The 71,566-nt window shown below is 37.3% G+C and overlaps 3 protein-coding genes, 1 long non-coding RNA gene and 1 other non-coding gene across 15 annotated transcripts; 2 read left to right on the top strand and 3 right to left on the bottom strand.

Annotated features, from left to right (window-relative positions):
- Nucleotides 1-27,806: 27,806 nt before the first annotated feature.
- Nucleotides 27,807-28,877, bottom strand: LOC120005752. The gene is made up of 2 exons (XM_038855564.1): nt 28,580-28,877; nt 27,807-28,505 (listed from the first exon to the last, which is right to left on the bottom strand). The coding sequence occupies exons 1-2, from the start codon at nt 28,781-28,783 to the stop codon at nt 27,981-27,983; spliced, it is 729 nt and encodes a 242-aa protein (XP_038711492.1). The 5' UTR covers nt 28,784-28,877; the 3' UTR covers nt 27,807-27,980.
- An 899-nt stretch (nt 28,878-29,776) lies between these two features.
- Nucleotides 29,777-29,880, top strand: LOC120006752. The gene has a single exon (XR_005470092.1). It is a non-coding gene; the product is annotated as a small nucleolar RNA R71 (small nucleolar RNA).
- A 16,677-nt stretch (nt 29,881-46,557) lies between these two features.
- Nucleotides 46,558-47,886, bottom strand: LOC120005996 (stemmadenine O-acetyltransferase-like). Its single transcript, XM_038855873.1, has one exon. It carries the CDS (start codon nt 47,884-47,886, stop codon nt 46,558-46,560), a length of 1,329 nt encoding a protein of 442 aa, XP_038711801.1.
- A 6,021-nt stretch (nt 47,887-53,907) lies between these two features.
- LOC120005521 (origin of replication complex subunit 5-like) lies at nt 53,908-60,404 on the top strand. Of its 11 annotated transcripts, none has more exons than XR_005469818.1 (7): nt 53,908-54,837; nt 54,931-55,344; nt 55,814-56,129; nt 57,359-57,469; nt 58,145-58,217; nt 58,663-58,932; nt 59,033-60,404. XR_005469818.1 is itself a non-coding variant. In XM_038855191.1 (4 exons), the coding sequence occupies exons 1-4, from the start codon at nt 54,008-54,010 to the stop codon at nt 56,267-56,269; spliced, it is 1,611 nt and encodes a 536-aa protein (XP_038711119.1). In that variant the 5' UTR covers nt 53,908-54,007; the 3' UTR covers nt 56,270-56,589. The 11 variants fall into 11 exon arrangements, 1 of the variants encoding a protein (XP_038711119.1); XR_005469822.1 differs by having other exon boundaries at nt 57,359-58,932; nt 59,033-59,179; nt 59,298-59,398; nt 59,999-60,404; XR_005469819.1 differs by lacking the exon at nt 58,145-58,217.
- A 2,656-nt stretch (nt 60,405-63,060) lies between these two features.
- Nucleotides 63,061-63,561, bottom strand: LOC120004768. Its single transcript, XR_005469642.1, has 3 exons — nt 63,383-63,561; nt 63,280-63,305; nt 63,061-63,118 (listed from the first exon to the last, which is right to left on the bottom strand). It is a non-coding gene; the product is annotated as an uncharacterized LOC120004768 (long non-coding RNA).
- Nucleotides 63,562-71,566: the final 8,005 nt, after the last annotated feature.

Genomic DNA, 71,566 nt, shown 5'->3' with positions numbered 1-71,566 from the left:
ATTTATATTATGTTACATTTGGTCATTGAAAGATAATCTGTGTTTCAATTTGTACATTGACAGTCAAAACATTTCAATTTGATTACTTAAAGTTCAAAAGGTGATAAATATGTCATTCGGACATATTTTTTCATGTTTTGAACAGTTAAACCGTCAATGTGATCGGTTGAGCATTAAATAAATGTCTTATTTTAGGGTCAGTTTGGTAAAGCATTTGTAAAGTAGCAGATATGCCAGCAGAAATGCTGAACAATTTTAGTAACGGATATGCTGCTTGAATGCTTTGTAGTGTTTGGTTGAAATTTTGCTAGTAACATTTTTTCTGTGTAGCAGATTGTGATAAATTACGTATAAGGGTATTATGCATATTAGTTGTAATATAAAAATATAGTTGTATCCAAACATAAAAATTAATTTATAAAATTAATATAATGAATTAAAATAAATTAAAGATACTAATAAATTATAAATTAATTTATTTATTTATAAATTTACTAATTTCTCATTGATCTTATATGAATGTGTAACAATTAACCATAAATATTATATATGTATTTGATTATATACACAATTATATATAATGTACAGAGAATTTTTTTTCCAAAAATTTAAGCTACTAGTGAGGAGAAATATATATATATACTCAGAAAAATGTATAGTTTATATCACATTATAAATATTATATATTTTATATATGTAAGCAGATACATGTATGGTTTATATTATTTATATCATATTACGTTTGGTCATTGAAAGATAACCCGTGTTTCAATTTGTACATTGACGGTCAAAACATTTCAATTTGATTACTTAAAGTTCAAAATGTGATAAATATGTCATTCGGACATATTTTTTCATGTTTTGAACAGTTAAACCGTCAATATGATCGGTTGAGCATTAAATAAATGTCTTATTTTATTGTTGACATGGCAAACGGTATTATTTATGTAACAAATGGTAGTGACATGAAATATCTCACACACTAAAAGTCCAAAATCCCCTCAAATTTAATCTAAGACTAACCTAGAACGCAATTCCGGCACCGACTCACCATCGTGGCGTGACTTGCATAGCTTTGAACCTTAGCAGAGTCATCGACCTTGTAGAAATGCTTAATCAGTCACATAACTAACTTGGAATTTCAATCTTCACTAACTGTTAGTAGATAAGGGTCAATGAAGAAGTATCCTTTGGTACTTGGACTCTATAGTGATGGAGGTGGGTGCCTCCATTGAGGAAGTGGTTCTGCCAGGATGAGGTTTTGGTCAAATGGATTTGTGGAATTGGGTTAAAAACAAGCGATGAAAGTATGCTTTCTTCACAATATGATGATGAGAAGTCATTGCTCGAATCAATTCCTCTCATGGGTCCATCTTCGATGCTAGAAACTCCATTTAGGAAGATTACTTTTTGGGAATTTTGGGAACACGATCCATTTGGGTGATTACTTTTGACTGTAAAGGAGTTTTTTATGGTATTGGGTCTATGGTGTTCTGTTGTAAAGATGGGTTCCCATGTTTACTTGCAGGTTGGTTTGATTACGAATTGAGATGTAGATTATATTTTTCTTTGAAATTGCAGGAACAAGAACAAGACGATGCAAGATTTGTGAGGGGAAAGATGAGACGGTGAGAAGGAGATGTCGGTAAAGAAATTAATATTTTTACGTTGAATATTAATTTAAATCGCCATAATTTCGACCTGGTAATTTATTTTCCACACCAGAATTTTATTTAACAGTCAATCTATCAAAAAGGCGGGTTGACTGTGCAAAGCATGGAAACTCTGTTTGAGTGATCTATTTGGTACATTTTAAACTTTGAACAAGCAAATTGAAACGTTTTGAGTGTGAGTGTGTAAATTAGAACACAAACTACTTTTTGGATGATCAAATGTGATATTGACCCACCAAAAACCTATAACAAAAACTTAAAATTCCTAATATTCCATAAGTTCATAGTAACCACATATTATCATCGTAAAGCAACATAGGCAACACAAAAATGATAGGGAAACAAGACATAGACAGTGGAAGTATCAATTGAAAATTTGAAATCACCGAGAATGAAATCAAGAAGAGATACCAAAGAGTGAAATCGAACTCATACAATTCATGAAATAAATTCAGAGATGTAAAAGTAAGAACAATATTTGACACCATTCAAGATAGAGAGAAGGAGAGAATTCTTGCCGGAGGTAAATCGTTGCAGAGGTCTGGCGAAGGGAAGAAGAATGAGTCGATATGAAGGGAATCTAGAAGAAAACAGGGTATTTACGGGAGTTCACTGGAAAGTTGAGGATAATTTGGTAACAAACTATCAAATATTGGTTAAATTACTCATTTTGGGACCATTTGAGAATGCTGCTCAAATGGTCCCAAGGTGCTACTCAAAATTGTCTTGCATTATTAGGTGTTTGGTGGACAAGTAGCATAAATGCTATCCAAAATTGTTCATCAAACGGATACAATGGGTGCGTTTAGTGCACCATTTTGGCCCATCATTTTCACTACATATTATTTTGACCAACCAAATAACAATTATTTGATACAAAAACCGAGGCATTTTTAAAACAATATATGGCTATTTCTCAAATTGTCCCATTTGAGACACTTTTGCAACATTTTTCCATTTCTACACTTGTTTTTTATTGAACTGACCAGATTGCCCATCCACTTTTCCTCTTTCTCCTCTTCTTTCATGTCTCCTCTCTGCTCACCATTATCTCTCTATCTTGTTGTACTCTCTCTCATATTTCTCTCATCCTCTCCAACAGTGCACCCACCATCTGGTTTGTCGTCCGATCAGCGAACCCATCGCCTTGCCTACACCATATATGTTACCAACAAAATTACAACCAACCACTACCAGCATTTCAATCACCATATATGCTACCATTTATTATCTGCAATATATGTTACTGCCAAACGCATCCTATATCATAGTATTTAAAATTGTAATATGTTTATGAGAATATGAGGAATGTTATTACGTCTTCGTTTGACAGACAATTTTGTTAATAGCGTCTATGCCGATTAAAAATGATAGCATATAAGCTATCTGAAATGTTAGTATTGTTTAATTCAACTTCTGCTGGTAACATATATGTTGTATTCTGTGACAAATTACGTGTAGGAGCATTATGCATTTTAGTTGTACCATATGTAAAAAATTATAAAATAAATAACAAACAATTTATAAAATAAAGATAAATAATTAAAGAGTTGTTTGGCCACCAAATCTCGAAACTGAGCCATCTTGGCATCGTCAATCACAAAATTTTCTTAATCATCATCTCCCACAGTTTGATCAACAATATCGGGCACGATATCATCTTTCATCACAGACGTTGATTCAAATTCATTAAATTCAAGTCAACGCCACCATTTAGTCGAATAAAATTGTGAAGTGTCATGCATACAATCACAATCTTTACCTGTGTCTTAGTATCGAAAGCAGTCATCGACCCCACTATCCATTATCCGCTACTTTTCCTTTATAACTCCAAATATCCTTTCAATCTCATTTCTCAACTTTGCGTGCGCCTTATTGAGAACTTCACGTAATCCAGATGCAGGGGCTCCACTTTGGAAAACAGGAACATGGTACCTCTCCCCTTTGCAGGGTGCTAAAAAACCTATTTTATTTGCATATTTCGTGTCAACCAAATAGTATTTTCCTACATTTAGAAAGACAAACTTATTATTTAGAAATATATTTCTACCTATAAAATGAAATGTTCTGAAGAACAAGCAAAATGAAACATGTTTAATGTATTATTACCTGGAGGGGGTTTGGAAACTTTAGGCACTCAATGCGCAGGGAATCTTCCAAGATTTGACTATCATGAGTTGATTCCTCCCACCCGACTATCCCACTTGAACTTATCAAAATCAGCATCAACTATAAGTTCCTTCCCTTTCCTACTCGTGGTGTCAACTAAAATAATAACAAGAGAAGAAAGGCAAGGTGATGTAATGTTGCACATTAGTAAATTAAACTTATACAATGGAAAGTAAAGAAAATACAAGAAGATTTTAAATGAATTCCTCATTTCAAGAAAAAAAAAATGACATGCCACCAAAATTTATAAATCATTTTAAAAAGCCTTCTAAAGCCTAATTGAAACATAATACAAAGAAGCATAATTGAAACAAAATAACATGCCACTAAAAAAATGACTATCTGACCACTATCCTGCATCATTCTTACCATACCTTAAACACAAGCATAAATTGAACAACAAGAAGAAATCGAACCCCAAAAAATAAGCATCAAGAAATTGATTACCTTACCCTAAATCAGCAAGAAGATCAACACAATAAGAAGAATGGAGACCGCGAAGATGTCAACAGAACAATCAACTCTAGAGTATTGAACAGAATCCGACCTCTTTAAAGGATACAATCCACGGTTGAGAAAATTGTCCAGCTGACTACATTTTGAAAGTGCAATACAACTGTTCCGCAATAAAAGGCTGTTTGTTTAGGCATTAGCATTTATTGTACTATGTAGCATATATGCTACAATATAATATGCACGAAACGAAGCCTATATATTTGTTTCTAACAAATTCTGTCACATCAGTATCAAGTGATTGAGTAGGTAAAATGGAGTATGAAAAATATACATTTTGACAAAATACCCTAGAAAATTGAGAAAACAACTTTTGTATGCTGTTGTTCATTCCAAGTGGAACTAGGGGAGTACAGGAGATCAATGGATTCGGAATTGCTGATTGTAGATAATCTACATGCACATGAAATGGATTGCTGTAAATCAACTTATTTTTGCTAAAAATAGTGAAATCTCAATGTCCTGCATGTCAAAACTAGGCATGATAAGATCTCGATTCAGTGTTGCCCGTGAACTTGCAATTGTTGGAAACATGCAACTCGCGGAAGCGTATAAGGACCTCATAGACATAAACGATAGCTAGACAAGTTTCAAAAATTTCTTATCAAATATTAATCACCATAGCATAAACCATATATCAATTAATTACAAGTAGATTATTTACCTTGAGATCTCTCTGATTTGATCTCTAATAATCAGGAATGAAGGATGGAGTCAGCGAGTTTGATACTAAGCTCAAATCTGCGGATCTTCCACCGTATGCACCAATTCCCAAACTTGGATTGAGAGGGTGGTCTCTTTTCTCCAAGAACCTAAAGAACACAAACCAAAACTAATGGAAACAATTAGAGAGTAGAGAGGCCAACTGGTGTTTCAAAACTTGTGTTAACAAAACACACACTATGTGTGCATTTATAGGGTCGGCCACACCTAAGATTTTCTCCCTAGGTGGGTCGGCCCCTAAGTCTCTCCCTCTCCTAATTCCGATCCGTTTTGGTTTTCTGGTATCTTCTAATATTGGGCTTCTGGGCTACAGTGGGGACCAACTAGGAAAAATAAAACATGGGCTTTCTATGAATTTAATTATTAGCCCAAACTCATGAACATAATTATAATTCACAAATTATAATATAATCCACTAAAATATTATAATTGCACTCCCCGTTTTATCTCAAATTAAATCTGAGCATTTCGTTATACTTGTTCATAAAATTCCTCACGTTAAGTTACAGATACCCGTCAATTAAATATGCCACTGACATATAATATTTAATTGACATCTTTAGATATTTCCTTGAGCTTACCACTTAACTTATTTGAATGTGTTGGATTAATTAAAATCCACCTATAGGGTTTTGACACAATCTCAAATCCCATAAGTATTCTCAAGAGGGTATCATCAATCCATAATTGGACGTGAATTTTATTAACAGATTATTTTTCATCGTACATTTAATGTGGTGACCCAACTCACTTGGTGTTTGTTGGCCTGTACAAAAAGACCTCACCTTTTAATAAATCAAAGTCTCGTACATTAAATGCACATGTACTAATAATCTTTAATAAATTAAGAATATGAACAATTCTATAACGTCTTGTGAGTGTACAAATTTCCATATGTCAGACTGAGAAAATTGACTCACACGTAGTCCTGATCAATACACTCCAAGTGTACTGTTATAGTAAGTTCAAGTTTTGCCGTTCTCCGTAACCAAGATAGGTATACTAAATACTATACCACAGTCAAGCCGACGGTTTATCCAATTCCGTCTTAGCTGTGATCGCTTACTTATATTCGATAGGAACTTATAAATTGATCTTCCGCGTGCAAGCTTAGACTCTACACACCAATTCATATACCATATAGAATAAAAGACAATGATGTCAATATGTCTTTTCTCATTTTAAATGCTAAATATATTTTATTCAAATAAATAAATCGAGTTTGAATATTACATAAAATAATGGCCTTTAGCATACTATTCCTATCAACAAACCCAAATAAAAAAAAAAGGTAGATGCGTCCATTGAGACAAAACATTCCGGACTCCTCAAATATGTAATTGCAGTAAATATGAGACCCAAGTTTCAAATAAGGCAAGTAAGTAATCAGCATCAATTCAAATATGCAAATATATTGAAGCAATGTCACTCTTATTGATGATACCATACCACTACCATTTGTGTTGACTTTGTCTTCATTTGCACTTTCAACTAATCAATGTATGAGAAAAACATGCTTACCTTATTCTCTTACAGATTTACAATATCTATCACTACTAAATGTAAATATTTTTTGCCATTGCTTTGTCTTATCAGATTATGTATGAACAAGAATGTGGGTTCAAAAGAATTTTAATTGACATTCAGAGCCTCCTACAGCTCATTTTGATTATCTATCTATCTATACTTATATAAAAAAAACAAAGGCTCTAACCAATTGGTTCCTTTGTTTTTGACATTTGGACAATCTATTTGTAAAATTAGTTGTCACGTGGATTCATAAAAATTATCTATTTCTCCTCTTTCAAAAAGCCCTCACTACATATTAATATTAATCAAGTTGTGTGTATATTCTTATTCTATTTGTAAAATTAGTTGTCACATGAATTCATAAGAATTCTCTATTTCTCCTCTTTCAAAAAGCCCTCACTACCATTTGTATCAAGTTGGGAACATGTACATGTTAGGGAAAGTGTCGTCGATAGAATGATAATACAATTGCTGACTGAACTGCCTGTAAGTATGTTAGTAGTTAATCTAATTAAATTTTTTTTTTTCGAAGCTTAAAGAAAACAAAAGGGGAAAGTTAGGGGTAGACAAAAGGACAACAGAATAGGAATTAATGGGGATGGATTGTGTGACACCAAAGAGAGGAAAGTTGGAAGTAGACAAAAGGATAGAAGGACATAGTTTAGAAATTAATTGAATATAAATATAAATATGTTATATTCAATTCAGAATGAATGTGCATAATTTAAATAAAAGGCTGTGAGAAAAGATAAATATGAAGCAAACTAATGAAAATTATCCAAGTATATTTAAAAAAATTATAAAAATTGATGGAATGTACCCGCGTATCGCGCTGGACCCCGACTTGTTTTAGGTAAAACTTTGAATCTTAATCAGGACGAACTACTTTGTACATGAGAACTAAAACTTAATCATAAAAGATAATTATCAAGCAACACATAAATCCCTTGCCATAAGGGCACTCTAACTTGTAAAATACTTGAGTACCTAAGAGGATTCAAATATCCAAGTGGCAAGACCCGCGATGAACATGTTACCAGCAAAATACTTGAGTACCTGAGAAGATTCAAACACCCAGGTGCCAAGACACACTATGAACCAGTGAAAGACGAGCATTTAAGAACAGCTTATCAAGAGACTAGTCAGGGGAAAAATACCTTATATACAACATACACACATTTTTTTTGAAATACTATAGAGAATTACGATTGCGATTGGAATCGAACCTTGGACACACATATGTCTAACCTAGTCAATTGCCAACCAAGCCAACTCTTGTTGGTAGCATACACACACATAAGAAAAGATTTTTTTTTTGAAACAGGGATTTGGGGAGGGGGTAGGATTTGAACCCACGACCTAATGGGTGGGTGATCCCCTATATACAATGTGATTGTCGTTCAACCAACGGCTCACTTGCACACATAAGAAAAGATTTAGCAACTATTAATTACCCTGATTAAGTAAGGTGCTTACTATGATAAATAATAAAACAATGATAGCAAAAACAAACTCAAATGAACATTTAAAAGATCTGAAAAATAATTACAGTAAAGCAATATCAAATATTTATGGCAAACCAATAGAAAATAGGTCATAGAAGCAGGACTAGAGCAAGGAAAAAACTATAATATGCTTTTCTTTTTTCTTTTTCTTCAATTTTTCAACTCACATATGATATGCCAATTATATTCATATAATTGTGCATCATTTTACATGAAATCTTGCATTGTTCTAGAGTTATTTTGGATTATTTCTGCCTAAAGAGTGTTTAATTGTGTAATTCAGGTGTAAGGGTGAATATGGAAGAAAAGGAGCAAGTTGGAGAGAAAAGAGCCAAGAAGTGAAGACAGAGAGAAAATCCGATCGATCGGGACTACAGTCCGATCGATCGGACGTCAAGAAAGCAGAATCAGACATAAGAAAAGTCCGATCGATCGGCCAGAATCGCGCAAGGATTCTGAAGATTTGCAAAACGACAATCTCACTCTAAATCCAAATGGTCCCACTCAAAACGGTACAGACTTATTAGATAGAACGACTGAAGAGTTATGAGGGTATATAAGCTTAGATTTCTAGGGTTTGAGGGGACTTTTACCTTTGGAGCAAAAACCTAGGGTTTGGGGGAGACCTCTCTACAGCAGCCATTGTTGCAAGCGCAAGGGGGTTAAGGGGTTTTTCCTTCTTTTTTCTTTATTCTTGTATTTTAATGACTGCCATTTCTGATTTTGTATTGTATTCCTTAGTTATGAGGAACTAATCCTCTAACTAGGGGTCCTAATGGAACCCTTCTTTGAAGATTAAATGAAATTGGTTCTTGTTCTTGAATCTCTTTTTATGTTGTTGATTTTCTGTGGATATGCTTATTGCTTTCAAATGCTTGATCACCATTTGAATGATGTCTAGTCTAGGTTGAAACCGGAAGGATAAACCTACGGTTGCAAGAGTCCATAGAAGACATAGGTTGTATGAACCATAGAAATATAGGTTCAAGACTTATGCAATCATTAATTGATTTCCATTATGCTTAAGGGATTTTTGATATGAAACCGAATGTTAGGAATAACAGGGATTCTATTGAAATTACTTTCAGTGTATCTAGGAATAGAACATTGGATAATTTGAGAAATCTATTGTCAACAACTAAATTGAGAAGTGAGAATTAATGAACCAATGGAGTTTAGTTGGATAAGAAGTGGTGAAATTAGGAACCTTACTGTTTACATTGCTTGAAACAACATTTCTGGTTGGCTGCTTTTGTTAATCATTTAAGTGTCATTTACTTAGTTCTCTTTCAATTCACTTGTTTAACATTAGGTAAAAACCAAATCAACAATTTCGCTAGCCATTTTAGTGTGCTAATTGCTTATTTTGTCATTAATTTGAAATTGCCAAAACATCCTTGTGGGACGATACTCTATTCACTCTTTATTACTTGTGTGATTTTGTCCGCTTGCGAATATTTCACAACAAGTTTTTGGCGCCGTTGCCGGGGATTGAGGCAATTTTATTTTTGGTGTCAAATTAGGTAATTTTTGTGCTAATTTGGTTTTAATTTTCTGCAGAAATTCTTTCTCTTGTATGAGCTTAGGAAGACGTGCTCTTAGCTCGGATGTGATTGATTTTGATCCAGAGATTGAGAGAACGTTTCGTCTGCTTAGACGGGAACAACATAATAACCAAATCGAAGGCATGGGAGACAACTTGGAGGGAAGAAATGGTGCGGGTGTTATTGGTGGAAATGGTTTGAATGAAAGAAATGATAATGGCGGAGGTGCTTATAATGGAAATGGTGGAAATGGAGTCAATGAGGTGGATGGTCCCCCAAGGCAAATTGATCCTCGTTCTTTGGAGGAATGTGCTAGACCAACTTGGGATACCACTCCCTCTAGTATCCGGTATCCGCCTATCAACTCCACTCACTTTGAAATCAAGCCGGCTATTATCACTATGATCTCCAACTCCGTTGTGTTCCATGGCTTTCCTCATGAAGAACCAAATGTGCACATTGCTTCATTCTTGCACATTTGTGCTACTTTTGATATTCATGGTGCTTCACGTGATGCAATTCTCTTGAGATTATTTCCATTCTCATTGCGGGATAAAGCTAAGGCGTAGTTGATGTCACTTCCTCCGAACTCCATCACTACATGGGATGAGCTTTCGGAGCAATTTCTATCTAAATTTTTCCCTCCGGCGAAAGCGGTTCAAATCCGGAATGATATCATGACTTTTTCTCAATTCGATCTTGAGTCTTTCCATGAAGCTTGGGAGCGGTTCAAAGCCATCTTGAGGAGTTGTCCCAATCATGGACTTGCGGAGTGGATTGTTTATCAAGCTTTTTATTCCGGATTGAGTATGCCAACGAGGCAAATGTTAGATGCCGCTGCGGGTGGTTCTTTTATGACTAAATCTCAAGAGGATGCTCGAAATTTGCTTGAGAAGGTTGCTAAGACGGATACTTCTTGGCCTACGGAGAGGCCACCACAAAAGGCAAGGTAATCCAAGAGATGCCTAGAGATGCCGATGTGATGTCCGCCTTGGCTGCTATGGCGAAAAAGATTGATGCTTTGACGGTGAATTCTTCTCAAGGAGTGCATGTGGTTCAAGGAACGCCTTTCGTATCTTGTGATTATTGTGGTGCTAGCCATCAAACCGGAGAATGCTTGATTACTAATGCATCTTCCTCTCAAAGTGAGCAAGCTAATGCTATTGGAGGTGGGCACAATAATCGGCCAAGAAATGATCCATACTCAAATCTCTACAATCCGGGATTTAGAAATCATCCAAATTTTTCTTGGAGCAACAATCAAAACGTGCAAAACCCTCCTCCTCAACAAATGCAGCCCCAAGAGAAGAAGAGGGACATTGATGAAATGTTTGCTAAGATGGCCGAGAGTATGGAGGCATTAACCAACAACACAAACAACTTCATCAGCAAGACTGATTCTGCATTACAAACCCAAGCATCACTGATTCACAATCAAGGGGCTTCCATTAGAAATCTTGAGATACAAGTGGGGCAACTAGCTAATGCTTTATCTTCTAGAGAAAAATGGGGACTTCCTAGCCATTCGGAAGTGAATCCGAAAGGGAAGGATCATTGTTATGCTATTACTCTACGGAATGGTAATCTTGTGAAAACTGCTGCTGATCTAGATGCTGAAAAAGCGAAAAAACTGAAAGATGAAGAATTGCAGAAAAATATAGTTGAGGAGGGACAGAGCCCAACTCCGATCGATCGGACCTCATCCCCGATCGATCGGACCACTATTCCAGTAGAAATTGAAAATGGGACAGAGCCCAACCCCGATCGATTGGTCCCAATTCCGATCGATCGGACCACGGTAGCCCAGAAGGAAGAAGTTGAAAAAATGCATAAAAGAAAAAATTTACAGTCTCGATATGCAATTGAAATGGATTGGCCCGATAGTTCATTGCCAGCACCTCCAGTTAAAGCGTATGTGCCTCCAATTCCTTTCCCACAAAGGTTGAAAAACAACAAGAGTGATTCTCAATTCTCAAAATTCCTTGAGGTGTTCAAGAAATTGCAGATCAATATACCTTTTGCAGAAGCTTTGGAGCAAATGCCTAGCTATGCCAAGTTTATGAAGGAAATTCTTTCTAAGAAGCGGAGGTTGAAGGATTATGAGAGTGTCCAATTAACGGAGGAGTGTAGTGCCATCGTGCAGCAAAAGCTTCCAATTAAGAAGAAAGATCCAGGAAGTTTCACCATTCCTTGCACCATTGGTAGTACGGTAATTGAAAGGGCGCTATGTGATTTGGGAGCTAGTATCAATTTGATGCCACTATCAATAGCCAAGCTCATTGGTTTGCATGAAATCAGCCCCACTACAATGTCTCTTGTCATGGCGGATCGGTCAGTTAAATATCCCCGTGGTATCATTGAGGATGTTCTTGTCAAGGTGGACAAATTGGTATTTCCAGTGGACTTTGTTATTCTTGATATGGAGGAAGATGCCAATACTCCAATTATTTTGGGGAGACCTTTCTTGCGTACGGGGAGAACTCTTATTGATGTTGAGAAGGGAACTTTGGTGTTGCGAATTGCAGATGAGCAAGTCACATTCAAAATCCTTGAACTACCAAGTACCCGGAGGATGGGGAATCTTGTTTTCGTATAGACACGGTGGATCATATAGTAGCACATACTTTTGCCATAACTTCTTGCAAAGATCCTCTTGAGTCTTGCTTGGTGAATGAGGATGCTATAGAATGTGATGATGATGATGTGGTGGAATTCATGAATTGTTTAGAATCTATGAAAGACTCTAAACCAAGAAGGTTCCAGAAAATTGAGCCTCTTGGTGTCTTACCTTCTAGACCACAACCAAGTATTGTGGAAGCTTCGACACTTACTTTGAAACCTCTTCCATCTCATCTTCGCTACGCTTATTTGGGAAACTCTAATACCTTACCGGTTATTATCTCTTCGAATTTGAATATGGAGGAAGAGGACAAGCTTTTAAGAGTGTTGAGGGAGCATAAAATGGCTTTGGGGTGGACAATAGCGGACATTCGGGGAATTAGCCCCACTATGTGCATGCATCGTATTTTGATGGAGGAGGATTACAAGTCTTCGGTGGAACATCAACGCCGACTCAATCCTAATATGAAAGAGGTGGTGAAAGCTGAAATTTTGAAACTTCTTGATGCAGGAATTATTTACCCTATTTCGGATAGTTCTTGGGTAAGTCCGGTGCAAGTAGTTCCCAAAAAGGGTGGAATCACGGTGGTGAAGAATGAGAAGAATGAATTGATTCCCACCCGAACTACTACCGGTTGGCGAGTTTGCATTGATTATAGGAAGCTCAACAATGCCACTAGGAAGGATCACTTTCCTTTGCCCTTTATTGATCAAATGCTAGAGAGGCTTGCTGGGCATTCTTACTATTGTTTCTTGGATGGTTATTCGGGGTACAATCAAATCCCCATTTCTCCTGAAGATCAAGAAAAGACTACTTTCACTTGTCCTTTTGGAACTTTTGCTTACAAAAGGATGCCTTTCGGTTTATGCAATGCACCGACCACCTTTCAACGGTGTATGATGAGTATTTTCAGTGATATGGTGGAGCACACAATTGAGGTATTCATGGATGACTTTTCTGTTTTTGGCTCATCATTTGATGCTTGTTTGAAAAATCTATCCATGGTACTTCAAAGATGTGAAGAGACCAATCTAGTGCTTAATTGGGAGAAATGCCATTTTATGGTGCAAGAAGGAATAGTCTTGGGGCATCGGATTTCTCAAAAGGGCATTGAAGTGGATAGAGCTAAGATTGAACTTATTGAGAAACTCCCTCCACCAACTTCGGTTAAAGAGGTGCGAAGTTTCTTGGGGCATGTGGGTTTCTATCGGCTTTTCATAAAGGATTTCTCTAAAATCACCAAACCTTTGTGTGAGCTATTGTTGAAGGATGTCAAGTTTCATTTCACAAAGGAATGCTTGGAAGCCTATACCACTCTCAAGGAAAGGCTTACTACAGCCGCTATTATTACTTATCCGGATTGGAACATTCCATTTGAGCTCATGTGTGATGCTAGTGATTATGCTATGGGAGCGGTTCTTGGTCAAAGGAAGAATAAAATTTTGTATGTTATCTACTATGCTAGCCGCACTCTCAATGATGCTCAACTTAATTACACAACAACGGAGAAAGAACTTTTGGTGGTTGTCTTTGCTCTTGACAAGTTCCGCTCATACTTGATTGGCTCTAAAGTCATTGTGTATACCGATCATGCAGCCTTGCAATACTTACTGACGAAAAAGGAAGCCAAGCCAAGGTTGATTCGATGGATTCTTCTTCTACAAGAATTTGATTTGGAAATTCGAGACAAAAGGGGATCCGATAATGTGGTGGCGGATCATTTGTCTAGATTGTTGGAGGGCCGGGAGGAAGCCACCATTCCTATCAAAGAAACATTTCCGGATGAACAATTACTTGCTATTCACTCCTCTACAACTCCTTGGTATGCTGATTTTGTCAATTATTTGGCCAAGGAGATCCTTCCTCCAGACTTATCTCACTCACAAAGAAAAAGATTTCTTTATCTTGTTCGGTTCTATTATTGGGAGGAGCCTTTCTTGTGGAAGCAATGTGCGGATCAAATTATTCGTCGGTGTGTTCCGGAGGAAGAGATGGTTAGTATCTTGCGACATTGCCACTCATTTCAATGTGGTGGTCATTTTGGGGGAAACAAGACAGCGGCTAAGGTCTTGCAATCCGGTTTCTATTGGCCTACTTTATTCAAGGATGCCCACTCATTTGTTCTTGCTTGTGATGAATGTCAACGTACGGGGAACATTTCCAATCGAAATCAAATGCCCTTGACCAATATTCTTGAGGTGGAACTTTTTGATGTGTGGGGGATAGATTTTATGGGGCCATTCCCTAACTCTTTGGGCAATTACTATATCCTTGTGGCGGTTGACTATGTTTCTAAATGGGTGGAGGCCATGGCATTGCCCACCAATGATTCCAAAGGGGTGTTGAAGTTTTTGAAGAAGAACATTTTTACAAGATTTGGTACCCCGAGGGCGATTATTAGTGATGGGGGTACCCACTTTTACAACCGGCAATTCAATTCCTTGCTTGCCAAATATGGCATTACTCACAAGGTGGCCACTCCCTACCATCCTCAAACAAGTGGCCAAGTGGAGATTTCTAATAGAGAGTTGAAGAAAATTCTCGAAAAAACGGTCAATGCCTCAAGGAAGGATTGGTCTTTGAAGCTAGATGATGCTTTGTGGGCTTACCGTACAGCTTTCAAAACTCCTATTGGCATGTCTCCCTTCCGCTTGGTATTTGGGAAAGCTTGCCATCTCCCGGTTGAATTGGAGCACAAAGCCTTTTGGGCTATTAAATTTCTGAATTTTGACATGGCTAGTGCGGGAGAGCAGCGGTTATTGCAATTGAATGAGCTTGATGAAATTCACCTTGATGCTTATGAGAATGCAAAAATCTACAAGGAGCGGACCAAGAAATGGCATGACAGTCACATTGTTCGGAAGGAGTTCAAAGTCGGGCAACAAGTGCTGTTATTCAATTCAAGACTCCGTCTATTTCCGGGCAAGCTCAAATCAAGATAGTCGGGTCCTTTTCTTGTTACCGCAGTGTTTCCTCATGGCGCCGTTGAGATAAAGCATGGAACAATGGGAACTACCTTCAAGGTGAATGGGCAGAGATTGAAGCCTTATTATGAAGCTGAATTTTCTGGAGGGAATGTCACTCTTCCTCTCCAAAATCCACAACAATGAGCAAACAAGAGTCGGGCCATCAACTATAAACTAGGCGCTTGTTGGGAGGCAACCCAACCGGGGTACTTTCGTTCCCTATTTTCTTTTGCATTGCTTTATTTTTGTATATATATTTGTTTTGCTTGTTCTGAAAACTATCTGGGCTGGTTTGGAAGTGTTTTAGTGCAGGATATGCAGGTTTACAAAATTTTGGACAGAGACAAAGTCCGATCGATTGGTCCTAAAATCCGATCGATCGGACCAGGTAATTTGATTTGGCAATAGGCGAAGTCCGATTGATCGGATCTGTATCCGATCGATCGGAGCAGCTGGATCACAAAATGACCCGAGAGCAAACCCGATCGATCGGGACTACAGTCAGATCGATCGGACGCGCGGGCCAAGGTTTTTAAAGCCCCCAGCCCGCGCCGCACCCCCACCTCCTTTCATTTTTTTCTCTCTTCTATTTGGCATTTCACTCGAGTCCGGCCACTCCTCAACCATTCTTCTTCCATTCGCTTCCATTTCACTTGCATTTTCTCACTCTCCTCAATTGGGTTACTCTAAATCTCAGGTATGATTCTTTTTCCCTTCCCTCGCATTTTAATTTTGATATTGTGTGCTGCAAATGTTGATTTTTCTTGATAATTGGAGATTTGTTGGAGATTGGCTGTGTGGGTTGATGGAGAATGGCTTAGAAGTGTATGAATGTTTTTGTTTGATCTCATTCAATCTTTCTTTATACCATATAAGGGAAGCCATGGAGATTTTGCATTCTTTACTTGAATTGTATTGAATGTGCACACAACGTGTTCGATGAAATGTCTCAACCATGTGTGAGTGCTTGGAACTATCACGTTTCAATTCTACTATGCTCTAGTGACTTGTATGATTGTTTTCTGGCCAATTTGAACAGTTCTTTCACTATTGAAATCTGCCCGCACTCAAGTTTTCATTCTCATGCCTAACGTGTTTGGAAAATGCCTCACCCAACGTTCTTTGTTTGAAATTGCAAACTCACACACGTTTCTTTGTACGCTCGCATCCATAGTCCCATTATATACATATCTATCATGTTGGGTCGTGCATTGAGTGATTTTGGTGTTTATTTGCCACTTCTTAAATTTTGCGCAAAAATGTTATTGCGTGGGGTATTTGGTGAGGTCATGTCCTGAAAATTTACGTGTGGGGGTTTAATTGAGTGCTATTACTACTTTGGAAATGGGTGCCTGTGGGGACTTAAGCATGCTCAATGTGTCGGACCTTGTTGTCTTTGTGTTTTCTCTATTTTTGCATTATGCTCTCAATTGTTTTCGTTTCTTTTGCAGAATGGGACGACGCAAGGCAGCTGAGGCATCCGGTTCCACAACACCACCACCATCACCCAAGAGAGCGCGGGGCACTAAGAAGAAAACTTTGGCACCTCCTCGTCCTAAGCCCTCTCAAGATAATTTTGCTTTGGCTCGCATTGAGAGTGATTGGAGGCTAGACAGCCGTATCATGGACGAGCCACTGAATTCTTGGGCTGCGGGGTACTTAAGTCGAGCTCGGCTAGATTTTCTGTGGAACTACCGATATTTCTGGCTTGATGTCTACTCCACCCTAGTTCGTGCTTTCTACCGTACTCTGCGGGCAATTGATTTCGTTGAGGGCGAGGACGGGCCTGCTCGCTATACTATTCGGATACCAAAGGTTGACAAAGGCGTCGTTTCTTATACTTTCACCACTGCAGACATTGGTGCTGCCCTTGACTATCCAGATGCTTACTCTAAGGATCTTCCAGTAGGCCCTCCAGTAGAGGTCGACCATACCACTATGTTTCACACCTTGGTACCAGATCTGAGGTCCGTCAGTGAAATCGGCATGCTGCCACTCGAGGATCTATTCCCTCTCGTCTTTGGATTATTGACAGCATGGTGAAGAAAAACTTGTGGCCACATGGCCATAAGACTGAGGGGCGCGGGCCCGCCTTGGAGCTACTTTACTACTTCCACCAGGAGTGTTGGTTTGATGTGGGAGCTTATTTTATACGAGCTATGCTACAGTGTGCTACAGAGGTACGCGAGGGGAAGAAGCTGCGGTTATTTTTTCCCCGCGTGATCACTCGTATACTCCACCATTTAGGGCACCAGCTACCAGAGACCGGTGATGCTGCTGCTCTTGTTTTTGAGCTCTCCCCAGCCGACTGGAATCTGCGTACAGGTCATCTCCCTCCAGCTGTTGATCCGGATGCTGAGCCCGTTACTCCCAGTGCATCGTCCAGTCCTGCTTCTCCACCACAGGTTCGCTCTACTGAGGAGCGCTTGGAGGCCATTGAGTTATTTCAGATTGAGACCTAAACCAGCTGGCTGCTATTCGTGCTCAGCAGTCAGAGATGATAGATCATTTGCGTCAGCTGTCCATGTAGTCTACTTCCACCCAACCTGCTCCTGCTCCTGCACCTGTTTCTACTGCGCCTTCCAGAGATCCTCTTCCATCCAGGCGCCGTTCTTTCTGAGCTCTCCCAGGTTGTGTTGTTCCTCTCTTCCCTACTGTGTAGTCATCGTTTGCAACACTGAGGACGGTGTTCACATCAAGTGTGGGGGTAGGAAGGAAACCTTTTATCAGATTATGTTTTCCTTTTATTTTCTTTTCTTTTGGAACTTTTGAATTTTATGGTAGTGTAACTTTTTCTTTGAAATTTTTAGTGTTGCTTTCCCCTTCTATGATGCTTACTATTGATGTGTTCATTGCATTGGAGATGAATTGATGAATTATGGCTTAGTAAAATGATATTGTTGCTTTTCAAAAACTTGTGGCCAAAGGATCAAATTAAAAACTTTTTGATAGTGCACATCCCTTACTTAGCAAAATGTGGAGACTTGAACCAATGTGAGTTTTGAGCCATTCGTTTCTCAATGAGTGATATAAATCAATTCTATTGTTTTTATTCTGCTCACTATAATGTTTGCTTGATCTCATTATTCTTCATCTTGGTTGCTTGCTAAGTACTCATTACATGACATTACATCCAAATCACTTTCATGTGGGAAATTCAATAGTGTTCTTGAAAGATGAGAGTAAGGCCATCTTTGGATCTATAAATACCTTTGTCATTATATCTTATACATGCTATCCATTGCACCCTTTTTGAAACCAAACACTAGCCTTTTATTCATAGCCCATTTCCCTGCTTCTTATTGTGGAGAAAGAATTATTTATGTTAAATGAGAAATTGGGATGATATATGTTGAATTTCTTTTGGTCATTGAGGGAGTGTGGATGTATGTTATAGTTTTCTTTTGGAAGAAATGTGGGGGGTATTGACTGATAGAAAAGTGGAAAAAGGAGCATGCAATTGACTTGTTCTTGAAAAAAAGAAAAAAGGAAAAAAAAAAGGACCAATTGCATTTGCATGTGACTCTATATTTTGAATTGATTGTGAATGAGAAGGAATGATGAAAGAATGGAAAGATAGTGAAGAATGGAGAAAAGTTGAATGACATTTCTTTATATAATGGTTCTCCACTTATTCAAAATTCCATACCCTTTGCCCTTCTCTTCTAGCCTTTACCCTACATTACAAGCTTAAAAAGTCCCACTTGATTTTGAGAATACTTTGGATTTGTACACAAGTTTGTGAATAAGGATGTTGGTCAATTGCTTGGTTAAGCGATATCCATTCATGAGATCATTTCATTTGTTTCTTAAGCTTTCATTGCATTATTGCATGTGGGACTTCTGAATTCTTGTTTACAAAATTCCGCCCACATGCACTTGAGAGAAACACTTAGCCATTTCAGTGTGATTGTGCTTGTGAGTAAATATCTGTGAGGCTTGAAGTTGAAGCTAAGAACTTTGTAATGTGATGTGTTTTCTGCTGGAGTTTGATTTATGATCCTAAGGCTGCTTGACATTTTATAAAGATTACTGAGCTACAATTTTGTTGATGATTCTCCTTTGTCTTTGAATTACCTTCATTCCTGAGATTGTGGGAAGTTTTTTTTTTCAAAATTCCTGTTCTTCTTGACTCTAGAGTTACTCGAGGACGAGCAAAGATTAAGTGTGGGGGTGTTTGATATGCCAATTATATTCATATAATTGTGCATCATTTTACATGAAATCTTGCATTGTTCTAGAGTTATTTTGGATTATTTCTGCCTAAAGAGTGTTTAATTGTGTAATTCAGGTGTAAGGGCGAATATGGAAGAAAAGGAGCAAGTTGGAGAGAAAAGAGCCAAGAAGTGAAGACAGAGAGAAAATCCGATTGATCGGGACTACAGTCCGATCGATCGGACGTCAAGAAAGCAGAATCAGACAGAAGAAAAGTCTGATCGATCGGACCTCTGTCCGATCGATCGGCCAGAATCGTGCAAGGATTCTGAAGATTTGCAAAACGACAATCTCACTCTAAATCCAAATGGTCCCACTCAAAACGGCACAGACTTATTAGATAGAACGACTGAAGAGTTATGAGGGTATATAAGCTTAGATTTCTAGGGTTTGAGGGGACTTTTACCTTTGGAGCAAAAACCTAGGGTTTGGGGGAGACCTCTCTACAGCAGCCATTGTTGCAAGCGCAAGGGGGTTAAGGGGTTTTTCCTTCTTTTCTCTTTATTCTTGTATTTTAATGACTGCCATTTCTGATTTTGTATTGTATCCCTTAGTTATGAGGAACTAATCCTCTAACTAAGGGTCCTAATGGAACCCTTCTTTGAAGATTAAATGAAATTGGTTCTTGTTCTTGAATCTCTTTTTATGTTGTTGATTTTCTGTGGATATGCTTATTGCTTTCAAATGCTTGATCACCATTTGAATGATGTCTAGTATAGGTTGAAACCGGAAGGATAAACCTAGGGTTGCAAGAGTCCATAGAAGACATAGGTTGTATGAACCATAGGAATATAGGTTCAAGACTTATGCAATCATTAATTGATTTCCATTATGCTTAAGGGATTTTTGATATGAAACCGAATGTTAGGAATAACAGGGATTCTATTGAAATTACTTTCAGTGTATCTAGGAATAGAACATTGGATAATTTGGGAAATCTCTTTCAATTCACTTGTTTAACATTAGGTAAAAACCAAATCAACAATTTCGCTAGCCATTTTAGTGTGCTAATTGCTTATTTTGTCATTAATTTGAAATTGCCAAAACATCCTTGTGGGACGATACTCTATTCACTCTTTATTACTTGTGCGATTTTGTCCGCTTGCGAATATTTCACAACAACATACTAAATTCTTACAGACTCAAACTAAGCAGGACACATTGTCAACTATTTATTCTCAAATTTTCATATTCCATTGAAAGAAAACAGACTCTCAATAAAGATAACAAGTCTCAATCCAAGAATAGTTGCACTAGGACAAGTAAAGATATCAAGATCCTTAATAACTTTCGTGTGAGGATTGTACAACGCCAGGGATCATCATCAGTCCTGAAGAACCATTCCAAAGTCTTCCATATTCCCAGCAGCTCCTAAAATTGGTCCAATAACTAGTTGTTTGGTCCAAGACTCTTGAATGCCATACTCTTTCACCAAACATGTCTCAAAGTAGTCCGTAGTCTCCTTTGAATGTACAAAAACCCCTAGATAGTTATTAAATACTTTAAGCTCCATACAGTATTCCTACAGACACTTGCAAAAATCAGAAATAAGAGGGAGCTCCATGACTTGAGAAGTTTCATGTGTCATATCAAATTGCAAGGATATCTACTCCAAGATTCACACCGAATGATAGTGTTCGTTCAAATATGTGTTGAAAACGTGTATTGGAAACATATAGGGGTTCCTTCAATTGATTAGGGATCTATCTCCAAGAATAACTGCTTACGGTGTTGATGAGAACCCAGCTTGGCGAGCTATGGATCCCTTTGATTGAGGCAATCGAGGACTTCAATTATCGAGATGAGGCATGGTTAGGCGAGTTGAAGATTCCAAAGTAGTCAGAGGCGAGCAGAGTCAAGCACATCAGAAGGAGGACCCAAGAAGAACTAAATATTTGTATTAGGGGTATTTATGTATTTTACTTACTGTAGTCAAGTAGTCAACTCTAGGGTAGTATAAATATATGGTAGTGTACAATGCTGAGGGGAGGAAAAGAATTGAGAGGCGGCACAATGCTGAGGGGAGACCCAAAAATAGGATCAACTCTTTAGAGCATTCCCGCTTTGATTTACCTGGGTTAGAATGGAACCCTACCATAGGTTCTTGACTAGATCATTCGGCTCTTTGAGTATTCTTTGTCCCGATTAGTTTGGGCTAGAAAGGAATCCTACCTTAGGTTACGATCTAGAGATTGTATTAGGGCTTAATTCTAATCGATCACAATTATCCAGGTTGTATAGGGGTGAAATTCGTGAATCCTTAATTGATCATACCCCTTTGTATTTGTGTCATTATTTAATTATTCATCCAGTTAGCAGATTTATTCTTATTTATTTCAATGGAAAATAACAAATATACTATTTGCATAAAAAATAACCCTCTACACATCAGATGACACGTGTCAATATGGGTCCCACAGTTTGTAAGGAGCATTCCATCTCCTGGTGACACGTGACGGATGTAGCGTATTTAATCATTAACATTTGTTCATTTTGCAGAATTTTGGTGGTTATTGGCCTGGCATCTAGGGATCAGTTACTACAAATCAGGAATGTCTGAAATCCAGTGTCCAAAAGATTACAAATAAGGGAATATTTGTTTTAAGAGTTTATTCTCTTTAAATCAGTTCATTGAGGAACAACCGAGATTTAAGAAGAATTATCTCAAAGAGAGTCCAGGAGAAGCTAGAGTTTGTTAGTCTCACGTTCCTGAATTCTCTCAAGAACATTTCTAGCTATTACACAACACTGAGAGATGAAAGCCACGTTCGTCATGTACATCAAGGAATAAGACATTAATCCATGATTTTTTGTACAGAAGCATCTACAGAATAACTGTTGTTAGCCATGTTCCCACAATTTCAGGAATGAATCCTGTAAATCGGCAAGGTGGAGCATATCACAACCTCCAAGAGTAACCACATCCTCCTTGAAGAAGAAACACGACTAGAGGGACGCTGCCATCATCCCTGTTTCTAGAAGAAGGTTGTGATTATGAAGACCACTAGCCTAGTCATTACAGTAAGCAACAAGAAAGTGGTTTTACCACGATCCCCATGACATATTACATGAAGTAAATGAAAAAGAAATAGGAGAAAAAGTGTTATCTTGATCATCATTTGGCAGTATAAGAAAAAAGAAAGAGGAATCTACAAGACACCCTGCGTTAACTAACATACCCCGCATCAATTACAACCCCAACATCTTCAAATTCAATCCTTTATTGCTTACTTAGGCATGGCTCACGCCACTTATATTTTCAATTAGCATGGCTCAGGTCAACTAGTTTTTAGATTTGTCTTTTCCTTTCCGAAAGCCTCTGGGATTTTGTTTTTATTTTAGTTTGTAAAGCATGCTTACATCTCAGGATATATCAGTTTTCAATGAAATTCTTGATATATTCCAGCAATGTGTTGTTTTTCATTTCATTCCATTAGAAGTCTTTTCATTCCAGTAATAGTCTTTCGTTTCTTGGTTTTTTTTAGATTGAAATTTCACGAATTTCAAGTCTTTTTCTCGGAAGGCTGTTGGGTCTAAATTAACCTTACTAGCAAGTGTACTAGTTGGCGACTACAGCACAATGATAAGCAAGGGTCAAATCCACAGGGACGGAGTTATGTCTAATCCAAATGTATACTTATATGTATGTACGGACAATTTCATACCCATTATCCATATTTTCCTCCTAGACCAGAACGGACAAATCTCTCCATCTTCCTCTACTGGTTCATGAGTTCCCAGCAATGGGATTATTTTCTTAACCAATACTAGCATGGATTTCTTAGAATGGTTTTCTACTGGCCTCTTGTTTTGGAACAGGATCCTCATTCCATAGGATTTCTTGCATAATGTCATCCTGTCTACTATGTTTTGGATTATGACACCTGGCCTGTCGATGTCACTAGTCCAGATGTGGCTGATGTCACCCCTGATGTTCACTGTTGCAAAGATCACAATTATATGAATACATTCAAACCACAAATGTGTGAATTCAATGGGTATCGTCCTTCACATATCCCTAAAGCTGTTTGGCGATAGCCTTATGCTAGTGAATTTGTGGATGAAATCGAATCTTATCTGTTTGACTGGATTGAGACTTTTGATGCTGGCTCAGACTGGAAGACAAGAAGAATCCAAGAGCAAAGATGGCCTCCATAAAGGCACTTAAGGCACTTTCCTTAAAGATTGCCAATCTTGTCCTTTTGTTGTGAATATTGTAAGATAAGGTGTGAATGATAAGCCCTGTGTATGACAATGAATAAAGTGCAGTCATGTATATTAACTAGGGATAATTGTCTCCCTAGTTAGCTACATCATAGTTAAGTGTCGGTGTTAGAATTAACTGACCTTTATAGACCTTAACTATGGTTGTAACTCTGGTTAAGTGATGGCCTCTATAAAAGACCTTGTAAGATATCCCTACAAAGAATAAGACTAATTTTCACTTATCTCTTATCCCTTTCCCAATAATACTAGGGTTCCGATTTCACCATCTTCATTGTACTTAAATTCTTTAGTTGTCAATTATCAATTCCTTCATGTATATCAAAGATACAGTCCCCTAATTAATGTAGTAGTCATGACATCTAACTTACTATGTCTATTCTTAATTTGTAATTATCCATCGCATCTAGATTAGTTTAACAAATAAGAAAGTAATTAGATCAATGACTACCTATATGACGATCACATAAGTCCTAGCATATGGCATCTATGTCTAGGCAAATATGGTGTTAAAATTACAAGAAGCTATTTTCAATTTGAGCATGATTGATATAATATTTCTCGCAAGGGTACAAGAGTACTAATAGCACAGTGTATGCAAGCAACGAGGTCGATCCCACAGAGACTAGTTAATTCAATTATTGTACCAACTTATTGTATGAATGAAAATTTATGAGAATGAGAATGTGAATGATATAATTAAACTAATTAACGAGGAATGAAAATTCAGGTTTTTGGGATATCAATATGAAAAGAGCACTAGGGCCATGATTTCACCTAATAATCCTATCACAAGCATTCAATTAACAAACACACAATTATTATTCCAATTCAAATGTTGATTCTTTCTTAAATATGTTGGTTCATTCGTTCGCGGTGCCAACAAATATTATCAACAATGGATTAATCATGTTCGTTCAAGCCCTAGCAAAGAGGTTTAGTTACAATACATCATCCAAGAAGTAGAAACAAGTCTAGAAAGAGAAAACATGGTAGAGCGATTTACAAAAACCCCTTGAATTGATGGAAATGTTGTTGGATCGAAAGCCTTGAGTTCTTGAATCCTTGTAAAAGCTTAGAGAGAAGGAGGTTTGCTGCCCAAAAACCTAGAAAAAGAGTGTGTCCTTCTAAATTTCGTGGCCTCCCTTTATATAATAGGGTTTGGAAATTAGAAAACCTAAAAGAAGTAGAAAAACTGCAGTTTTTCTCATTAGGTCCCGCTGTAGCGTTGGAGCAGCCAAAAATTAGTGTTTGGGTGAAATTGTGCAGTTTCCCATCGCTGGAGCGCCCAAGAATCATCCTTCTGCCATCTGAATGCGTATTTGCTTCTGCAGGAGCGCCCGTGAGCGTTGGAGCGGTTATCTAATGCATTTTTGAGCTCGAATCAATGGTTTCTCCGTCTCTTTGACCCGTATCTTTGCTCCAAGTCTTCCTACAATAAAAACACAAGGAACATGAATAGCATCAACCCAATTCCATCAAATATTACCAAGAACATAATGAACTTAAAATATATGCACATCAAATACCCCCACACTTATCTTTTGCTCGTCCTCGAGTAAAACAAGAGAAAGAAAGAAAACAAACATAGGTTCCTACTCCTTCAATAACCTCAGAAATTCATACCACTATAATCACAACCAAAGACAACCTACCCAAAACTCAACTTAGAGACTTCAATAGAATCGGAATCAAAAACTGTCATATCCATCTCAAAGTTCACAAAAGTAATCATTCATCACATAATGTTTAGCTTCAACTTCAAACCTCACAGGTAATTCGCTCAGAATAAAAATTACACTGAAGTTAGGGCTCGGTATCAAGCCAGGCCGGCTCGAAAATATGAGGCCTCGGCTTGAGCCCTATTTTGAGAATTGGGCTTCGGCCCGGGCTTGGCTCTCAAAATGAGGCTTACGCCTGGCCCTGGCCCTTTAGGCTCGGGCGTTTGGGCCGGGCCTCACGTCGGGCCTCGGGCCTTTGTGTAGGGCCGACCCGAGTTTTTGACTATATAATATTTATATATGTATTTTTTTGAGGAAAATGTATTATATATATGCATATGTGTAATATATGTATTATGTATATATATATATATACACACACACACACACAGAGACAGTGCACACTGCACTGTCCGTGTGTGTATATACATATATATATATATATATATATATATATATATATAATGTATGTTGTCTAGTCGGGCTTGGGTTGGGCTCGGGCTCGTGCTGGGCCAAAATTGGCCCGAGGTATCGGGCTTCGGACCGGGCTCGGCCCTAAAAATGGAGCCCAGTGTCGTCCAAGGTGTCGGGCTAGGCTACCCAGGCCCGGTCTTATTTCGGGCCAGGCCAAGTTTTGGCATGCGGACCAAATAGTGACCCCTAACTGAAGTTGGCTAAAAATATTCTCTCAAACGTATGTGGGCGGAATAATGTAAAGAAGATAGCAAAATCCCACATACAATTCATAAAGAACGCTATGAAAGAAAGCAAAATTAGATCTCGTCAACGGATACCACTTACCAAGAATCGTGAACCATATCTCGAATTACTTTCCGAAATCAAACCAAGTCATTCTCAAGATGAAGTAGGACTTTTAGACTTGTAATGTAAGGCCAAGGGTATCACATAGGTGAAAGAAAGGTAAGGGGACATAAAATTCAAGAGCACCATCAAAGTTTCCATATAGCAATCCAAACCCTTTTCAAAAGTTTTAATTCTCAACCAATTCACAATACACCCACACTTTTCAACTCTTTGAAACTTATCACCCTACATTAACAATACAAGAGCAACCAATAATAATTCTTTTGAAATATATTACTTTTCAGACGCATGCTCTTTCTTCCTCTTCTCATTGATTCTTGTTTTTTTTCTTTCTTTTCTTTTTCACAACTCTACATTCCACTCTCTTTTCTTTTCTTTTTTTTTTGTTCTTTTTTTTTTCACTTCCTTGCACCATCCCACACTTAACTCCCTTCTCTCATAACCAAAGCACAACTCCAATAAACTTATCAAAGCATAATAAATAACCAACTCCCATTTAATTCTACACTCATCCCAATGATTCTCAAGAAAAGATAGAAAATTAAGTTGTCATTGAGTAAAAAGAATTCTCAAATCAAATAGGGTAAGGTTGATGGGTTATGAACAAAAAGGTTTGTGTTTAGGCTCAAAAAGGATACTAATGATAGAAACACGTAAGGGTAGGTTAGAAGGATGAACAAACGAATCAAAAAAGACCTACTTTCATCTCTCAAGATCAACTTGATCAGCATAAGAAAAGTTCATCAAGACATAAAATCCACAAATACATATTCTTGGCAAAGTGATCAAAACAAGGAATATGAGATTTATTGCAAGGAATATTAAGCACGAAAGAAATTATGGAGTACAAACAAAATCCCTCAAAATAAAATGATTGGCTCAAAATCTCACCGGGTATAAGTCTCCACAATTATGTATGTGATAAACGACACCATGTAATTTTTCAATTTCACATGCAAGTTAATGATTCACGATATATTAAATCTCCAAATCAAATATTCAAGCAAACCATCCTTGGAGTCATTAAATGGCACAAAATTAATTTCATCATTGTGAAGGAGTTTCGAACCCAAAAACATGAAAACAAAAACTCTAACTAATCCTAACAGTCCATTGTCGTAGGGAATCACGATGGTATTTAGTGCATACCACAAGCCTTTACACCCCTAGATATCCCTAGTGGACGAGTTATAGTCTCTTAAGGGTTTACCAGGACGATACCCACAAACATCACAATATTTTTATTCTTTTTGAAATATAAAAGAATGAGATCCCACCCCCACACTTGAATCATGCAATGTCCTCAGTGCATAGAATAAAGAAAACGTGCTGAGTTAGGGTAACACAACTTGAAAACGAAGCCATTCGGGAAGGAGTTCCCACGTAAACTTCAGCACTGCACAATAGTCACAAAGTTATCAATTTCTCCTTCATCTGAGCTCCGATTGACGAACTGTAAAATTATTCAGAAACCAGACATCTACAGCTTTCTGCACATATATGGCCCACACTCTGGTTAGTCCTGAACACTCCCAGAAAATTTTTGTCAATCTATCGCTTTTGAACAACTTTTTTTTTTTTCTGCATTTGATGCACAAATAATCAAATTCAATTCAGTGTGGGATAAGTGTTGTTCTATAATGAACTATAAAACAATATAAAGTAAAAGGAACGAATTAACCTAGGTGGGTTGCCTCTCACCAAGCGCTTTATTTAACGTCTAGGCGAGACGTGGCTCTTCAACTAGCTAAGTTAGTGAACTTGGAAGCCAACTTTAAGTTCATTAGGTTGTAGCAATCGCCTTCTTCTAGCCACACCTACATCAACATCTGAAGCATGAATTCTAGCCCTCATAGTTGCATGAGCAATTGGGTCCTCAAGAAGATTGGAATATCCCTTTTCTCTTTTATCGAAAATCGCTGGTTGGAATATTTTATTCTGGGGTACTTTCACCATGGAGTGGAACAACTTGTTAGTGGATAAAGGAAAGGACTCAAAGGAGGGAGTATGCTTACCTCTCTCATATGGAACAACTCTAAGTACATTCACAAACTCAACCTTAGCTGGATGTCCTCCTTTTTCCACAAACTCTTCTCTAATAGTAAGTACATTCTTCAATGATTTCATACCTTGTGCTGTTTTAGGCTTGAAGGTAACTTTTTCTTCATTGTTTGTCATTGTTAGTGTGCCTTCGTATACATCAATTTTCATCCTAGCAGTCTTCATGAATGATCGCCCAAAAATCAGCGGAAACTCTTCTCCATGACCTTGGCAATCCTGCAATCAAGTACTAGAAAGTCAGTTGAAAAAATTAGTCCATGTACCTTAACTAAAACGTCTTCTAGTACTACCTTAGGATATCGAATAGATCGATCAGTCAATTGGATGCCCACAGAGGTCTCTTTGAGAGTACCTACATTCAAAAATTCACAGACTGAAAGAGACATTAAATTAATTGATGCACCCATATCCAATAAAACAAGTTCAAAAATTTTATTGGCTATGCAACAAGGTATAGTGAAACTCTCTGGATCCTTAAGCTTTGGCGACAACATCTTTGGTAATATGGCACTACACTTTTCTAGCAATTTCACTGTCTCATCCAGCTTCTTCTTTTCTTGCACAACAGAGGGTTCGACATCCGTCTTTTGCAATAATGACGCTTCTTCTTTCTTTCTCCTAAGACGCCCTGGAAACGGGATCGAAGGGACATAATATCTCATAGGTGGAGCAGATTTATCGATGTCAGACCGACCATTCATGACCATATATCGCGGTTGCTTTTGTACTTGATATGTGACAATCTTGTTCGATATTACTGACATTTTGATATTATAATCAACAACTTTATGCTCTCCAAAATCTGTAGCAACTTGGCTTTACTGCTCATCACAAATGGTAATTGCCATGGCTTGCCCCCTATTTTCGGATTGATCACAATTTGGCTTGAAAATTTTCCAGCCCCCCTTCAACTCAATGTATCTGCAATTTGACCCACATGAGCCTCCAATTTCTGTTGATTGATAGCCAATTGTCGCACCATATCCTCCAATATAGCGGTAGGTGGGTTGGCTTGATTTTAAGTGTTTTTTCAAGAAAAATTTGGATGTGCTCGAAAACCTAGATTATAGGAGTTAGAGTAAGGATCAAACCTTGGATTTTGATTATAAGAGTTCATCATGTTTGCTTGTTCTTGCACAAACTCCCGGAAATTCACTCCTTAAGGGCATGTAATCGTAGCATGACATATGGCACATAGCTCTTGTTGAATTGTTCACCCATTCATTACTAGAAGCATGCCCAATTTATTAGCAATGGCATCAACCTGTGATCTTGGTACAAAAGTGTCAGAATTATTAAGTTCATAAACACCAGCTCGCTTACCTCGTGTTTTCGAGTGCTGGGTTTCAACTGCTAGATTGTCAAACTAGGTTTGACATTCCACTGGAGTCTTGCTCTTGATAGATCCCCCTGCATAATTATTGACTGCAGCCTTACTAGGAACTGTCAGTGCCTTCTAGAAAATACGCATCAATACTAGTAAAGGTAAAGCATGACGGGGATAAGTTAACAGATTATTAAACCTTTCCCATGCCTCAGAAAATGACTCATCAAGTTGTTGTTCAAATTGCATGATTTTGTCTCTGAGAGTATCAGTTTTTTGAGTTGAGAAAATTTTTTCTAAATTTTTTTTCTGTACCTCAGTCCATGTAGACAGTGAACCAGGCCTAAAATTGTTGAGCCATGTCCTTGCTTTGTCCTTCATAGTGTAGGGGAAAATCTTCATCCTTAAAGACTCTTCAGTGGCTTAAGGACTACATTAATCACAATCAAAACATCACCCTCTAATTTAACCTCCCAGAACTAAAAATCTAAACACCATGAATCCCCAATTGAAGGGCCAACGCCTCTTCCACCATGGGATCCACCTTCAGACCGATGCAAATCGAAGCAAATAACACCTCACCCAAAGAAGAACGAGCTATAGCTGCAGTTGAAGTAGAATTTTGCCCCATAGCCGCATCAAATTGCACCGCACAAAGTTCAAAGGAGGAGGAAACCAGCTCAGCGCGGGCACAATTGGATTGAAGGCAGGCAACTTCCAAGCTTGACAATGACGAACATGTAAAAGTCTAATGTGGTGCAATAGCTCATGGATAGGCTTAGTCGGAGCTCCAACTGTATCTCCAAGTTTGATCCAAGGTTATAAAAGCTAGCAACTAGAACTCACGTCCCTCGTCTAAAGGAATGCCCACCAAATGCGGATTAAGAACCACAGAGGCCCAGTTTGAAACACCATTCCTGCCCAAATCTTCCGAATCAAGATGCCATCTAGAAGAGCCCCAAACCAGCATTGGTATTGAGTAAAAAGACAAAACATGCAATAAAGATTCTGACTCCATAAAGCAAATTGGGCATAACAGCTGATCCTGAGAAAGCTGAAAAATTCCAGCTAAACGAGCTCTAGTAGGCAACAAATTCCACACAGATTTTCATAAGAGCAACTGAAATCTAGCATGAACATTCAACTTCCATATCCTAGTCCAATCAGTAGCAGAAATAGGAGAGAAGGCATGATCAATAACCGCACCTGTGTTAAGAATATGATGAACAATCTTCAATGAAAATTCGCTAGAGTTACTAAGATTCCAAACACATTTGTTATCCCTAGTTGTAACGGAAAGATGAATTTGAAGAACATTATGCACTGTAATAGGTTCAAACATGGTGTTCAATAGAGATATATTTCATCATCGTGGATTTGCAGCATTAACGAATCCACCATGGCCTCAATTTGATTAAGAGAAACCCCTGTGTTAGCAATTGGTTTAAAGCCAGCCTGTAATGGAATCTAAAGGTCAAGCCAGATCCGAGTCAGCTCCAAATTTAGCCTGTTTACAAAGGCCCATGCTAAGGACATATCTAGCACTCATCAAACTCTTCCAAATCCAAGAATCAAAATTCAAAATTGGAGCTGCCATTCAATCTCCACCTTGCAAGATAGCATACTTACTAAGCAACTTATTTTTACACATCGTAACCTTCCCAGATAGCAACCTCTAGCTGAATTTAGCTAGCAAAGAAGAGTTCATATGAGAAATCTTCCTGAAGCCTAACCCTCCTTTGAGATTTAGGAGTACACATCGAATTCCAACTCTTCAAGTATAAATGCCTTCAGCCATGCTCCCAGCCCCACCAGAAGTCTCTCATGATACTATCCAGAGAGGAGCAGACATAACTAGGAAATTTGAACAACTACACAATATAGGAAGGGATAGAAGACAAAACTGATTTGATAAGCATACCCCAAGAAGCATGCGATAAAGTTTTAGCTCTCCAACCTGAGAGCCTATGAAGCATTTTCTCCTTCACTTCATCATACCACCATTTTCTGTTGGAGAAGTTTGTAATTGGAAGCCCCAAGTAAACAACTCTTGGAGGAGAAATGGGAAATCAAAGAATATTGTTAATGCTGAGTTTAACTCTTTCTAGAACATTGGGACTGAAAAATAAGGCTGATTTTTTAGAATGCACCCTCTGACCAGACCATAAACAATATTTGTCGAGACATTTTCGAATGGCATGAGCTTCAGCAACATTAGCCCTCGCAGAAATAATGGAATCATTTGCATAAAACAAATGAGAAATTGGAGAAGAATGGCGACAAGGGCTGATGCCATGAATGGTTCCTGTAATCTCCTCCCGAAATAACATCCATGAAAGGATTTCAGAACCCATAATAAACAGAAAAGGCGATAAAGGATCCCTCTGTTGAAGACCTCTAGAAGCAAAAAACCACCCTAAAGGACTACCATCAAAAAGGAAAACGAGGCCGTAGAAATACATTGAAAAACCAGATGAACATTCTTCTCAGAAAACCTCATTTTGCGCATAATTGAAATCAAAAAATTTCACTCCATATGATTATACGCCTTCGACATGACCAGTTACATCGCCATTAAACCATTATTCCCCCTTTTTTGCTTCATCGTATAGAACAACTCTTGAGCTAGCATCACATTTTGTTGAATCACCCTACCTGGCATAAAGCCTGCCTGGTTTGGGTTGATAAAATTACAAATAATAGCTTTCAATCAATCCACCAAAATCCTGGAAATAACACGATAAACAACATTGCATAAGCTGATTGGACGCAACTGCCCAATCTGAGAAGTGCTAGCCACCTTCGGGATCAAGACAATGTTCATGTGATTCAACTGCCTAAGCAAGTGGCCATGTTGAAAGAAATTATGAATAGTGTCCGCCACATCACCTTTAAGTATATTCCAATAAGTCTTACAGAAAAGATGAGTCATACCATCAGGTTAGAGTCCATAGACCGAATGATATCAAAAATGATTTCTTCACATGGAATTTCACCAAATAAAGCATTTTGATCCTGGGAAACAATAGCAGAAACCAAATCCTCCAAGCTCTCATCTGGCAAAGGACCATCATAATTTAAAAGACTGGAGAAATGATTGACCAAAAAATTGTCAATCTGATTTCTACTCATTATCCAATTGCCTTGATGATCCTGCAATTGAGAAATAGCATTGGACTTGCGTTCAATTAAAGCTGAAACATGGTAAAACCTGGTATTCAAATCTCTTGAAACTAGTCAATCCTTCCTAGTTTTCTGCCTCCACAACACCTCCTCCCTACAAAGTTGCTCATTCAACTCCACTTGAAGATGCTTCTCTTCTAATCGATTTTTATCAGAGTATGGCAGTAACTGCACTTTGGCCAATTCTAAATGAATAAAATTGAGTCGATCCTATATGAGATGAAAATCAGTCACATTCCACCTCTTCAATGCCATCTTTACTAACTTAATCTTTTGGCATAAATGAAAAGAAGGGGAACCAGAAATGACTGACTGCCAAGCTGCAGCAATAATTTGATGGTTACCCTCGGCACGAACCCAAAAGCTCTGAAACATGAAAGAACAACCAACAGAGGAAGTCAACTTCGACGTATCAACAAGAATAGGGAGATGATTAGAAGAGGTAGAAGGCACATGCAGAACTTCATAATCTTGAAAGAGAGAACACCAAGCCAGGCTAGCAAAAGCCCTGTCTAATCTCTCATGAATATTATGCACTCCCCCTTTATTATTGCGCCAAGTAAAAGGCTTCCTAACAAAACCCAAATCAATAAGACCGGATTCATCAACAAAGGAATGAAAAGGCGCATTTCTATATGGACAGAGAACACGACCACCCAGCTTATCATTCGAGCACAAAATCAAATTAAAATCCCTAAGCACAGAAGAAGGCCCCTCAAAATTGACCAGAGACTACCGAATACAATACCACAGTTGTGACTGCTCTTGAGGATAATGAGGCCCATACACAAAAATAACCTGCCAGGGCTGAGAAATTAGACTAGAATTGGAAACCCCAAAGAAGAAATTCTTGTCCATAATCAGAGGCTCAAATAAAACAGTAGGATCCCAAACAAGTAACAAGCCCCCTGTCTACCAACCGGGTCAGAAGAAACAAAAGAAGAGAAACACAACGAGCCCAATTTCATACTATTCGAGCGACTATGCACCATAGTCTCGGAAAGAAAAACAACAAAAGGACGATATCTCTTACTATACGCTCTAACAGAATTGAAACTCGCGGGTCGAGCAGCACCCCGACAATTCCAAGCCAATAGCTTCATAAACCACCGAGGGCATCACCCCGCTCGCATTTGCAATACCATAGGAGTCAACCTCTTCTCATCAGCTTCGCTTCCTTCTTCAATTCGCTCTTGCACATTCAAGGTCGAAACGTCAACTACTGGCTTTCCTTTCTCCTTTCTCAACCTACTGTTATAAGGATTAAACCTCTTATTAGATCGATGGAGAGCCCATTTACCAACTCTATTTGGCCCATACCCCGTTTCCTCCTTATCCCGTTGATGATAATCCACCAACTTAGGCCCAGTTTCTGTTAATTTGGGCCTATAATTTGGTACCAACTTTCCCTCCTCTTGCAAACCATTAGTGATATACCCAGATTCAGACCCAACCCATGAAAGCCCATCATTTGTACTTGGGTAAGAAGCAACAATAGATTGAATTTCAACTCTTCCCATAACCTCCCTCCTCTCTAATGCAGATTGGTTAGGCTTTGACAAGACATGACTTTTCCTTCGCATTTGGTGCATAAAATAACCCAAGAGGATTTCTTCTACGACGTTACTATTTAAACATCCCATATTACTTTTTACACCCCCATGTCATGTCAATCCATGTCTGTCATTTCTCATTTGCTGCCACACTCCCTTTTTGCATTAAATGCATGCAACTCTTTCTCCCAACAAGTGGTAGACTCGTGCTTGTGGCTATTTCTGGCCTCTGAAGAGGTTTATGATGGTCACGTGGATCATAACTTTTTTTAAAAAATCCAACTGTCACACAACTTTCAATCCAAAAAAGGAGTAATAAAAGTAATTTCAAATTTACTTTCCCATTTTTAGGTAATAAATTTATTACTAAAACCTGTATAATAATTAAGAAATGATTAATTTTTGGTTAATTATAATAATAAAAAGATTGATATATGTGTGATTTAGTGTCATTGAATAATATCTAAAATTGGGAAATTAATAAAAAAATTCTCTTATTTTTGGAATTTTTATTCTAATGTAATAATAAGATGTTGTTATTATCACATTAGAATAGAGTCGTAATAACTAGTTATTAGCGAGAATAACTAGTTATTAGCGATAATAACTTGTTATTAGCGACATTAACTAGTAATTAGTGATAATAACTAGTAAGTGGTAATATCTAGTGTTAGTGGTAATAACTAATACTAGTTATTAGTGATAATAACTAATAATTAGTGGTAATAACTAATAAGTGGTAAAACTGGTAATACCTAGTTTTAGTTGTAATAACTAATACTAGTTATTAGGGGTAATAACTAGTTATTAGTGATGATAACTAGGTATTAGTGGTAATAACTAGTTATAAATCTAATAACTAGTTATTAGTGGTAATAACTTGTTATTAGTGATAATAAATTAATGGTATGTTTTGTAGTTTATTAAGAATTCAATTTATTTCATATAAATATTTCATTTAAATGTAAAGTTGGTGGGTCCAACGATTTTTAAAAAAATGAACAAAAAAGTTGACTAAAGCATGTGGGACCCACAGTTAACAAAGAATAAAAAAATAAAAAATTATCCCTTCTATTGTGTCTTTTCAATAGGAGGTGTAAAAAGTAAAAGTGGGGGGTCTCAAAAGCATGACCCTTTCTTCTATTGCCAATTTCTGACCCGGCATTAAATGCACCTCTGTAATAGGTTTTGGCCTAGACTCTGTAGAATTGTTCCTTGCCATCTGCTGACGTCATATCACCAACAACTCATTGCCTCTAGTATACTCCAAAGCTTGAGAACTGTGCACCAACCTGACTTCTTGAATGTCTCTCACTACAACATCTTCCCTCACCAAACTCTGAGAGCACATGATTTCCCCCTCCAGTCCCACTGTACTGAGGACGCCTTCTGATCTCTGGGCACTTTATTGGAGAATATTCAGTGTATATATGTCATTATTAGTTACCTAGATTAGTGATGGTAATTAAGGATAATTTATGGATATACGTAAGTCTAGGAGCTGCTGGTTGTATAGGCATATATTTAGGCTAATTACGTGAGACAGAATCAATTACGTGATAGACAGAATCAATAGCTGTAGCCAATCGTCCATATATACTTGTACTCTGTATGTATGAGATTACTATGAATGAAAGTTCTTCTCTCTCTTAAATTTCTTTATGGTATCGGAGCAGTGATCTTATCTTTCTGCTTGAGTTTTTTTTTTTTTTTTCAATTCTTGTTATGGCAGAAGACAAGAGTAATGATGCAACTGGTGTTTCAAAGGAGGTGGTTATCTCCTCATCCAATGTTGCCGATGGTGATGTCAATAATTCTTAGAAATTGAGTTCTGCATTGTTGAATGAATTTAATTACCTTCCTTGGTCGAGGGCAGTCACTATTGCTCTTGGTGGAAGATCAAAGTTGGGATTTATCAATGGCTCGGCAAAATCTCCTGATGTTAGTTTACCGGAGTATGAGGCTTGGCGTTCAAAGGACCAGATGGTTATGTCTTGGATTCTTAATTCAATGGAGCGCAATCTTGCTGAAATTTTCAGTTGCTCAGAGTCTTCTTTGGATCTTTGGGATGCCGTTCGTGACATGCATGGCAACCAAAACAATTCTGCCCGGATTTTTTAGATTCATCGGGAAATCACGAGCCTTCATCAAGATGGAAAGCCATTCGTAAGTTTACTAGGAAATTTAAAAAGTCTGTGGAATGAATTGGAGATTTATCGACCACATACTGTTGATGCTGCTGTCTTGCGAAAATGTACAGAAGAGGATCGTATTTTTCAGTTATTGGCAAGTCTTAGTCCTGATTTTGAGGACTTAAGAAGCCATATTTTGATGAATACTGAACTTCCATCCTTCAAGAATGTTTGTGCGATCATTCAACTTGAAAAAGTTCGACGGAAGGTTATGTCTCGTGGTGTTACTCCCAGCACTCCGGATGTTCGTGCCTATCTTTCTCGTCCATTGTCGGTAGAAAAACCATTCAAGGGTAAACGTCCAGACCTCAAATGTCAACATTGTCATAATATTGGACATTCAATTGATCGTTGTTGGAAGCTCCATCCGGAGATAAAGCCCAAATTTGCTAAGGACCAAAAGGAAGGATATCTCAAACGAGCCACTGATCATAAGGCTCACTTGGCTACACATTCTACTGAATCTTTTTCCTCTAATCATATTGCCTTGCTCAATGATTTTACAAGCTATTTACAAGATAGGCATGGTCAGGGAGCTGTCCAAGATGGAGTTGTTAACCAAGGACATAATCAGCCTACAGCACTTCTCAGTCAGCTTGCTGGATTCTTAGCTGATGCAAATTCTGAAACTAGCCAAGGTATTCTGACTGCATTAGAGATTGGTTTTTTGCATGATTTATGGGTTATTGATTCTGGTGCCACAGATCATATGTCAAATAAATTAACCAATATTTATGACTTCAATTCTTTTTCAACTCCCTCTTTCGTCTCTGTAGCTAATGGGAAAGGTGCTCCTGTAAAGGGTAAGGGCAAAATTAAACTTGTTTTGAATACTATCGAGTCTGATGTTCTCTATGTTCCTTCTTTTCCTTTTCAATTGCTTTCTGTTCGTAAATTGACATCCTCCCTTAATTGTGAAGCTATATTTACCCCTTACAAAGTTACCTTTCAGGACCTTGTCACCAAGGAGACGATTGGTGAAGGATTTCATTTGCATGGCCTCTACTACTTCTCGCCTGACTCTCGGGTTTCCAAGGGATTTCAAGCTGTTTCCACTCCCATTAATGAGCATCTTTTATGGCACCGCCGTTTAGCACATCCTTCAGAGTCTGTTTTTAGCAAAATAAATCCGGTTCTACCTAGAGGAACTCTTGATTGTGAGATTTGTCATTTTTCTAAGTCTTCTAGGCTTCCTTTTAGTTCATCATTGTCTCGAACTACACAAGCATTTGAGCTTATACATTCAGATGTTTGGGGCCCTTTTTCCACTTCTCTTGATGCTTTTAAGTATTTTGTAACCTTTATTGATGACTTCTCTAGGGTTACTTGGGTATATTTATTGAAATCAAAAAGAGAAGTATTTGGCTATTTCAAAGATTTTCATATATTGGTTACCACTCAATTTTCAGCACACATTAAAATTCTTCAATCTGATAATGGCACAGAATATTTATCTCATCATATGACAAACTACTTGATCTCTAACGGCATATTACATCAGACTAGCTGTGTTAGTACACCTCAACAAAATGGGGTTGCAGAACGTAAAAATCGTGATTTGCTAGAGAAAACTCACGCGATAATGCTTCAAATGAATGTTCCAAAACATTTTTGGTCTTATGGAGTTCTTACTGCCACTTATCTTGTCAATCGCTTACCCAGCCGAGTGCTGGATTTTAAATGTCCTCTCGAAGTATTGCAGGACAAAGAGCTGGATATATCTCATCTTAAGATTTTTGGCTGTACTTGCTTTGTGCACTTATCGGCAACTCACCATGACAAGCTTGATCCTCGAGCAGTTAAGTGTATATTTCTTGGCTATTCTCAAACACAAAAAGGGTACAAGTGTTATGATTCTATCTCCAAGAAACTATATGTCACTAGAGATGTTCGTTTTGTTGAAACAAGTCCCTATTTTACGGCTTCTAGTCAGGGGGAGATACTACTTGAGCAATTTCCTTTACCCAGCATCTACTCTTGTCGTGAACGTCCTACTGACTTGCTTACTAGCCAGGCTACAAAAATTCAGGATTCAACTGAAAATGCTTCACCTTTTGTGAGTACTTCTGATGACCACTCAGATATTGTTGGTGGTGTATCCCAGCACGCTATGATCGAATCCAATGAGCAGGAATTCTCTAATGAAAAAGGCACATCATTATCTCCTCGACGTAATCCTCCACGGACTCGTCACCCTCCAACAAAGTTGCAAGATTATGTTGCTCATACAGTCAGGTTACCCATTACTAAATGTTTGACTTATCAAAGACTATCACCTTTGCACACAGCTTTTCTTACAGCTATCTCCAATGTTCATGAGCCCAAGAATTTTCAAGAAGCTCAATCTCAAGCTGTCTGGAAGAAAGCTATGGATGAAGAGTTGACAGCTCTTGCGGAGAATAAAACTTGGAGTATAGTTCCTCTCCCACACGACAAACATGTAGTTGGTAGTCGATGGGTGTTTAAAACTAAATTCAACTCCGATGGATCTATTGATCGACATAAAGCACGCCTTGTTGCTCAAGGCTTTACTCAGCAGTACGGTGTTGATTACAAGGAGACATTCGCCCCAGTTGCCAAGATGACCACTGTCAGAGTCTTCTTATCTGTTGCGATTACTAATGGGTGGTCCCTGTCTCAAATGGACGTCAAAAATGCATTTTTACATGGAGATCTCACAGAAGAAGTATTTATGAAGCTTCCTCCTGGACACCCTCAAAGTGGAAATCCAAACTTGGTTTGTCAACTCCGTAAATCTATTTATGGTTTGAAACAAAGTCCTCGTGCATGGCATGCGAAGTTGAGCTCTGCCCTTGAAGCTCCTGGTTTTTCTAGGAGTTCGGCTGATTTTTCACTCTATGTCCGACTTGATACGGTTGACAAATTGATGGTGCTTATTTACGTGGATGATCTCATTATTACCGAAAATAATATTGCTTCTATTGCTCAGTTGAAGAAGAACCTACAGCACCAATTTCCAATCAAGGATCTTGGTCCTTTGAAGTTTTTTCTTGGTATTGAAATGGCAACTTCCAGCAAAGGGCTATTCCTTAATCAGCGTAAATACGTTATGGATTTACTTCAAGATGCTGACATGTTATACACGAAATCCGCTGCTACTCCACTAGATAGCAAATTGAAGCTTGACTCTAAAGGAGAACCCCTTGATTCACCAAGTTACTATCAAAAGCTTGTTGGCAAGCTTATCTATTTGACTATCACGCGACCTGATATTACATTTACGGTTAGTCTTGTTAGTCAACACATGCATGCTCCAACTATTCAACATTTGAGTATGGTGAAACGCATCTTACGGTATTTGAAGGGAACGATTGGCTGTGGAATAGTTATGACCAGAAACGGGCACACTAATATTATGGGATATACCGATTCTGATTGGGCCAGAAATGCACTTGATCGTCGATCTACTACCGGGTATTGTATGTTTGTTGGTGGCAATCTAGTTTCGTGGAAAAGTAAAAAACAGCATGTGGTAGCTCGTTCAAGTGCCGAAGCCGAATACCGCGCTATGGCCTCCGCAGCTTGTGAGCTCATATGGCTTAAAAGTCTTCTTGCTGACGTAGGTTGCCGGTGCACTGTTCCAATGACACTTTTCTGTGATAATCAAGCCGCCATGCACATTGCTTCTAATCCCGTGTTCCATGAAAGGACAAAACACATTGAAGTGGATTGTCACTACATTAGTCAGCAAGTTCAACTGTAGCCAATCGTCCATATATACTTGTACTCTGTATGTATGAGATTACTATGAATGAAAGTTCTTCTCTCTCTTAAATTTCTTCACACTTGCCTCACTTCCATCACCAACTGGAGTATCCTCTATGTTTACTCGCTTCCCTCCCACTATCAAACTTCTTCCACCCCCTGGAGCTGTACGCATACCTAAGATAACAATCAGCCTCCATATGCGTAAACCTTCCACAATGATAGAGGAAATAACTAAGTATCTCATATTTTGGTGTCACCCAAACTGCTTCTCTACCTTGCCTTGATTGAGAAAACCCTGGAATTAATGTTGTATCCTCATGAATTCTCGCACCAACTCGCATAAATGGTTTATTAATGACACCCTTGACATTTTCATCATCAACCTTAACGACATTCTCCAATCGCTGACCTATCCTCCTCACATTTTGTGTAGATGATAGCTCAATAGGTAGATTGTGTATCTGAACCTAAAAAATAGCATGCTCATGCTCTCATGCATCAAAACCTCAACCTCATTCCTTTGCAATCTGAGAGGAAAGCCCTTTACATTCCGTGGGCTTTGCTGAAAAGGTCTCATCATATCATGTCTGCTTTGGAATGTAATCAAGAGACGATTCACACTAATATCTGAGATCTCAAATTAGATGATGACCGACCATGCCCTCTTCAATTCCACCATAATCTCTTTTGAGAAGATTCTCACAGATGTTATCTTAGCTACAACTGATAAGTTTGAATCCTCCACCAATTCTGTCGGCAAAGGCTCTAGGTTAAATTCAACACCCCCTTCTTGACATGTATCTTGCCAGCCCCGTACCTGTTTGAACAACCAAAGAATCGATAGAGATATTATTGTCTCTATCAATACTCTGAGGATCCATGGAAAGCCAAAGTAATAAGCCTTCCCTCCAACTCTGAACAACTCTTAAACCCTAAATTAACCCTAGTATACGCTATAATACTATTATTTTTCATAATCTCAAAGTGTAGAATTAACATGATTTTGGAGAGAATTATAGCGAAGAGTTGGAGCTTCTATCCTGATTCCCATAGCACTATAACAGACAAATTATAGGTTTCAGGGAGGGAGGTGAACGAGGTGGGAGACTTATCTTCATTCATTAAATTATTTTAGTCCCTTGCCCAAAACACACAGTATTTTACATGACACAAACATGGGATGGAACAATCCCTCCATTTTACTCCACCTTCCATAGCAATCGTCAGTAACCACCTCCCCTTTCCTTAGTAAACTTCAGCAATAATCGCTCAATAAAGAAACTGTATCAATTGCATTATAGCAATCGCTCTGTAGCAATCTATATTGTTGTTTATCAAAAAAAAAGCTGCTAAGAAATTATGCATGGAGACTTTGTCGGTCCCCTTGCGTCTCTTTGGAGTAGCTCCCTTGCTTGACGGCATCTCCTTATATAGCATTAAATCTATCGAAGTTTTCCTCTTGCTTGCGTTCCTTCTCCTAATTTCCTTTAAACAAATCCCTATTTTCCTCTCTCACCCCCTCAAAATAAACTTTTCTTGATTTCTTCTCTACTGACCATCTCTGTCGTGTGCATCTCTCCCTCTTCGCTAGTGCAGTGAACAACTGTTAAAGATATTACCTCAAAAGTGTGCAAAATAAGGAGATTGAACAAGAAATTGAAACCGGTGGCTTGAGTCATGAACTAGGTCGCTCTCTTTAAGACGATTCGTGGCTCTGCCTCTTGTGTGCTAGCAGTAAATCGGCTACGTCGTCTCCAGGATAAAACAAGCCCAGAACTCTCTCTGTAACAGTGATCTGTGCACATTCAGAACACTGTTCGAAATTTGCTGTGTTTCTTTTTTGTCTTTCTTTCTCAAAAAAAAAACGATACACTTAAACTAGAGCTTTTTCTTGATATATATTAAAAAAATAATAACGTTGGAATATATTTGTTTTCCAGTAAATCAGGGAAACGTTCACCATTAAAGAGAGAATCTGGGAAAACGTGTTTCAGTTATTGACAAAGTCAAACTAAAAAAAAATAAAAATTAATATATATATATTGTAAATAGTGGGACTTGAACTTGGATTGCTTAGGGTAGTTCGAAACCTTTACCATTCTTCTACCCTTCAATCCTTGTACATATAACACATAAAATTTATTTTAAATATACTAAGAACATCAACAACAACTCTTTTCAAAGCCCTACCAAAGCTTCCTATTTTTGGCTCCATGTAAGTCAACTCAAAGGGTTTCTTTCATGGGCTTAAGAAAGCCTTGCATTTATTTTCACTTTCTTCTATAGTTTTCCCTAGCTTTTGGGTCAACATTGAAGTTTCGTAGCTTCTTTTTCTGTGACCTGAATCAAGCAAATTTGACGTCTATGCGAAGCTAGAGAAGTCTACTTTCTAATGCCGTTGAACACACTGGATTTGGAGCTCTGGAGCAGAAGTTCAAATCGTCCAAATAGCAACATGCCACATAACTTCTGTTAAGCCGAAAGTGAGATTATTTGCTCATGTATCTACAAAATCACAAAATAGACCAAAGTAATAGGGAATCAACCAAATAAACATGTCAAAAACGTATATAAAAGTACAACTATATATATATATATATATATATATATATAAAATATCGACTTATCACTCTTCCTCGAGGAAGCCACAGGCTGTCGATATTTTTTAGTTGGAAAATCAAAATTAATCTATTAGGTTTTGAGTTGGGATTAGGATTTCCACCTCTTGTGTTTTGGGTAGCCTATAAAAGTTCAGGTTTGTGTAATTTTCTAAGGTGTCACAGAATGTCCTGGTGTCGAGGGAGTCCTATAAAGGGGTTTGAGGTGTGAGAGTCCAAAAAAAAAAATTGTGGGTTAGTTCTTGAGTTTAAGAACTTATCTCTTCTGTAATCTTCTTCATATTAGCGGAGAGGAGAGTGTGTGACTGCCCATTGGTGGTAATGTAATTTTTAAGGGTGTATTTAACGATATTTAATATTTTTTATATTAAAATTTGAATATATAGTTTTTAGTCATATTGTAAAGGAATATTATTGTCCAACAATTATAAAAAATTTATGGTATTGCATTTAACAAAAACTGCGGTGTATTTAACCACCGCATCTTAATGTAATATTGGCTTTAATTTTGTTAGAACTACGGCTCAACCTACCAATCCGTGGTACAGAACTATCACAACATTTGCAGGAGGTGGGTGTTCAGGTATGTTTTGATACAAAATATGCTTGTTGTGTTTGTTGTGCTTAGTATGTATCTATGATCAAATTTCTAGGGTTGTCAATGATATATGATTAAGTTTATTATGTCTTCAAAATGTCAAATGGATACTCCATTCATAGTTTTGACTAACTTTTATCAAGGAAGTGAAGCTTACTTATAAGCTTACAAGTTGTCAAGTTTCGGGACTATATAAATCTATCTACTATGACAGCACGTGATGTGGAAGATCTTTGTTGACTTCAACACTTGCTAACTAGGCTCAAGTAATAGGCCATGAAATTGGTGTAGATTTTAGAAGTGTGAAAGCAATAAGAATCACAGTAAAGCTGGAAACACTGATTATGACAATATCAAAGCAAATTGGAAGATATGAGTTGATTGAGCAATTAAAAGAAATATTTTCTAGAAGTCAAAGAAGAAATTGTAAATCAAAGATGATTTCCTAGAAGAAAAGGAAAGAAGATTCTTGGAAGACAAGTAAGGAAAAAAAATCTTATTCCTTGAAGACAAGAAAAGGAAAGAAGAAATGATAAGAAGGGAATGGAGATAAATTAGGATGATTTCAACTCTTACAATCAAGGACATGATTCAAACGGTTAAGAGAGAAACCCTAGTCCTATATAATCTTCTCAGAGGCTGCCTAAAAGAATACAGAAACTTCATACGAGCTTCCAAGCAATTCTTGTTATTCATATCTCTAGCCTACTGTTTCCTACTCTTTGTTAGATGTTCTTTACACTCAAAATTTAGTTTCTAAACCTCTAGCCATATCAAAAATACATATTTATAAAAGTGTGGCTGGTACTTGAGTCCAAACCAGTTGTGTAAAGAGGTGGACTTGTCTCTGCATCAACAAGCTGTCATAGTGGATTTTCAAATCTTAAGGAGGAGCCTTGAGTAGTGGGGTAGGTTCATTTCTGGTTGAACCACTCTAAAATCGTTTGCACTCTCTCTACCCTTACTTTTGTACGGTCTCTACATTGTTTGATTGTGTTTTATTATTTGTTATTGCTCTGCTCTTCATATGCTTATTTGTTTGATCAAATTGTGTGAACATTATTTGAATATTCTCTGTTAGAATAATTTTAGCATCTTGTTTGTTGAATTCTATTCTAATCCTAGACAATACAAGTTAATCAATTAGTTTCCAGAAGAAAACCTAGTCTAGCCATCACAGGAACCAAAAAGAGTTTTAAAAAGACTTACTTTATACAATTCACCATCTCTTGTATTAAGCCTAAGGTCCTAAACAGTGGGTACATGATCAAGGCCAGACTCATGATTTTAACTCAGTAGGGGCAAAGTCACTTGGGGGTTCTGGGGGCAGCGACGATTTTTTATATCCATTTGGGATAGCATCAAAAATATATTTCTCAATGTACACAACTGAACTATCATTTAACCATTGGTTGCCTATTCTATTCCAAACAATCTCATGACAGAAAATGATATCTCCATTGTAGTAGTTGCAACCAGTAGAATCCCATTTTCGTTTATGCTTTGGCTTCTTCACATGGTCTCCTCTTCTCTTTTCTAGGTCCTTTCATGTTTTTAAGGCTGCAAACCAATGGTAAAGTTTCTCAGCTAGGTCTCACGGGTTTTGGCAAGCTGAGACGATCCGATTTGAATTTTACATTTTTGAAACACGCAAACTGGCCTGGTGGTTCAAGTACCGCCTTCTATCTGAAAATGTTACTTAATACGTTTCATGATGTTATTGCTCTTTATTTATATAATCAATACTATTCATAAAAATAATCATAAAAAAGTGAAAACAAAAATATCACAAAGCAGACATCGATTTATAAATAAATAAATATATAAATATAGAGAAATTCTCACATAAGGCTTTAAAGTAAGAGTCACTTCACTTTTTAATGATATGGATGAATGAGATGACAAGTGTGACTCACTGTTTTGGATCCCACATGTTTCAAATCAGTGGTATAAACATAGATCATTACTTTACACCCTTATGTGAGAATTCATATATATATACGATTTTTCTTTGATATGGGACTAAGAAACGAGACCAATTTATGGGACTACCCTAGTGGCCGTTGGATTAATCACACGACACACATTTTTCTTTTTCTTTTTTAACTTCTGTCTCACTTCTCTCTCCTTTGACACTCCCTCTCTCATCAAACAAATCACAGGTAAAAACACAAGGATTGCCTAACACAAATCTCCAGCAGGAATAAACCAAATTTCTTGCAAATGAGGTACAAACTGAAGAGGGGAAAAATTTATACTATCCTATTTCGCGAACAGGAAAATGTCCCAACACTAATCAAAATCCTTGAAGCCTCCAATCCCACCAGAGAAAACCCAATTGGCGTCTATGTATAGAACCTGTTGGGACTTGTTGGAACCGCATTGCCTCTACTCATACAACACAATTACTATTCCTCTTCACAACCCCACAAACAAACCAAAACTCATCATATTTTCAATGGTACTGCAAAAAGCACCTTGTTTTGTGGGTATACTCTTCGATCGCGGACAATTTGGTCTCCATGATAAAGAGAAATCGTGACTGAGGAGTTGTGATAGGTGAAGGCCTCTGGGTTGTTCCTATTCTCAAGTCGACCTTATCTCTAATCCAAATCAACCTGAATTGTGAAATGGCAAAATCTGACCCAAATCAGCCTAAATCGCACATCGATTTGTTAGTATAGCTTCGATTTCTCCAGTTGTGCACAGTGGAAGAGATACTCAGGTAGATCGATTTCTCTCCTGTTTGGGTCGCGATTGCAAGTTGTAGAGAGTGTTTGGTGAGAGAGGGAGTGTTAGAGGAGAAAGAGAAGTGAGACAGAAGTAAAAAAAAAAACAAAGAAAAATGTGTGCCGTGTGATTAATTCAACGGCCACTAAAGTAGTCCCGTAAATTAGTCCCGTTTCAAATTAATTGTATAATCATAGACATTTACTTTACACCCTTACTTTAGACATTTATTTGAAAATTCTTATATATATATATATATATATTACAACTAATTCCCCATACTTTACAGAAACTAAATTGCACTAGTCTTACAATATACCTAAAAGTATAATGTACTGGGATCATATATCAGGATTCAAGGTGGCATATTGTATGATCTCTGGATCATGTTCTAATATTGCCATTGCTCGCTTGTTCAAGATCACCCATATTTCCATTCCACCACCAGATCTACTTTCCATTTGGTAAACAACATTCTTTAGTTCTCCCTGCATAATTGGTCCCACAGTGACCCACATAGGCCTTCCCCACCCAAAATCCACTTCATAGAACCCCATGTTAACTAAGCTTGAAAAGACGTAAACAATTCCTGATTTCGAATAAATTTCACCCTCATCATCAAGCAAATTAGAAATTTGCTTATAACCTTCTTCACCTTGCAAATTCTGTAAGTAGTCAGAATCAATTACCTCTTTAGATTTTCTCAGAAGATCCACCAAGCAAGGTAGGTTTTTATCTTGCATGGTAACTTGGTCATAATATGCAATAGATCTCCAAATAATATTTCCAATCGAATAATCTGGTAGCGGAGGATTTGATCTCGGGCGTAAATTAACTATGTGTACTAACACAGATGAAGTTTGGGAGCCTAATTTCATTGCAGAAGCACTGGTGAGGCATTTCCATAGTAGTCCAGAGACCACCTCGACCCGAGTTGGGTTTGGAACACTTTCACTTCTAGCCTTGTTCTTCAAACAAGATATGGACATCTCGTCGAACACAAACCTCTTTATGCTACTTTCTCCCTCTTCTTTTGTAGGCACAACTTGTGTGATGAATGGCATATGAGTCGATACAGCTTCATTTGGTGGAAAAAGTGACGACGCAACCATGCTATCCACACACACTTCTTTATCACCATCTCCTCGAGCAATTTCAGCCCAGGATTTGATAAAAGCACTAAAAGTTGTTCCATCTATGAGTTTGTGTAAGAAACATATTCCTAAAGCAATACCACCACAGTCAAATATGTTAGCCTGAATAGCTACTTGCACCGCCTTCTCTACGGGCTCCGGGCATGTAAATTGGCATGGAAGCAACTTGCTAAGTGACTCAGTTTCGGGTGGCTTAAGACAATCACACATTGCACAATTTACTCTGGTTTCTACCAATGAAACTCCCTCGTCGTTACAATCAATGTTGATGGAGTCTTTGATCCTTCCAGCAAGTGGGTAAAAACGAGTTAGGGTTTTTGATAATGAATCCTTAAGGATTGTCAATTTTTGGTCAGTAGAGAGATGGGGACTCGAAGTATAGAAGAACAGTAATGGGAAATAGAAAGAGGTGAAAAGTTGGTCCAAAATGGAGATTTTGAAGGAATGTAGGTGACAAGGTGTTGGGGAAGATGGTTTAATGGTTTCTTTGGAAATTCTATGAACTTGCATCTCCATTTTACAACACAATGATGACCACCTTGAATGATTGTATTGCTTATATATCATATATGCTTATGTTTTTTGTGGGATTGTTAAATATTATTTGATAGCAACTCTCGTTTGTAAAAGTGTTGGATGAGTCATTTACACATCATAGATGATAAGGTTCCTGTTTGGGCATGTTTCATGTTTGATTCAATATTCAATAATTTGATTTGTCAATTTATTATAGTTTTTTTAGTTGTATTTTCAATTCCAACAAAGCAATGGACCATTATTAGACCCTTTGCATTGTTATTCCTTGGAACAAAATTAATACCACGAATCAATGCATATTACACGTGTCATATGGATTAGAGGTTAAAATGTGGGATATTTTTTAGGAAGTCTTTAGTATTTATCTAAAAAAGTACAATCTGAGCACTAAAACAAGAAAAATAGCAGTCTCAAGTTTGAAACTTACCTCAAAATCATTTTCTTAATTTACTTGGATTTTGGGAGAATTGTGTTACTATTACTTATTACTAATTGTTTTAAGACATTTAAAATAGTGAATTATGATTCTTTTTATCTTAATTTCTTTCTGGGGTGGTGGTCATAGCAATTATTTGCTAGTCTCATAGAGAATTGCAATCTTTTTGGGTCCTACAAATAAGATTACAGGTTAATATTAATTATTGACTTTTGTCCTTCATGGAATTATTAAGTTAACTACTAATTTGAAAGGAGACATAAAAGAGTTGGTATACATTTGAGATAGAGATTAGAGAAAAAGAAAGCTAGAGACTAATAATCATAATATATTCAATTTATTAATAAAAAGTAGAATATATAATATGCAAATAAGATGACAGTTACTCCCTTCCAAAATCTAGAAGAGAGGCCATTTAGAAATGTATCAGGTTAAAGTAGACGTTGTCAGCATTAGTTGAAAAAATGATTGACAATTAAAATTTATTTTGTCAACTTGTAGATGTCATGTAACTCATAATATACTAACAAATAATAAGGGAGATAATGTCGCTTTTGATCATTTGAAGGATAGCTCTGTGATGTTTCGGCTCATTTCTGTATATGTTGTTGTTTGTCTATTGATACTGTCAGGATGGGCTCAGGTGTCGTCTGAACAACTATTGATCTTTCCATACAGGTTTGGATCATTTCAAGTCAGAGGCACATTCGTCCAGACAGCTCCCTGAGTTGTCCGGACACCTATCACATATTTGCATGCTACCCAACCGCTTTAAATAGATTTATGCAAATGTTTCGACCCTAACTTTGTGTAGACGGTAAGGTTGCTAATAGCCATATTGACCTTACCCCACGAGTTCATTCTGAGGGTAAGGCTGGTAATGCTGTTGTTGTGGTTGGATATATGGTTCTCTCTAGTGTTTTGCTGGAGGTACAATCTGAGGAAGCCTCTGGTTGGCATCTTTCACTTCCCTCTACTTATTCGATCTTTTTCCAAAAAAAGAATTGTACTTCCAATGATAGGGGCAGCAGTTAGTGGAGGAAAAGATGTATAGCCAGAAGACGTCACCCGAAAACCTCTTTCTTGCACTCTAGAATTCTAAACGATTTGCAAGAGCTAAAGGCGTGATTGTAGGAGCTGAAACTGAGTTGTTCATAATAGAGTGACCATTGCTACTATTGAGATTTGATACCAGTTGGCTGACCTTTAACATGATAGCTAACTATTTCAAAAATTCTTGTGAAGGTTGAGGTGGAGTTGGTTGTTGAATGGTATGTGTAGACTGTTGTGGCACTGAAGCTGGATACACAACTTGTTATGAGCCTTGTATTGATTGAAAAACTTATCGAAATTCCTAGGAATTACGTTGAAGAGCTTTTTGATTATGCAGGAGAGTCTATTGACATGCTTATTGCTAGAGGTCACCATTTGGCCCACGGGCTTAGGCCTGACCTGAAATTAGATCGGGCCTGGGCAGCTCTGTCAAACACCTTGGGTGGGTCTGGGCTCCATTTTTGGGGTTGGGCCTGACCTAAAGCTAAACACCTTGGGCCAATTTTGGCCCTGCCCGAGGCCCCCCAAACCCGATTAGGCAACATACATTATATCTATATATATATAATATGTATATATTTACATATATTATATATACATACACAGACAATGCATATATATATATGTATGTATATATATATTATTGCAATGTATGTGTATATATATATATATATGCATAATACATATACATATATATTATACAGATGCATATATATAATACCTTTTCTTCAAAAAAAATACATATATAAATATTATATAGTCAAAAAGTCGGGCTCCGCCCAGGCCTCCCGATTCTCAAAATCAGGCCCGGGCTTCATATTCCCGGCCTGATGTCGAGCCCTACTTATTGCGTATTCTTTGTTATTTGCTCTATAGTCTACATCAAACTATTATCTGTTGAGGATATTTCTCGGTTTAAAGGTTTGACAAGAACGAGACTTATATTTTCTTCTCCTTCACCTTCACGGGAACGAGTAGGTGGAAGAACGTTATGTGACTCCAATGGTGAAAGAGACGGAGACGGGTTTCCATCTACTTGTTTACTTGTCGCTGCTTTTCCTATTTTCTTTGTCATGATTGCAAATGCTTGACACTAAATGTTCCATCGGGCATGCCAAAAATATGTTGCTTCTCTTTTGCACTAGACAGGAGATCCTCCGATTCTGACACGCATGAGCAAGAGTATTTGATTATAAGATGTGATAATGTGTGTTGCGAGTGTGCTAGGACTTGCTGGTAGTCCAAAGATATTTTTCGTATGGGACCTATCAACAAATGAGTTATGTGTTGTTTGAGAACACAAAATTACTGGTTCAAGGATTGCCTTCCTGAAAAGGACTTAAAATTTATGTAGTGTCAAGTGAGAAAAACAAGAGATAGAAGACTAACATCGAAATAAGCGTACTTCTATGAAACATAATGAAATAACATATCACTAGATTGTATTGGAATTTTCTTGGGAATACATCATGGAATATATGAAAGAATGTGCTTTACAAGTTAAAATCGCCATGATAGTCGTAGAGACTACAACCACGGAGGCTTGAAAAGTAAATAATTGGGATAAAAACTAGTTGACCTCATGCCAATTGCAAAATAAAGAATAAAGTTTATGGGAACGGAGTCCGTGTTCGACGCAAGTGCCTGTGAATATTGTTTCTTCTTCTTCTTATAGTCTTTATGGTGATCATGATGATCTTCATCTCCTGTTTCTTTGGCATGATCTTGACACATCCTATTGCGGTAGATCATGGAAACTACCTGTTTGCTTGATGCTTCAGTTGCAAAGTCAAATTCCTTTGTAACCGCAACATACTCAAAGTTGTATGGATCATGGCACGAATCCAAATAGTGGTCTCTCTTAATGAAGGTTGTTGGAGCAATAAGCACACGTAGCTCGTCTCACTCCTCGAAATGTAGGTTTCATGCTAGTTGTTGATGAAAAGAGATTGATAGTTGCCATTTTTTACTATTTCTGGTGGACTGAATGTGAGAAGGTGGCTTGATCTTCAAAGTGCAAGATGAAATTAGTTTTGGTTTCTGGTTGTTGAGCAATTGCTGGAGATATATCTCAGACAAATTATGAACTTGTTCAAAATATTCTAAGTCTCTTTCGTGCTTATCCAGCTAAAGTCTCAATATTCAATTAACAAATTGTTTTAAAATTGAATAAAATGATTTTAACAATAAATCCCTTGACCTTAACCTTTTGGACATAGCGTCTTCAAACGATCCTAATATCCAGCAACTAATTCCTAGATTTCAGCTCAAATAAACTCAAATTTCTTGTAAAATGAACAAATTATTAATGTAAAATATCCTTGCACTTGCCACGTTTTCACTTGTGATAGGATGAGAATGACTAAAGGATGGGTCTCACGTAGCCACGTGTCATAATGTGACTGAAGGTCACTTTTGGTACAAACAAATATGTAAATAATATATATATAGGGGGTGTCTATAATCGATCCGCAACCGAGAAACCAATTCGAACCGTTGTTACTCGGTTGTTTTGGTTTTTTATTTCAGATTCAGTTACAATTTTAGAATATTTTCGGATATTTTTTGGTTTCGAATTTTATGGATTCGGTTTTGGATTTAACCAAAAAAATGAAAAACTTAAAGTTTTGGACTTAGTTCATGAGATCATCCACCTTCGAGATTGGTTTGTAGAGAGGAGGGGAGAGGCTTGAGGAGAGGGAGGGGAAAGATAATGCCATGTCATAATATTAATATCACACCTCATTTATATTTTCTTAAAATAAAAATCATGTCATATATTTTCGCCACATCAACGAAATTTGGTATAAGAGTAATAGATATCGAAATGCAAAGTAAAGAAAATTGTTTAGTTCGAAAAATTGTAGTGGGGTTTTTTTGAACTTTTTTTGAAAAGGGCTTTTCAGTAATATATCCCCTAAATAAAATAATTTTGATTAAGTTGTAGGGCTGTGTAGGGATGGCAAAAAAAACCGATCCGAGCATTATCCATAGGATACCCGGTCCATTTAAAATCCGAAAACCGATCCTATAGGGTTTGGAAACGGTTTTGGTTTTGATTTTCAAACCCGTTACGGTTTAGGGTCGGGTTTGGTTTTTGATGCCGGGTTTAGGGTACCCGAACCGTTTAATTAAAAAAGTGAATTATAGTAATAACATTATAAATCATATATGTAAATATATATTATTAGGATGATAAATTTAACATGATCAAGCATATTAAATAAAATTATAGATTATACATTCAAACTTGAACAACATGATAAGTCATATTATTTTTTAAGAAATTGAATTATACATTTATAGAAAAATAAAAAAAAATTTAAAAGTTAAATGGTAAACGGGTACCCGATGGTAAATGGTTATGGAACGGTTTCGGTTTTGGAAATTTAAATGGTTCTTTAAACGGTTTTGGAACGGTTTTGGTATTGGGTACCTTAAATGGAAACGGTTTTGGTATTCACTAATTGTAAGGGTACCCGACCCGTTGCCATCCCTAGGGCTGTGAACAAAACCCGACAAAATCGATCCGACCAACCGAACCGCTCGTTTAGCCGGTTCACATAATTCTCTTTTAAAAAACCTGACTGTTTGGCCGGTTCCCAAATTTTTTTAAAGATTAATGGGTGGTTTATTTTTTTAGTAAACCGAACCGACCAAATTATTAAATATTATAATATACATATATACAATTATAGATAATTATTAGATAATATGATACTACTCTAATAGTCCATGTGATTCCACTGATTCGTCTGATAAGTGATACCTTATTACTTATTAATCTAAATGTCTAATCCTTTATACTCCAGTAATTATAATTTAGTTAATATATTATAATTTTCTATATTATATTAACGAGTTTGACTTCTCTAAGTTTTCTTCGTCTCGTCTTCTCCACTCTCTAGTGAGTCTACAACGCCTTTTCTTTCAAATTTTTCTTCGAGGAACCTTCAATAGTATACGACTCTACGGCGACACCGTCTTATCCAGTTCTGTCGCTCATCTCGATTTCTCTACTCAACCTCTCACTGCCTCTCAGAGACTCAGTCTTTCAACTAGACTCAGACGTCAGTCTCTTACATTCAAGGGGTCACGGTAAGCAGCTCAGCCCCTTACAATCTTACATCTCTACTTCAGTACTTCATCACGATTTACTGATTTAGGGCTTCTCAGTTCTCTCCTCAATAGTCAACAAACCCAACACAATCACGATTTAGGGTTAGTCTCAACTTTCTATGCCTATGTGATTTACTCATTTACGGTTGCAATTGGTTTATGATTTGCTGATTTAGGGTTAATCTAACCTCTCACGATCTAGGGATTTTACCAAAACGATACTCCAATTGTTGTTTGCAAGTATTGATTTAATATAACCGACCAAACCGACATTTCGGCCCAGGCATTCCGTTGTAATATAACCGACCAAACCAACCAAATTCCAGTCCACCCCTATTAAGTTGACCGGCTACAGCGAACAATGGTCCTATCCTTGAGTTAAGTTAACTCATCGAACAACAAACCCAATTCATACTCGGGCTAGGGCAAACCCAAAATTGAGAAAGCTCTGTCAGAGAATCCGAAGAGGAGAGGCACAGGAGACGACGAGAGATGATGGCGATGCAAGAGACGGTGACATCTGGTTTATCAAAACGAGCAGCGAGGTGTTCTTCTTCTGCCACCACCAGAAGCAATACAGTTGAAAATAGGAAACCATGTAAGGCCCATTCCCTAACAATAGATGAGCTTGTGTTTGGACGGGAGCCTCTTAGCTTGGATGATCTGTTATCCAGTTTTCCTGCTAGGACAAGTCAGATTCTTGAACTCCTTCACCTTTTTGGTCCTCTGAATTCTCCCATGCTCCCAGTGTTCGTCTATGGAGGTGCTTCCACTGGAAAAACCAGTGTCACTCTTCAGATACTTAGGCATCTCAACCGCCCTTTTGTTTACTCAAGTTGTCGTACTTGCTATAGTGCCAGGATCTTATTCGAGTCCATCTTGAATCAATTGTTGCTTCACACAAAGAATGAAGCTAATGGTTACTCGAGCATAAGACGCTGTGAAAGGCCGTCTGATTTCGTGAATATGCTCCGTGAAGCATTGGTAGATACCATAAATAATCTTAAGGGGAGGTTAGGAAAATCAAAGGCAGGATGTGCCAATGGAAGGATGATCTACTTGGTATTTGATAGCTTGGAGCTTGTTCAAGAGTGGGATAAGAATTCCATTTTATTACCATTTCTATTTAATCTGTATGATATCTTAAAGATGCCTGATATTGGTCTCATCTTTATCAGCAGTTGTTCACCTGATGCGTATTATTCAAACATGGGATATTTAGACCCTATCCCTCTTTATTTTCCTGAATACACAGAAGATGATATCCGTCAAATTTTCTTGAGAAATCAAGCAAACCGGAAGCTCTATTCCTGCTTCTTTGAGTAAGTCCCTTAAAAAGCTGCTTTCTTTGTCTCATGGCAGAATTTTGGTTTACATTATTTTATTCATTAATGTGTTTTTTTTTTGTCAAACAGTGTTGTACTTAGACCTTTTTGTAGAGTTACTAGACGTCTGGATGAATTATCTACTGCATTCTCATCATTATTCAAGAAATATTGTGAACCCTTAAGTGATCCAATGGTTGCTCCCAATGAAGAAATAAAGAGAAGGTTGTTTGGTCATATTCAGCCACATATTGCTCAAGCTTTGAATGAGGTATTCCAGGTGGCATCTCAGCCATCCCTTGAAGCCAACAGAGAGACACAGGGAAGGGGCATTATAAGAAAACCAGGAAGTTGTGGAAATCTCGATGAGATAGATTTTCATATGTCTACTTCTGGAAAGTATCTTCTAATTTCAGCTTTCCTTGCATCTAGAAACCCAGCTACTCTTGATGCATCATTATTTGATCCAAAGGGTGGTTCTGATAGTCGAAAACGAAAGAGAAAGTAAGTACAATGTCATTCTGATGCACAATTTTTGTTGTATAAGTCCAAGGTCAAGGTTCTGGTTTTGCTTTCTGTATAATGTTACGCCTTAGTACTGCTTTGTACTCTCTGTCTTTACCTCTGCTGGCTTTGGCTCTATCTCTAGTTCTCTACCTAATTTACTTTGGAAGACATGGAGCGTGAAGCAAACAATTTTAGTCAGGGGAACAGATAACATCTTAGAAGTGGCATTTCAGAAACTAGTAAACAGATTTTTGTTGATTGGTTTGATGTTTTGCTATACAATTGCCTTTTTGTTGCGATTTTATTGAATTAAATCGACCATCATTACTACCGGATTGGAGACTTTGTTTATCCATATATTGCATTTCTTCACATTCTTCTAGACCCACGACTCGATAACAGTGATTTCAATTGATTTGGTCAAGCTTATTGTTGCACTCTTTGAACATTTATGGCATCTTCTTAGGGCATCTGGAAAATCGTTGGAGAATAAAGAAATTGCAGAGCAGGATTTACTAATGAAAGGGCCTGGAACTTTTCCACTGGAGAGGTTATTAGCCATATTTCAATGTATTACATCTGTAGCAGAAGATTTTCTTGATGAAGAGGAACAAGGAGATGATTTATCAAGAGTTGAAACGGGGAGTATTTTACCTATGTCTGATGTTTTATTGCAATTATCCAGTCTCTGCAATGCTAATTTTATTATCAAAGGAGGAAGCTGCCCCTTAGAGGGTACAACTAGGTACCGTTCTACAGTATCTGAAGAGCTGGCTCTCAAGGTAACCTTTGGAGTAATCTGATGCTAACTTTTAATATGATATCATCAGGTTCATTTTAGTTGAGACTAAATGTTTTTCATAATATATAGGTAGCCAGGAGCCTAAAGTTCCCCTTGTCGAAGTACTTGTACAGACAATAATCTATGATGTGAAAAGCTACATGTAATGTGGCTATCAATCTATTCTTAAGGGTTTGCCGTGTTGACATTCGAGAGAAATGCTCCTGTTTCTTTTGGTTGCAGAACCAAGCATCCTTTATTATGGAAAACATATGTTCTGTACACCAACTTGATGAGAATCTCATTGCTGTAGTCAAGTTGACATTGATTTCTCTGTCCATATGGACAAGGTCACCATCTAAAGGAATTGTAGAAGAAGCAGATTTAGCGCTGATTTTGTTTGCCCCCTTTGTAGTGTGTTGGAATAAATTATTATAATTTAGTTTTCCAGTTTATCTTGATTTAGGTTTTTATGGTGTTTCCTTATTAAGTTTCTTTCATCTCTAGGTTTGACTTTTCCAATATTACCCTATATAAGGGCTCGCTTTTTACTACGCAATATATCAAATCAATATTATCTATTTTATTTTAACACAGTGCATATCATCAGCTGAAAAAAGTCGGGGGCTAGTCCTGGTTACCATCCAGGTTAATTTTGGATCCCTGACTGTATTCATTTTATGGAACAAAACAAGCGTTTCTTTTTCTTTTTTGACACCAGTATCCCAACTGTATGAATTCTGATTTTTTTTAAAGCTCTGCATTATAAAATTTGTCCAAGTTAGAACTTTGCATTGTTTGTTGAGTATAATAGATTGTATTGTCTTCTGTTGTTTTCTATACAAATGTTTGCATGTAGTGTTTCTGCAACCCTTTGATTTTTCTTTCTTCTGATCAATCCTTGGTTATGCTGCATTGAAATTGTAATATCGTGTTCGCTACTGAACTGTGCATCATGTGTGCACCTTTTCCCTCAGGCCTTAATCATTGTCCGGAACATTGTTTCTCTTTTAATTTATTGGCAGATATGGCATGTCGATCCCTCATCAGTTTCCTTCATCACTATACCGAATTTGTGACCTTTTTGAATCTTTTGATGGTTGACTCTTCAAACCTGAATTAGAGGAAAACGAGAGTCAAAGACTCATGTAGAATAGCGAGCCAGGAGTTATTATGATGGAAATGAATGCTTGCTAAAGATAGAATGTCATTATTTCTCTCTCTATTCAGCAACTGGATGTTGGAGGTTTTAAGACAGGTGCTTGTGGTAGCTGCAGCAAGAGATTTTAGAAGCATATCTGGAGGGTTTAAACGGCAACATTGACAGAATTACAGTTCCTGGTAAGAATTGACTATTCAATAATTATGAGGGAGTCTAGGATATACTTGTTTAGCATATCAAATTTTATCTGTGCAGAGTTTGTATTTGTAACATCAGAAGTGTGTATGATCTAATCCTTCTTGCTTTTAGTAGTGGTTATTTGTACAGTGATTATAAAAACTAAAAGTTATCAGATATTATACTATGTCTTTTGTGCATCAATTAATATTAGTTGATGCTCAAAGTGATGGCTTTGAAAGTGTGTTTGTTCACTTTATTATTCTCTTACTTTGTAGATGGCCTTCAGTCGACTATTATCTTTGCAGAAGTGCAAAAGTTAAACTTTTCACGCACTCTATTTATTGTGCCAAATTTAAGCTTCTCAAATGCATAATGTGCCCCAAATTTAAAGCAGAGAGTCAATTAACTCATTAAGAAACTAAGAATCAAAAATGTTAATTTAATCCAATCACTCTTCGTTTCTCCTGCTATTGCACGTTATTGTAAAACTTTTGCATCTCGTATCTATATATGATTTTTGTTCATGATCAGTCGAAATTTCTCATATATGTAAGTTCTGTGCTTCCTCCAGAAATGGCACAATGAGACGAACCTCTTCATCCTCTATTAGTATACTTAATTGTTGTTTATGACATATACATTTGCAATAGCATTCTGAAGGATAGAAATTGCAGGATTTGTGAAATAAATTTCAGAATGTCAACTCTTTTGACGGTTCAGCATATCGACATTCTTCGGCTTATGGTGGTATGTGCTTCCCAAAACATTAAGAGAGAAACATTGCTTACCATACCAAGTTTCTGTATAACACTATTTAGAAGCTGGATTTGACATATTAATCTACTTTGTCTCACAATCTAGATATCTTGGTGGTATGGGCATCCTGAATTATGAGTGGTTCTACTAATGCTGTTGTCAATCTCATTATCAATGTTTATAATAACTTGCCTGACCCTTTTCTCATATCATGGTGAGGGTTCTTTCTTTTTCTTTTTTGGATTCTGTTTGGTGGCTTGATAAGCATAGTTATGGTAAGTAAATTAAAATGAAGTTAAAATCAGATTTCCTTTTTTAATTTGTAAAGAATATGTAAGGAGTCTGTGATGAAAAGTGAATTTTATTTCCTTAAAATTCTTCTTTTGTATAGTTTTTAATTTTCTTACATGGTTCTACTGAAAATTGGAAACACCAGGAATGGGTCCTGCGGAGGAAGAATTCTTATGAAGATAGAGTTTATGGCACAACATGTCCAATTCCTCCAGGGAAGAAATTCACTTACACTATGCAAATGAAAGACCAAAATGGGATCTTCTATTACTACCCATCACTTGCCTTCCTCAAGCCAGCTGGTGGGTTTGGAGGAATTAGAATCTTAAGCAGGCCTTTGATTCATGTCCCTTTCCCTGAACTTGCTGGCAACTTCACTCTTCTTATTGGAGATTGGTGCAAGCCTAATCTCTTGGTAGGTTCAAAATGTTGTCTGTCTTTGAAAATCTATCATGTGTTTGTGGTGATGCTTAAGAGAAAAATTAGAACATGGGAATAGTGTTTTATGGTTGCAGATATTGAAGGCTATATTAGATGGTGGTCACAGGCTTCCTTCCCCTGATGGTGTCCCGATTAACAGTGGCGGCAGCATTGCATCTTTCACTTTTGAACAAGATATGATACAAATATTTGCAAATAGACCCTACCATTCTGGAATTATTGTAAGAAACTTAAAATTGAAAATATTTAATTTAATCCAATCACTCTTCGTTTCTCATGCTATTGTGCGTTATTTATACAAACTTTTGCATTCTTATAATATCCTACCCCACATTTCAGGAGTTCATATGGTCATATTTGACGGTGCTTGATTCCGTGTGGACCAAAGGGCTGAGAGTTTTGAAGGATATTTCAGTTCTCAGGACATAAATTATCAACAGGTTTGTCTTTTTTTGTGCATTGTTGCTCTATATATACATGTCCCTATATATATGTAGCTTTAACTGTGGCACCTTCACTCTCATATATAGGCATTAAAAATTAATTGATATCAAATTAGATGGATTAGGAACATAGAAATGGGCACAGTGCGAAAGGTCACAGCTTGCTGACACATGTTCACTCTCATTGACATGGTCTCTTTACAGGAACCTCTATTGCTGTCTATGAGCCACTGCTACTTTTTCATATGGAGAGAGATTAGATGACACATTTAGACTGTCCTGCTAAAAGTCTATTACTTCACAGATTTTTATCATAGTTGCTGCACCTGTTTGTTGATTCCAACACCCGTAGTTGTTCACCATTTTGTTGCGTTTCTAATGGTCGCTTATTAGGTTTGATAAGATGAGATTTCGATTTCGAGTTTTTGATTTCAATTTTTTTTACTTACATCCATCTGTTTGCAATTACTATGATCAGAACAAATATCAAGCAATTACGTTAAGATCCAATTGTCATCTACTGCAACCATACCTATGTTACAGTGTTTCTTTTATTTTTTTTACAAATAGAAATATGTTTTCTGGCTATATGGTAAGGTGTGACGTAAGAATTCAAAGTGCGGGCCAAGTGCATTTTGTGATTGCAAGGACAGGAAAGGAAGTGGATAAGATCGTAGGATGATTGGTGCTGAGAAGAATTACCGACAAGAAGATTGAAACAAAAGGGCTCTCCAAGCTGCAGCTTAGCTCCAAACTTACATCACCTTATGTGTGTTATCTTCATATTAGTATCTTATGTTTTGAAGTTCATAGTAGTATCCTCAGTTTTGAAGAACGGTAACGATTTAGATAATGCACGTTCAATTTTTTTAATGATGAAAACTACTACATTTATTTGTAACTCATTGAATCTGTTATGATAATAATAATATGCTCCGTACCAGTTACACGTCCAACTATAAGGCTCCTGTAGCAACGTGCGGGGCAGACGCTTGTGAGTTTATATTGCAGCAAATGTTTGTGCAGAAGAAGACTTTTGCTTGGTTTGGCAGGGGTCCCTTCCATTGCTGGAGTAGATACGGATACTACAAACACCAAGGGATCAAAGATGAAATTGTTTTGGCAATCAGCAGTGGTCATAGATAGGATTCCATAGTTCAAGATGGGTATCCTAAGTTGCTGATATTGGCATGCGAGAAGCTGTTCTCGCAGCACTCTTGGCCTAAGAACTAGGGAAACTCCTTGAAGTTGTGTCGGTATGCTGCTACAATAATACAAGGAACTAGTTTCCTCTCAGACGAATTTAAAAATAACCTTTTTTCATTGGATATAACCGAGAGAGTGACATTAGATGCTATTATATTTCTTACATTAAGCCACAGGGAAGGAAGGCATTCTTATCGAACTGGCAAGCGGTAACTGTTTCTTTCTCTGCATCCATCTTAATGTACGTACATGGCATAAAGTTCATATGTATATATCTATAGGATTTGCATTGGAAGATTACTTTCAATCAACATTTGGTTTCATATGTTTATTCAATACTCTTTTCATTTTAACTTGCAGCGTTGGTTTCATCCTCTTTACGGTGCTCGATGAGATGTTGAATTCATAACATGGTTTCATATGTTTGTTGGACACAATTTTCATGGTTGATTGCAGTGCTGTCTCATATCCTTCTTTTGGGGTTCAATGAGATGTAGTATTCAAAACTTCGTTTCATTAAAAAAAAAAAAAAACTAAATCTCATGTAACGAAACAACAATTTTCTGAAAAATTGTCTCATGTAACGAATCAACAATTGTTGATGTATATTATACAAACAAATATTACCTCAGTTTTTCACCCCGCTCAAGTGTTGTCAACATGTTTTTTCACCCAACCTCCAAGTGGGATGTCCTTTTTTAGCTATCCTCCTCAGGCTTTTGAATTGCGAAATTCTCTTTTGTCTTTTTTTTTTCTTTCTTTTTGGCTGCTTAAGGCTTTCGTGTAGTTCAGCAAAGAGGATTTTCTTAGTTCGACACTTAGCGACTTACATATTTTTATCAAGTCTATTTTGCCGAGGAATCTTAGAACGGGAACGAGCTTCTCTAGCTCGCTCGGTTCTTCCCTCTTAATATGCCTTCTCCATAATGAGTACTTCAGGCTTTCTGTCATACCCCCGAATTAATATGCCTTCTCCATAATTAGTTCAACTTTTTCATAGGGTTTTCTGTATCTTCAACTCGGTACATTCCTTCTTTGAGTGCCTCAATGACCCGTTATGTGCATTACTTTTGGTATCGTATAAATCAAATCACAAATTAATTCAATCATCACACCACCAAAAATTTCGACAGCACCTCCCCATAATACGACAGATGTTAACCTGGAGTAAAAGCGAAACAATATCACAAATATATTCACAACCTAAGCAAGGTCTCAGGCCACATAACAAATCATATCATCAATAAATTCTCAAATCTAAGCAGGACCTTAGTCCTCCTAACAATCACACGTAAATTCTCCACACACAATAACATTGTAATCAACAACCAAATGCAAGGAGCAATCCTGCAAGTATAAGCAATCGTTAGGACACAAAATCCACAAACCCGGTTCAGGAGTCCCGATCACATGAAGTACCCTCCCAACCGTCCATTCCACCATCGAATTGGAGTATCACACAACATGTCTCAACCAAGAAAATAGGTATAACAAAATACTATTAACATAATCAAATTTTAGAACCATCTAGTCCTATAACCCTCCAGGGGTCTATCCATGTCACGCACTCTCCTCCTGATCCGCAATCCTGGTACCAGAACTAGACTTACCTGTGAGGAGGGAATAAGGAAAAGGAAAAGGGAGAGCGAAAGGCCTAGTAGGGAATAATAAAGAGTAAGTGAATAGGCTGAAATAATAAAGAAAGATACAAATGCAACAATATGATAACTAACATCATGTACACCAAACACAAGTAGATAACCACACCATACGAGATCCTAACTTGGCCCACCGGCATCCCTATACATATTGGGATCCTGAACAACCCAACAGCATCATCGCATGGTGCTTCGAGCACATATAGAATCCTGACTCGGCCCACCGGTATTCCCGTACTCATAGGAACCCTGAACAGCCCACAGACATTCCATATTTCACATCACTCAAACCTAGGAGATATACGGGTCCATACCCGACATCTACCATGCAATTACAATGCATGTCCAACATGACGATGCAATAGGATATACATACAACCTACATATATATATATTCTACATGATGTATGTTCAAGAATAATTCATGCTCAATGGAAGATTGAACAAGTAGGGTATGCAATATAACTCAAATCATACAACAAAGAAATCACAAAGTGGGGTTGCTCTCTCTTAGGTGCAATTAAGGCGAGAATGAATCATAATAAACAATGAGAAAAGATAACGCTCTTAATAGGAGACATATTCAAAGAAAATAGTAAATGGTGGAATTTTCCTACCTCGCACTCCCAAAAATTAGCAATGTAAATCAATACTCAACCTTGAATTCTCCGGCCTCAATCAACCTATTATTCGGTAAGCCCATCCTCCAATCAATATATAAACAACTTTAATTTCACATATCTAACACAAATTAACCCAATAAATCAAGAAACAATTACCTTCTCTTACCCAAAACTTACCAAGTTCTTGAACTTCACCTACTCAAGCTTGCTACTCCAATCAACAATAGAATCTAGAAATGCAACCATAAACAAGTCTAAATCAACCTATTAAATCACTAATTTCATCTAATTTAACGATCTTTCCAAAAATCTACAAAACCCATAAAACCCTAAGATTAATCTTCCCGAAATCTAATCCCAAAATTCAAATACAAGGTTGTAGAGATCTTACCCAAGTGTAGACTCCTTCAATTGCACCTAAATAACAAGATTTTGATGTGTCAAAACCTAATTTCCACCAACTAAGGAGAGTAGAAAAAGTTTGACTTAAATACCTTGATTTGGAGCTAAATGGGTGAACTAAAGGCTTGAATGAATGTTGGCCAGAAATGGTGGCTGGCTGGCGACCAGAACTGGCAGAAAAAGTGGTTGGTGGCAACTGCTAGTTGGTAGAGGGTAGGAAGAAGTGAGAGCAACCACCAAAAGAAAGAAGACGGAAAAAAAAGAGAAGGGGGGCGATTCTCTCCGATTCTCTTTTTTTGTAAATGACTAATGTGTCTTCTAAATTTCCAGAATTATAGTTTTGCCCTTATGCTTGAACTAATCATTTCTTTTACAATTTTTTTATTTATGTTATATATATATTTTTAAATTTAGTCAATCTTAGATATTTTCGGGTCGGGGTATTACAATTTCCATGCTACTTCTTTCTTCCTCAAAACTAGGTCCCTTACTTAGAACTTCCTTTCCTTTTTCGGTTGTCATATCAGCCTGTGCGTTGTTTGTAAGCTACTGTTCTTATCCTTGCCTTTTCTCTTGGCTCTTCAAATAGGTCGAAATTGTTCAGGAGTAGCTCATCATTCCCTTGGGCATCAACGTTAAGGATTATTGGTGTGGGGACTCTAATCTTAGCTATATGACTACTTCTGTACCAAATACAAGGGAGAATATGGTTTTCCTAGTTGATGTTCGAGGTGTAGTTTAGTAGGTTGAAAGTACTCTAGGTAGTAGTTCAGTGTGACGAAAGTACACTAGGTAGTTTCTCCGCCCATCTTCCTTTTTCCTTGTGTAGTATGGTTTTTTGCCCTTGAAGGATGGTGCGATTGGTTTCCTCAGCCTAATCATTTGCTTATGGGTGGCTAATCGAGCCAAATTAATACCTATTTCTTTGCAGAACATGTTCATCTTCCAACCAAATAACTGTATTCCATTATCAACAATTAGGAGTCTTGGTATCCCATATTTGCAAACAATTATTTGCTAAACGAAGTATATTACTTTATTTTTTTAAATGGTTGCTAGTGTTTCTACCTTTATCCATTTGGAGAAGTAGTCCACTGCAACTATCATATTTGTTCTACGAGTTGTAACCTGAGGAAATGGACCGAGAAGATCCATGCCCCATTGGACAAATGGACATGGATTCTAGATGAGATGTGTTTGAATGTCTATGATGCTTGTTACACTTCTAAACTAGTTGCTTGGCATCTATCATCATTGTTGGTCAGTAATATTCATAGCGTAACTCCCACAAATTCCTTCATTCACTTCCTTTAGGACATAGTTAGCCTCACGAGGTGCTAGACACCTTAGATACGAAAGTGTGAATGACCTTCTGTACAATGCTCTTTAGATGATAGTGTTTCTACTTTATCTCTTTTGGAACTCTAGGCTTAATTTTTCTTTAGAGAGCTTGCCATCCGTCAAGAATTCCTTAATGGGATCAATCCAATTTAGCTCACAATTCATCTCAGCAACTTGTAATTCGCTTGTGATGCTTGATTGAAGTAAGACTTTAATTTTAACCTAGATGGCCTCATTGGCCGAGTAAGCCGAGGACAACCGAGCTAGAATGTCAACTTTTGCATTTTCTTCTCGAGGTATCCATTTACTTTTAACTTTGAGATCTTTTCCAAGCATTCTTTAACAGGGCCAAATATTTAACCATGTTAGAGCCTTTGGTTTCATACTCTTCCTTGATCTGTTCAATTATGATATGAGAGTCACTATTAATCAATATATTTTTGACTTCTAATTCTATAGTTAGCCTTAGTCTAACTAATACAACTTCATATTCTTCTTTATTATTTGAGCTTTTAAACTTAAAATGCAGGGTGTGCTCTATTCATATGCCCTACAGTCGAGGAGGAGCCCTATGCCAAGCCCTTGATCTATTTTCCACCGTTCTCTCGATAATGTTCTTCAACACTTTGTTAATAGATTCTGTTTGGCCATTGGCTTGAGCATAATATGGTGTAGAATGTGAAATTTAAAAATCATATTTTAAAGCAAAGGCTTGCACCTGATCTCCAAAGAAGACTGTGCCTCGGTCTGCCACAATATGTTGGGGAAGATCAAATCTGTGAATGATGCTCTCCAAAGACTTCAATGGTTTGCACACCTAGCTCTTTGATGATCTTTCATCCAATAATGACTGCTTCATACTCTGCCTGATTTTTAATACAATCAAAATCAAACTGAAAGGACATAATAGTTTTCTGACCTTCAGGAGAAATAATAGTTATACCATATCATGACAGAAAGTCTATTCTAGATTCATCAAACAGGAGCATCCATGGTGTATAGGATATTAAGCACGTCCTTAACTCTGGAGACTTTATTTCTTCAATGTCTAGACAAGGATGATCAGCAAGAAAGTCTACGAGCTCCTGTCCCTTCACCGTCTTCTTAGGTATATATTGAAAAGAAAACTCCATAAGGGCGATGGACCATTTGTCAATTCTTCTTCTGATAATCGGCCTGGAGAGTAAGTATTTGATAAGGCCAGTCTTGCATAAGAGCAAAACTATGACTAGCAATATGTAGTGTCTGAGCTTGGTAGCATCAAAGAACAAACTCAAGCAAAGCTTCTCAATAGAAAAGTATCTATTCTGTAGGAGATAGAAGCCTGTTGAGATAGTATACGCCTGTTTTTTGCCACTCTCATTGTCTTGAGCTAGGAGGCAACCAATGGAACCTTCTGCTGCTGAGATATAAAGCTTCAATGCCTTTTTGGGCAGAGGAGGAGTAAGGATAGGATCTTTTTAGATACTCCCTGATCTTCTAGAATTCTTGTTGATGTCTCTCTTCTTAGATGAATCCTTCTTATTGTTTTTGTTTTAGGAATGCCTGGACTTTCCTAGCGATTGGAGATGAACCTTCTAAAGAAGTTGATTTGTCCCAGGAATCTTTGAAGTTCCTTCTTGTTGCTAGGAGGTTGTGCTTCAAGAAAGACTATGGCTTTGTCCTTATCAACCTCGATACCCCTTTGATGAATCAAAAACCCTAGGAAGTTTCTTGTTGAAACTCCAAAGGTGCACTTTAAGGGGGTTTATTTTTTAGCCCTTATTTTCGGATTCTGGCCAATGCTCACCTGAGATCTGCAAGATGTTCCCTATGAGAAGGAGACTTGACCACCACATCATTAGTGTAGCTTTTCATGAACTGGCCCAACATATCATGAAAAATAGAATTCATGGCTTTCTGATATGTAGCTCCTATATTCTTTAGGCTGAATGACATCACCATCCATTCAAATGCCCCTAAAGTACCTGAGCATATGAAAGCTATTTTGGGTGTATCTTTGCTGCAATAAAAATCTGGTTGTAACATGAATGTCTATCCACAAAGGATAGGACTTGGTGCTTCGCTGCTTGGTTTACCAGCATGTCTACCATAGGCATAGGGTACTCGTTCTTGCTACTGGGATTACTTCAACATTTCCATTATCTCTAATCAGAATATAGGTCATATTGTAGGAGAGATCTTAAAGGACCTTGGGTTTGCAGAAGAGTTTTCATTCTTGCCTCTTGAGCCTTGTTCCTGCTGTACAGTAGGCCGACGCCTCATAAATGTTATCTTCTTTAAGTCAAGAGTGTATGTCTTCTGAGTTTCCTGTTGGTACGAACTCCTCGGTTGAACATGCATTTCTTCTGTTGGATATTGAGTCACTTGCTTGAAAAGTGAATGATAGTCGATTCCTCCCAAGGCTAAGGATAGAAAGTCACCAGCAACTAACTGAACGACTTCTTCAACAGACTGCCCAGATAGAAACTGGGTAGGCTCCTCAAATGGTTGTTGAGGACACTAGGTAGCATTCCTCTCCTTCTGTCGTTTCCTTTGCAACATTCTTTTATGAGTCGTAGTGAGTATGGTTTATCCTTTTGATGCTAAACCTTTACCTAAACACTGACAGGAGAAGTTAGAGGTTTGACCATCCTAGACTTGGGTTGAGATGAACGATGATGGACTGGCCTGCCATCGAACCTTCTGGCTCCCTTATCCCTTTTCTATTGTTATCATGCTAAAATTGATTATAAACTTTTGAGTTTACTTTTCCTGCATTGAACATGCCCCTCAAGCGTAGACTCGGGCTTGAAGCTCCTGACTTTTGGAAAGGAGCCTTCAGTCCCTGCCCTAGAGTTGGTATGAATCTTCCTTCTTTCTACAAAGTTTGTCTCTGATTGAATATCCCGCGTTCGCATTATGAGCAAAACCTTTGTAATATCCCGTCCCAAAGTAAAAATAAATAAAATGTAAAATAATAAAAAAAAGACTTAGTTATGAAATAAATAAAAATGAAGGTAGAAAGAAATTTCAAAGGAGTTTAAAGGATATTTAAAAAAAGGGAAATTTTATTTACACCACACACCACATAAACTACTAAGTTTACATCATTTTTTTTACCTTATAAGTTTACATCCATATTTGATAAGTTTACACCAAATATTTAATGGATATCCTAAAATACCCTTAATTTATAAAATTATGATTAACAAAGTGTTAAGTTTACACACCTCATTAAAAGTGTTAAGTTTACACACCTCATCAATTGAACTAAAATTATATTCTGTATTTCAGTCAAGTATTTGGCAATGATTGTTTCGTCAAAATTGAAATGCTATGTGATGTGCCAAATATATACATACATTTGCACATCCTTTACACATAAGTTCATCCCATTTTGAGTTGATTAAGAGTTAATATTGCCTAAGAAAATTATATTTGCATATTGTAGGTGCCAAGGCAAAAAAGGGAGGAAAAGAGTACAAAATGAAGATTTGGACTCCAGAACTGATTTCCGATCGATTGGAGCCATTCCCGATCGATCGGACCTGCCAAAACACTAAAAAACTCGTGGAGGCAGATTTTATTTCCGATCGATCGGAACAGTGTCAGATCGATCGGAGGTACTATTCACAGTACGCGTAGTTTCGCGAAAAAGTTCTGAATTCACTTGTTTTTAAGCCAAAACGACCCCAAATTGTTTTGAAAACGACATAAGAGTTTGAGGAAGTATAAAAGGGCATAAAATAGGGTTTTGGGGGAGTTCTTGGATGGTTTTTCATTCTACCACCATTGGAGAGCTTGGAGCCACCATTGAAGCTTGGAGAAGAAGAGGGTCTACAAGAGGGTTCTCTCTCCTTTTCTATCCTAGTTTTTATGGTTGATTTCCTTTGTTTAATGATGTATTTTGCTTCCATGAGTGGCTAGATTTCTTACTAGGGTCTTAATGTAACCAAACCTTGAAGATTTAATAAACTCGGTTTCCTTATTTCTTGATTTCTCTCTCTCTCTATTGATTGTCTATGAGTGTGATTAATGCTTTTGAATGTTTGGCCGTCATTCAATTGATTTGCTGCCTAGATTGAGACCGGAAAGAGATATCTAGGGTTTGCCTCAAGCCATAGATGACATAGGGTGCATCATCTTACAGCGTAACTATGCCCCTCATAATTATCAACAGAAGGATGATTGTGAGGGGCATAGTTACGCTGTAAGATGATTATGAGGGGCATAGTTATTGAATGGGCAACCACATTTCTTCGTTCCAGTAGACAAACATTTTTGTACATTCTTTGCCTCATTACTAACCATGGGCCTATATGAACCAAACCATTCACAAGCAAGTAATACTCGTGGCTTCCTACTACTTCCACCAGAATCAGAGGTTCTAATTGTAAAGACATGTCCAGTTTGTATAGCAGCCCCTCGTGCCCAGGAAATTAAATGATCTTTACTTTTGTATATCTAGTAGACCGGGAAAAAATTAGTTAAGACATATTAAAAACTAAAATACATAGAAACAATGATAAAGGCATACTCATATCATATGTGATAAATTCACTACTATAATCAACCATGAATAATTCACCACTTATCATAGTCTCTTTCGTAGATGCATCCTCCTACATTCGAAGAATATATAATTAGTGAAACTGAACATTTTTTTTGAAGACAAATAAAGGTAAAAACTTCTACAAAGAACAAAACATATACTAAACCCGTTAAACATGGTTGGCCTATGCCCAGTAAAACAAAGAACAAAAAAATGGAGCATGTAAATTATTAGAGCAAAATTTTGAAATTCCTACACTTCTATATTCATGACAACACTGCTAAAACAGAAGTCCCTTAAACCATCCTTAATTGAAATTAACATATTTACTCCAAACTTGATAACATTATACCTAGAAAACGGGTATAATTGACTTTGAAATTGGAAAGATGAGATTGATATGTGATGCGCATATTATTATCACCTTTTTGCTTATGTTTTTAGGTTGAATTGACGTTTTGTTTATCGAAATAAGATCGGATTTTGCATAAATTATATTTTTTGTGCTTTTTCAGCTCCTTACGCTCAACAGCTGCTCAACCCATGCTCGAGCATAGATGTCACAATATTGACCAGCAGCTAGTGCTCAACAGATGTTCAACAATTTCTCGACAGAATAAAATCCGAGAATTAGAAGTTTGACTTGTTTTAGAAGTTTCGTTTGAGATTTACGTGTTTATTATTATTGAAGGAAACCCTAGGAGGTTGGGGAGAGTTTAAAACATATATAAATACCTCATTACAAGTCAATAAGGGGAGATCTTTTTGGAGGTTGACGACAAAGAAAGAAGAAGAAGGGATTTCGACAATCGGGTATGATAGGTTCTAGGCAGCCACGTTAAAAAAAATTTATCACTAACTCATAACCCCGCTGTTGCCAAGGATGAAAACAACCAGTAAGAAACCTAATCAACAAGGAAACTACGACACAGACAGAGTTCTAGACGAATAAAAAACCACAATAACCCAAACTCAAAACCTTTTTCTCAAATATATTGGTACCTTGTATCGATTTAGATTCATAAAATTTGATTAGACAAATAATCAGAGGGTATTTGTTGATCGTTTCGTATATGAGACAAACCCTAAAAACTTATCTTTATGCCATCATCATTCTTTGTATAGTCGACAATGTTATTTTCAAGTTGTTGAAGCTGATAGTCATTCGTATAATCCTTCTGTGAATCGTTATCTTCCATCTTCAACACTTCTTCAATAAATCTTGCATTGAAAAGTTTTTGGCCTATAGAATTATATCTCTTTTTTGAGAGAATTTGTGTGTAAACTTATAAGTTTCTAGTATAATATATAAATACATATTTAATATGTATTTTTAATAAAGGGTATATTTATAATTCCAAATAAGGATATATATGTAAATAAAAAAAATAAAAAGTTGTGTAAACTTAGTAGTTTATGTGGTGTAAATAAAATTTCCCTTAAAAAATTAATTTAGGTTCAAAAGTATAAAGGGCGAAAATATTGAGTTTTAATAAAAAAAATGAAGAGAAAAAGGGTGCAGTAGCTGACCGACACCAAAGTGTGTGTGTACTTACCCCAAGTGTAGGGTATCGTCAAGTAATAAACCGGTGAGTCCGGTATCGATCCACGAGGAAGCAATGCAAATTTGAAGTGAATGATATGCAAATGACTAGCTAACACTAATAAACACAATGAATATCAAATAAAAGCAAGTGAAAGAAATGGGCCGAATGACTCGGTAGCATGAGCGATTTTGGAATCAAAGTAAGCACAAAGTGGATTTAAAACAATTAATTAAAAACCTAGTCTCTAGTCCGTCCCGGTGGCTACTCAGTTCTCATACTCAAGGTATCATTGCAAACACACACAACCATACACAATGCATTGTGTGATACTATCAATCATGTATATGCAAAGAGAATTGGGATATAAGACTTCAATTCATACATGTAGGCCATCGGGTCTCTTAATCTACGATGAACGCAAAGGGATAAGCACCTAATATTATGGATTAATATTCCCCCTTGGGGCTCGGCTTGGCTAACACCCTAGTTTCACACTCAAAGATCAATTAACCATAACTCTCCCATGCACATTCCTAAATTAACCCAAAACCCCATCATCAATACACATAATTAATAGCTATGCAATGAAAAACTCAATTAATTAAGGAAATCATGCAATGGGTTTAACAATTCTCAATCGAACACATTAGATGCAATCCCTAGACTAGACAATCCAAGAATACAATCAAATATGTCATTCCCATAGATCCAATCACACAACTATCACGAAATTAAAAGAGAGAAATCGAAGCTACGATTCTTTGAGCATACCTTGAGTAATCGAAACCTTGCACCCACCGTTCGGGATTAGAAACTAGAGAAGAGAACTACCCACTCATGATTGTTGCAATAAA

The sequence above is a fragment of the Tripterygium wilfordii genome, chromosome 9 (genome assembly GCF_013401445.1).
Source record: "Tripterygium wilfordii isolate XIE 37 chromosome 9, ASM1340144v1, whole genome shotgun sequence".
Classification (NCBI taxonomy): Eukaryota; Viridiplantae; Streptophyta; class Magnoliopsida; order Celastrales; family Celastraceae; genus Tripterygium; species Tripterygium wilfordii.
This window is presented reverse-complemented; position numbering and strand designations above follow the sequence as displayed.

Bases quoted from the DNA above. Each gene is read 5' to 3' on its own strand.
- LOC120005521 (XM_038855191.1), top strand. From the start codon at position 54,008: ATGATGGCGATGCAAGAGACGGTGACATCTGGTTTATCAAAACGAGCA. The intron at 54,838-54,930 runs GTAAGTCCCTTA...TTTGTCAAACAG, and splicing joins CTCTATTCCTGCTTCTTTGA to TGTTGTACTTAGACCTTTTT. The intron at 55,345-55,813 runs GTAAGTACAATG...GCATCTTCTTAG, and splicing joins AGTCGAAAACGAAAGAGAAA to GGCATCTGGAAAATCGTTGG.
- LOC120005996 (XM_038855873.1), bottom strand. From the start codon at position 47,886: ATGGAGATGCAAGTTCATAGAATTTCCAAAGAAACCATTAAACCATCT.
- LOC120005752 (XM_038855564.1), bottom strand. From the start codon at position 28,783: ATGTTGTCGCCAAAGCTTAAGGATCCAGAGAGTTTCACTATACCTTGT. The intron at 28,506-28,579 runs GTAGTACTAGAA...ACTTGATTGCAG, and splicing joins GATCTATTCGATATCCTAAG to GATTGCCAAGGTCATGGAGA.